At 42.1% G+C, this 68,288-nt stretch overlaps 7 protein-coding genes across 15 annotated transcripts in view; 3 read left to right on the plus strand and 4 right to left on the minus strand.

Moving 5' to 3' along the window:
• Positions 1 to 2,496: 2,496 nt before the first annotated feature.
• On the minus strand, positions 2,497 to 6,433 carry gatd3l (glutamine amidotransferase class 1 domain containing 3, like). 2 transcript variants are annotated; one of them, XM_080466727.1, is made up of 7 exons: positions 6,160 to 6,433; positions 6,022 to 6,074; positions 5,836 to 5,949; positions 5,389 to 5,520; positions 5,210 to 5,302; positions 3,995 to 4,160; positions 2,497 to 3,903 (listed from the first exon to the last, which is right to left on the minus strand). In XM_080466727.1, the coding sequence occupies exons 1-7, from the start codon at positions 6,274 to 6,276 to the stop codon at positions 3,769 to 3,771; spliced, it is 810 nt and encodes a 269-aa protein (XP_080322853.1). In that variant the 5' UTR covers positions 6,277 to 6,433; the 3' UTR covers positions 2,497 to 3,768. The 2 variants fall into 2 exon arrangements, with proteins under 2 accessions (XP_080322853.1, XP_080322852.1); XM_080466726.1 differs by having other exon boundaries at positions 5,389 to 5,550; positions 6,160 to 6,362.
• Positions 6,434 to 6,999: 566 nt separating this feature from the next.
• tmem127 (transmembrane protein 127) lies at positions 7,000 to 11,351 on the minus strand. 5 transcript variants are annotated; one of them, XM_080467355.1, is made up of 4 exons: positions 11,237 to 11,351; positions 9,889 to 10,312; positions 8,525 to 8,689; positions 7,000 to 8,432 (listed from the first exon to the last, which is right to left on the minus strand). In XM_080467355.1, exons 2-4 carry the CDS (start codon positions 10,130 to 10,132, stop codon positions 8,122 to 8,124), a joined length of 720 nt encoding a protein of 239 aa, XP_080323481.1. In that variant the 5' UTR covers positions 10,133 to 10,312; positions 11,237 to 11,351; the 3' UTR covers positions 7,000 to 8,121. The 5 variants fall into 5 exon arrangements, with proteins under 5 accessions (XP_080323481.1, XP_080323480.1, XP_080323482.1 ...); XM_080467354.1 differs by lacking the exon at positions 11,237 to 11,351 and adding an exon at positions 10,487 to 10,624; XM_080467356.1 differs by lacking the exon at positions 11,237 to 11,351 and adding an exon at positions 10,574 to 10,622.
• Positions 11,352 to 11,734: 383 nt separating this feature from the next.
• On the plus strand, positions 11,735 to 14,214 carry ciao1 (cytosolic iron-sulfur assembly component 1). Its single transcript, XM_080467359.1, has 7 exons — positions 11,735 to 12,128; positions 12,491 to 12,639; positions 12,732 to 12,843; positions 12,933 to 13,021; positions 13,196 to 13,397; positions 13,480 to 13,549; positions 13,769 to 14,214. The coding sequence occupies exons 1-7, from the start codon at positions 11,990 to 11,992 to the stop codon at positions 14,001 to 14,003; spliced, it is 996 nt and encodes a 331-aa protein (XP_080323485.1). The 5' UTR covers positions 11,735 to 11,989; the 3' UTR covers positions 14,004 to 14,214.
• snrnp200 (small nuclear ribonucleoprotein 200 (U5)) lies at positions 14,214 to 26,165 on the minus strand. Its single transcript, XM_080467357.1, has 44 exons — positions 25,880 to 26,165; positions 25,516 to 25,679; positions 24,965 to 25,136; positions 24,667 to 24,859; positions 24,511 to 24,566; positions 24,285 to 24,383; positions 24,025 to 24,177; positions 23,849 to 23,948; positions 23,620 to 23,756; positions 23,450 to 23,527; positions 23,145 to 23,318; positions 22,882 to 23,019; positions 22,636 to 22,791; positions 22,358 to 22,528; positions 22,075 to 22,268; positions 21,841 to 21,964; positions 21,567 to 21,716; positions 21,237 to 21,479; positions 20,949 to 21,137; positions 20,653 to 20,850; positions 20,403 to 20,555; positions 20,218 to 20,298; positions 19,865 to 19,948; positions 19,467 to 19,573; positions 19,264 to 19,382; positions 19,017 to 19,171; positions 18,743 to 18,932; positions 18,486 to 18,659; positions 18,233 to 18,393; positions 17,846 to 18,073; positions 17,559 to 17,750; positions 17,240 to 17,418; positions 17,002 to 17,153; positions 16,800 to 16,908; positions 16,596 to 16,704; positions 16,317 to 16,506; positions 16,068 to 16,232; positions 15,857 to 15,978; positions 15,623 to 15,766; positions 15,359 to 15,535; positions 15,107 to 15,267; positions 14,867 to 14,948; positions 14,682 to 14,774; positions 14,214 to 14,595 (listed from the first exon to the last, which is right to left on the minus strand). Exons 1-44 carry the CDS (start codon positions 25,922 to 25,924, stop codon positions 14,446 to 14,448), a joined length of 6,411 nt encoding a protein of 2,136 aa, XP_080323483.1. The 5' UTR covers positions 25,925 to 26,165; the 3' UTR covers positions 14,214 to 14,445.
• Positions 26,166 to 30,249: 4,084 nt separating this feature from the next.
• Positions 30,250 to 38,259, minus strand: zfand5a (zinc finger, AN1-type domain 5a). Of its 4 annotated transcripts, none has more exons than XR_013935506.1 (7): positions 38,028 to 38,249; positions 34,648 to 34,809; positions 33,789 to 33,891; positions 33,575 to 33,660; positions 32,977 to 33,105; positions 30,808 to 32,272; positions 30,250 to 30,597 (listed from the first exon to the last, which is right to left on the minus strand). XR_013935506.1 is itself a non-coding variant. In XM_080468429.1 (6 exons), the coding sequence occupies exons 2-6, from the start codon at positions 34,805 to 34,807 to the stop codon at positions 32,124 to 32,126; spliced, it is 627 nt and encodes a 208-aa protein (XP_080324555.1). In that variant the 5' UTR covers positions 34,808 to 34,809; positions 38,028 to 38,259; the 3' UTR covers positions 30,250 to 32,123. The 4 variants fall into 4 exon arrangements, 2 of the variants coding, with proteins under 2 accessions (XP_080324555.1, XP_080324556.1); XR_013935507.1 differs by having other exon boundaries at positions 37,956 to 38,249; XM_080468429.1 differs by having other exon boundaries at positions 30,250 to 32,272; positions 38,028 to 38,259.
• An 11,384-nt stretch (positions 38,260 to 49,643) lies between these two features.
• Positions 49,644 to 55,908, plus strand: tmc1 (transmembrane channel-like 1; the record flags this gene model as incomplete). Its single annotated transcript, XM_080466578.1, is given in 19 exon segments — positions 49,644 to 49,795; positions 49,872 to 50,060; positions 50,154 to 50,244; positions 50,334 to 50,415; positions 50,526 to 50,632; positions 50,733 to 50,831; positions 50,920 to 51,062; positions 51,148 to 51,292; positions 51,528 to 51,722; positions 52,439 to 52,636; positions 52,638 to 52,671; positions 52,674 to 52,846; positions 53,865 to 53,993; positions 54,120 to 54,187; positions 54,311 to 54,550; positions 54,624 to 54,749; positions 54,896 to 54,974; positions 55,326 to 55,449; positions 55,642 to 55,908. Coding segments are annotated over 19 exon segments (2,580 nt in total). The 3' UTR covers positions 55,848 to 55,908.
• A 4,338-nt stretch (positions 55,909 to 60,246) lies between these two features.
• Positions 60,247 to 68,288, plus strand: part of tmc2b (transmembrane channel-like 2b) — a gene marked incomplete at both ends in the record, with an annotated part of 9,269 nt that continues 1,227 nt past the window's right edge. Inside the window, 16 exons of the mRNA XM_080466592.1 lie at positions 60,247 to 60,292; positions 60,410 to 60,451; positions 60,692 to 61,085; positions 62,432 to 62,581; positions 63,625 to 63,715; positions 63,820 to 63,901; positions 63,984 to 64,090; positions 64,166 to 64,264; positions 64,458 to 64,600; positions 64,679 to 64,826; positions 65,261 to 65,455; positions 65,556 to 65,735; positions 66,395 to 66,553; positions 66,643 to 66,771; positions 67,187 to 67,254; positions 67,456 to 67,695. Of these exons, the coding sequence (XP_080322718.1) occupies positions 60,247 to 60,292; positions 60,410 to 60,451; positions 60,692 to 61,085; positions 62,432 to 62,581; positions 63,625 to 63,715; positions 63,820 to 63,901; positions 63,984 to 64,090; positions 64,166 to 64,264; positions 64,458 to 64,600; positions 64,679 to 64,826; positions 65,261 to 65,455; positions 65,556 to 65,735; positions 66,395 to 66,553; positions 66,643 to 66,771; positions 67,187 to 67,254; positions 67,456 to 67,695 (2,273 nt within the window). The remainder of the gene's footprint in view (positions 60,293 to 60,409; positions 60,452 to 60,691; positions 61,086 to 62,431; positions 62,582 to 63,624; positions 63,716 to 63,819; positions 63,902 to 63,983; positions 64,091 to 64,165; positions 64,265 to 64,457; positions 64,601 to 64,678; positions 64,827 to 65,260; positions 65,456 to 65,555; positions 65,736 to 66,394; positions 66,554 to 66,642; positions 66,772 to 67,186; positions 67,255 to 67,455; positions 67,696 to 68,288) is intronic.

A 68,288-nucleotide genomic window follows, 5' to 3' on the forward strand; every position in this document is an offset into this window, starting at 1 on the left:
AACATTTACTCGATTACTCGGATGTTGCATGTGTCACGAGTGTAATGCTTGATTTGACGGTGCTGCATGTGTTCATCCTGTGGCCTTTGTGCTGTGAACGTCCAGTCTCCAGGGAAATGGTTCTGCAAGCTGGAGTTGCATTGATTGTTACCTCTTCTGAAACAAACCTCCACTGACGTAGTAACAGAAGTGCAGTTGCCAGATTTGTGCATCAAAAGTAGAAAACATTATGCTTTGGATGGTGCAGTTCAACGTCACAAAACACAAGTATTTAAACCAGGTATACTGATGGCGGTTGTTCTTCTGCTGGTGAGGCCTGTTTACACTGTGTAGTCAAACTATGGAACGATACATACGAGAAAAAATTGAACCCACTGTAAACGTCTCATCTACTCAATAATTAATAATTCTATCACTCCTCAGTTTTCCTTCACTGCACGCTGGTTACATTGTCTTGTCATGAATTAGTAATGTGACTAGTTGATTGATTCTCTGTGATAAGCATACCACTTCATGAGCTTCCTCTATTGGTACATGGATGAAGGTCACAACTATTTTGTAGGATTAAATATAGTATCTAAAGTATCTAAAACATGAAATCCATACTTGAAATAAGTAATAATCAATACTTAATCACTCCACATGTACAGTCGGAGAACTCAGCAATTTATCATGTGCTCCACCCTAAAATCTTTTAGATCCACTCATGTAATCTATTATTTTAAAACAACACCAGGAATCTGTATTAAACTAAAGCCCAGAAAAGTGAACAGTCAGCATTTCCCCGGCTTGCAGCTTCCTTGCAGACGGGGCTGTGAAGTGAATAATATCAGCTTGTCCCATGACATGCCCATCCATGCCTTTCCTATCCCTGCTGCCCCTCCCCAGGCCCGTCTCCCCCAGTCCACCCACCTCGCTGCCAGCTCACCCGCTCCCTAAGTGAAGCGCGTTTCAACGCTCTCCGCCTGGAGTACCACGAGCACATGCGGGCTCGGGAGTCCGTCTGTTCCCGTGAGCCCCGCCTGGCCCCCGGCCACGATTCAGACTCTGACTCCAGCTCAGCTCTGCTCTAAGCCGCTGAACCCGGTCCGTTACTCTCACCCGCCCTCTCGTCTCTTTCCTCCTTTTTTCTTTCCCGCCTCTCAACGCTCGCCTGCCTGCTTCTCGCCTGCTTCTGTGCAAACTGTGAATTGAATGCATGCAAAAATCGTATCGCTGGAATGTCAAATGTTTTGAACTTTGTATTGTTTTCTAATTTTCCGTCTGTTTGACGCTCTGCAGGTGCATTAAAGAGCCCTTCCGCACAGCAGCTGCAATGAAGTCCCGACAGCACTGTGGTTCTGGACACTGCCACGCCTCGCTGGTGCTCTCAAACAAGAAAGAACTCATCCAGCTACAGACGCCGCCACAAATTGCCCAGTAATAATTCTGCTTTGAGACAAAGACTGCAGCGTCTCTACTGATGACTTCTTTGTTATCTCGTACTCGCGTCACTGTCTAGAAGGTTTTTTATTTATTATAGTTTTTCAAGTGTTTCGGGGGTTCGGGGGAACCTTGACAATCAGCCAGGCGGAATTGAAACGCTCAGAAAGATTTAAAGAGGAGACTTTTAGAAAGAGGCGCTTTGTGAAAGCATCGGCATGCTCCACAGTGAGGGCTGTATTTCAGAAGAACGCCCGCTGAGTGGAAAACGTCACCCTTTACCGATAAAGGGACGCTTGTGACAATGATTTAGGTCTGTGGCCGAGAAAACATGTGTTTCTGTGATGCCAATCAAACTGCTTGAAGCATTTCCACCAACACCAAAACTAAAGAAACAATAACCGGATTTACAAATAACACTTCTCAGCGTCTTGTGTCTGGTTCTAACAGCCTAAAACTGTAATTACTATTTAAATGAAGCATTTATTCACCTGCTGTTTGCCTGAAGTCTGTTTCACACCTGTTGTCTGACCCATTAAGACCGTGTCCCAGTATTTGTTCAGAGTGTATAAATGTTCATATATAGTCTAATGTGACTGAATCCTGCTGTCGTATTGTATATTCTTCATTTGTTCATCAAAAGACGCGAGGCTACTTCACTCCACCTCTGTGATTAAACACTGTAAAACTTGATGAGAAAAACAGGGAAGGACGATTCCGCCTTATCGTTTCTCACGTTCTGTTCATGTCCGGTGTGAAAGGCTCGAGAGGAGATCGACGGAAGTGAAGAGATGAATTAAAAGATACTGAACTCTTTTTTTTTTTTTTTTTTTGCTGACATGAGTTTTTCTGTATATTTATTGAGGCGAGTTACGATATGCAACAATGTTTACAATCACATCGCTGATGTGAAGGCAACACTGTGAATCTTTCATCGACTTCTGATTCTGGACTTGAATCACAAGAAGTTGTTTTGTTTTGTGCCCATTAGCCTGCTTGTTCATGTTTGTTTGTTTTGGTTTTCTACTGAATTACAAATACAGCATTTTTTTTTGTTTTGTTTTTTTTACACCACAGAGATCTAAAGAAAATCTTTGTAGATTCACTTTACGAAGAGTTTGTGTTATATTTACTTAAAAAAAAAAGAAGAAGAAGAAGTGATGAAAAATCCTCATGTGGAGTGAGTATGCATTTCTGATGATGGCTTTGGAAGCTTTGTACAAACTGGAAAAAATTTTATATCTTGACACAATGTTGTTTTTGTCATTTTTATATGTTTGTAATGAATAAATTGTTTTATTCTCAAAAGTTGAAGACTGAAAGAGTGATGATTGTTTTAGGGCTCAAAGGAGAGAACGTTTAACACGACATACAGTTTTATCTTTCATGAAGTGACACGACACATTTCATTTATGTGACTACGTACGTGTTTTAAATCGAGTGTGATGTTTTTTTATTATGGATATTGTTAGGTAAGGTTACAGCTTGATTTAAAGTGTCACTCAGAAGTTGCATTAAGCAGTATCCTGCAGATCTTAAGTTACCTGCAGTCTGAAACAAGCTGTTTCCACTCCTCGCCACGAACGGCCACTTTCTTGTCAATTGAAATGTTTTGGGATTTGCAATGACTTTCACAATTTGCCACATTTCGTGCTCGTTATTCCACAGCAGCTAACTAATTTAGAGTCGCCAAATAACCTAATTTAACGTGTGTCTTTGGATCTTTGAAGGAAACTGGACCTTTGCACTCTCTGTGAGGCGAGTGAGCAAACCTGGCCCTCCTGTCCCGTCTAACATAAACACTATCTATGAAATACATTTGCACAACTGTAACTCTTAAAAAACATGCGGTGGCTTTTGGGCTGACCGCTATCGTGAGCGTGCTCGTGCTGATCCCTCCCAGGTTCATCTCAGCATGAAGCACAAACACGGAACACAAGTAGCTTTTACATTCCACTTTATTTCAAATAAATAACATGATTCACTGCACTAAGCACAAAGTGGAGCTCTTCGCTGATTCAACCTGTCAGAGGCCAAAGACTCATTGTTTTGTATTCTTAGCTTTGTGGTGTCGTGATGAACTGTTTCTGTGCTTCACTGTCGTCCCGACGCTACGACGAAAGCAGCCATCAACACACGGTGGCTATTCGTCCGTGTTTTTGTGGAGGAGCGTTTCCCAGCATGGTAGATTGAAACGGAATCTTTGCAGAGATCATCCGGACTCACAGATAATTCGACTCACCTACAGTCTTTTCCAGATTAACCATGGAGTACACGTAACAAACCTTCTGCTCTTTAACTAAAGCACTGACATTACTTCAGGTACGCCTCGCGTGTCTTCGCGTCTCACTTGGTTGACATACGCATGACATGCTTGACCATGTTTCCGATGCCATCGAAGATGTAGTGATAGTGCTGCTCCGTCTCCCACATGAAGGTCGGAGTGCTAACCACTTTGTTCTTCTCGTCCACATAGGCCTCGTGACGGAGAGTCAAGGTCCAAGCAGGAGATATCCCACAATGAAATCAACATACTCACGTGAGACTAACTGGGTGACCTGTGAAAGGATATGTATGGCTCGCGGACAGTATGGCGTGCACCCATGCTCTTCACGGCCTGCACCAAGCTGGTGTGAGGCCAGTTCCCCCAGCGGGTGTTGTCGTCCCGCTCGTAGCCCATGGTCACCTCGATGCCGGGCAGCACGCGGCAGGCCAGCAGAGGAGCCATGCTGGCCAGTCTGAAACGGGACATTAACATATCAGGAATCAAAGCAATAAATGTCATCGATTCTTCACTTCTTCTGCTTCTTTTTGTATAGAATTGTACATATCAACTCTGAGCAGCTGCACAAAAGCTCACGGATGAGTTATCACTCTACTAATCACATGACACAATCTAAGTGTGGAAACTTCGGGTTTGACGTTGAAAAGGAAATCCTGCTCTTGAACACTTAGTTACCATCCAATCCTGCACACCCTCCTCAGACTGCAGCTCTTTAACCTCAGTAATCCTGCAGGTCACATCAGACACCTGACTGGCACCTTTCTGTTCAACTGCTGCTCGGAGGACCATCCCGGTTGGATTCCTGCGTGCCAAACATGGCTTGAAGCCTCCGTCGTCTCCCGGCAGGTCGCGTACTGCAACGCTGGCAGAGTGTCGCCTCCGTCTCGCCCTGTCTGATTGAACCACCAACATTTGTCTGTTCTGGTCTGTCTTCACTCTGCACCTGCTCCTCCTGCTGTCTGCTCCCGTGGGCCAGAGCCAAAATGGAGGCTTTCACAAGCCAGTTTCTCACATCAAAGACTTTTTTTTTTTTCTTCAAAACTTCAGTTTAGTTGTGCTCGCTTTACTAATTTTACTTTTAGGCATTCTGTTCTGTTTGTTAATGACACTCAATGCAATGCTTCCACCTTTACAAACATTGATCAAGTTTAGGCTGGACAACAGAAAATGCGATCGCACTACCAGCAACAAAAACTATCATCAAATTCACATTTCTGTTGTATTTTCTTCTATTTTATGTCTCTTCATGTCTAATCAGCTGAATTGTCTGACATTTGCCCCCTCTACAGCTGCTCCACTGTCCTAATTCCATTACAGGGATCGTTTAAATCTGTTATCTAGTTTAATGTAATCTGATTTAAAACTCTGGTGCAACTCCGGGACTATCTGAGCCGTGGACTCACAGTTTTAAATTTAAAATCCAGATTGTAGGTGAATATTGAGCCTCCGGTCGTCTGTGCAGAGCCGGCAGCATATAAACACTGATCCCTGAGTCGTACATACCCAATAGGCTTACGTGAACGGTGGAAATCTTTAAGCACCCTTTCCACATCGTTGTGCAGCTTGCAGTCCTTTCCATCCTTCACGAAGGAAGATCTGAAGAGTCGAGACATAAAGCTGAGGTTAGTGGGGTTTTTTTCTTTATTAGAGCCGGGATTACTTCATCCTGCGTTTCTCCTCACAGGTTCTTGGTGACGCCGTGGCCTCCAGGAAAGATGACGGCATCATAGCTGTTGGCATCCAGCTTAGACAGGTCCTGCATTTGTGTCATCCCCTGACCGTGGCTGAAGCGAGCCGACTCGATCATCAGGTTCCTGTACGACGGCCAGAAATAATCAGAAATGCTACCTTGTGAAATTAGTCAAGTCGGCAGGAAGATCATGCAAAAGTTAAATGAGACATTCGATTCACTGTAAGATCAGACTTTATCAATCCCACATGGGGATTTTTCTTTTTCTTTGCATCTGACCCATCCGAGACGCTCAGCGGTCCACAGTGTTGAGTCTCCAGCTGTGGGACTCAAACCAGCAACTCTCAGATCCCAGGTGCGCTCCTCTAACTTCTAAAGCACCGCTGCTTTATAATCCTGATGCATGTAGAAGAGTGTAAGTGGTTCCTCATGTTCCTACCTGTTCTCCCCAGAGGACGGCTGCTTCTTCATGTGATCCATCACGTGCATCTGCTGCTGGTTTGGAGCAAACATCTGAAAGCGAGCGCCGTTACGGCTCAGGTGGTACATGGTGCTGCGGACAGAGGTTCTTTTGAAATGTCTACATAGTGAAAAGACAAAAGCAACGATGCAGAGGGATACTTACTACACCCCCTCATGGACATCAGTCCCATCCCACCATCCACATCCTGAGAAAACCTGGAACACATAGATCATGGCAGAGTGACCAGCAGTTACCCTGCTTCCTCTCCCCGGTCCCATTTTGACAACTCGATGCACTCACCAGTGCAACATTGGTGTTTCCCCAGTTGCCATAATCACCGTGGTGAGCAAAGCAGGCGGGCTGACGGAAGAGAGCAGCCGTGATCTGTTTAGACAGCAGAGTCCTGGTTGCCATCATGATTTCGCCTTAGTGTCACTTTTTGCAGTGAAGAAAATGGAACTTGAGTTGGTTGACCACCGAGTCGGAGGAGACGTGAGCCGGACGGGCTCTCACGCAGGATGTCTGTATATATAGTGGCAGTGTGTGTGGCCACGATGACGTCGCTACGTAAGCTGTGTTTTCTGAGAACTGCCATCTCTTCCTCGCCCCGACTGACCTATTCCCCTCCAGAACGCGGCTTCCCCATTAATACCTTGTTGATTCATCTGATTAACTTAAGTCATTTGGCCAGAGACGATGCCGCAGCTTTGGAGAGCATCCTAAACATCTAACCCATAAAACATATAGACTCCTTTCCAAGTTTCCTCCCACACAGGGAAGTCCATGGACGCGAGAACTTTCTAAAGCACAAATTAAAATAAAATAAATCAAAGTTTCATGTTTATTTTTGCACAACATTTTGTTTCCATGTGCAGTTATTGAAAATGTATATAGTATTTCCCCGGTAAGGCAGCAGTGTAATTGATGCCCTTTAAAGTGCATTAGGTCGTAAGGCTCTTACTCTCTGTAATGCCATGTTGCGTCTGCAGCGTCTAGACGGTAAACCCAGAAATACCCTGCGCTGACGGAAATCATGTCAAACTCAATGTACCATTCGATCAAAAGTGCAGCGTTTGCCTGTAAGCGGTGGGAGAGAGAAAAAACTCTGTTCAATTTCAAGTGACCAACAGGAGGCAAAATATGGCATTTAACTTTAATGTGACCATTTTTTTTTTGTTTTTTTTATATATAAACAATCAATATTTACATACTGGTGATGAAAGCATAGTGAAAAGTTTGGGGAACAAAATGCAGAAAATGGCATCAACAGAACAATTTACATCCACCGAGAATTGAGAGGATCGTAAGACCGACTAAAAGTTTTTTAAAATCTCAACACGAAAAGAACTCATGCATAAGAAACGCATGTAATCACAAAGTACAAAGAAGGTTTCATTCTTTAAAAGAAAAACTCAAAATACATGTGACACCGACTTCTGGTGGAGGTTTCCGATACCGAATGTCACCCTCCAATGCCAGTCTCCATTTCTCTGTGACCAGAGTCTGAACACAAAACACTCGCCACAAGCCTTTTTTTTTTTTTTTTTTTTCAAACACCACAAAGACCTGCCTCACATTTTTGACGATTTTATCGCTATTTCAAGTACAGAAGTGAACAAAGAAGACTATACCAGTGACAAATGCATACAAAGCAAAAGAAAAACAAACATAAAAACAGACAGCACAGACAATAAATAAGGTCCATTTCAAATTTTTTTATAAAATAAAAAAAAAAACAATCTTGTCAGTGTATTTTTGCATCTATAATGTATCAGTAAAATAAAATCATACACGTGGCAAGCACATCAAATTAAATCCAAACGCTGCTTAACAGAAGCTCCATCCACGTTCAATCAAGAGCAACACAACCGCTGACAATCTGCCAACAGGCCGGATCGATGATCGAGCCGCCTGGGGCCGTTTTCATCAATTACAGGTGATGAGCCGTGCTGCGCACTCTTTGTTCTTTAGTTTTCTTTACATGTAAGGACCGAACCCTAAAAGCCATTTACATGCAAATCACTAACCACTTCAGCGGTGAACGTAAGAATTACCTCCTAAATTTCTGTCACCACTAAAGAAAGCTTTCATGCACCCGAGCACTGTCATTCAAGGAATATGTGCACCAGCGGCGCACACGCCGCCTCGTCGCCAAGAGTATTTGCAAAGGTATCCATTTTTGATAGAGTGGGGACTTTTGCTCATCAAGCCAATAGTCGTGCTGAGAGACAGAAATGTGTTAGCAAGGCCGGCCCGGCGGCGTTAGGGCGTGTAGGCGGGCGGAGGTTGAAACTGATTGGCAATGTCATAATCAGCGGGGAAAGTCTCGCTGCTGTCCTCCATCTCTGAGAGCAGCTCCAAGGCCTGCTCCTCCTCCTCGGTGGGGTAGTGGCGCAGGAGGTTTGCGGCAGTGGCGAGGATTGAAGCTCCGCCCGCTCCGGCCACCAGGTAGAAACTGATGGCAAAGGTGACGTATATGAGGGAGCCGTGGTACTTTTTGTGTTGCTGCTGGAGGGACAAGATGAGCTCCGAGGCCCAGTAGCAGAATCCTATGACTGTGGCACACTGCAACACTGAAAGAAGACGGAGGCGGCATTCAGATGGAGATGGTGGCACTTGTTTTACAACTGATTGGGAAAAATAAACTAACTTTAAAGACTAATACCTGTGAGAATGTGTGCAAATGCATATCTGCGTGTGATCTTCAGGGCCGGGTGTTTGGGTCCAAACACGTCCAGGAGGAAAGCCGTCAGACTGCACAGGATGCCGAGGAAACAGAACGCAGCGATTACCCTCAGCAGCAGTATGGTCTGCGGGTTCACACAGTAATCTGGAAAAACAAACAAAAAACAAAACCACACAGATCTCAGAGAATTAATGGTGGACAACCAGATTAGATTTCTACTGAAGAGGATGTTCACGTCTAATTTGCAGTTTCCAATTCTGCAGTTCAGGAGAAAGTCGAGAGAAAACTTTAATTATAGCCAATGTCACCGATCCTGAGTTTTTGTAGCCCTTATTTTGGAAAACATGGATATCTAATGCAAGTCCTTGATTAAATTAAAGAAAAAGCACATAACATGCAAACCTTCCATCTACTGGCAACCTCATTAGTTTGTTTATATAGAAATCCCCCACTGTACTGGGTCCTGAATAAAAATCACTAAATAAATCATTGTGGCACGACTTGTGAAAGCTTGGTTGTGACGATCAAGAAAAGACATCGTATGTTGGGGGGGGATGACAAGCTGTTTGTCGACACAATGTGATCTTACAGCTTATATGCTGGTAATGTAACCCCAATCATCACACAACAGTAATGCACCAGCCACGATGATCATATAGTCAAAAAGGTGCTCTATTTACCACGGAGCTGGGAGTTTACATTTTTTTGTAACCTACAATACACAGGTTTCTGAATGTCATTGATGCTATCATTTTATACATATTCACACAAACTGCATTTAACCGATGTCTGATTTGCCCTGCTGTGATAATACAATGGATATCAGGTCTGCATATCGTGCTTTTTAATGTGGACATACAGTCAAGGCTCTCAATATTTAAAAAAAAGAAAAGCATTTTAAGTATTTATAAGCAACTACAATGGTTTCACACATGAAAGCCAGTGTTTAATCATTGATTTTACAGTTTAAATTCAACAGGTATATCTTTAGCGGAGGTGGCACAGTGGTATTGTGATTCACAATATAACTTTCTGCATCTTCCCGTGCTCGTCTGGCTTTGCCCTGGTTTAATAGCCCTAAAGATGAAGCTTGTCAGGTACAACAATGACTCTATATTGGCCCTCTTCCCAGTGTTCACTGGGATAAGCGCCACTATCTTATATTTAGTGTTATTCACATGGAGCTGACTAAGAGAAGCTCCAGGTGCAAACTGTGGTGAACACGTCACAGATTTAACCTGCGAACGACCCAGAACCTGTCACATGACAATACGAGTCAACTTTCTCCATCCCTGCTGCACTGGAGACTGACATCAGGGTAGGGGGCTTGTGTTGGTCCTTACCATCGAGAAGTTTGGGGTCAATGTAGCCCAGGACATCTGCCACCCCCAGCTCTTGTCTGGAGCAGGTGCCTCCGTGAACCCGCAGCCAGGCCGGCTCCGCCAGAGCCGTGCACAGCGCCGTGATGGACAGAGCCCCGGGCAGAGCCGACACCAGGCTCCGCTCCGGCTGCTTGGGTAGGGAGGTGTTCCCTCTCCTCCTCCGGCCTCCGGGGACCGTAGAACTCGGCGGGGCGTACATGCTCATCCAATCCCCAGCTAGTTAGTTCGTTTTAGACGAAGGTTAGTTAATCAGATCAGGCCAATGTAACCGGTGAGCCGGTGAAGCTGGCGTTAAAGAAGAGAGGACGCGATGACAGCCGTGTTGAAGTATTGGTTATTGTCGTCCTTGATGTTGCCAGCCGACGCCCAGGTAGAAAAGGGTCCGCTAATAAACCCAGGATGAGTTAAAGAAAGAAGGGAACACAATGGACAGACGGCCTTCAGGCCTGTTAGCTCTGTTGTTAGCTTCACAGGCTAAATAGCAGTTAACACCAAATATCGATAATGTTTACTGGAAAAAAAAACTTCATAAAAACCAACTAAACCAACTACGACCTACCAAATCAATTATCGTAGGATACAAATTAAAACAAGCCCCAAAGTGGTACATAAAAACAAAGAGAAAACAAAACAAAAGGCAGCTTACGCTGGCTTCCTCTAAAACATCCACTTCCTTGTTAACAACGTTCTTCTTCGTGGTTGTAACACTGTTGACTAATACTCCCACCTAGCGGCGAGTTTTGGAAATGCTAAGTTAAAACGTAAAACGAAACTGTGACAAAAACAGCAACGGATGAACAGAACTGCCACAAAGAAATACAAAATTAACAACGTAAAATGCCAATAGGGTCAAAATTACTGAAAAATACCACAGAAGAAAAAGTTCAATAAAAATTTTCCCCCTATGTCCCCTATGTATTTCCATGTGTATACTGTATTTGCATGTATATTTAACTATCTATTTAAATATTAAGAGAATAGACTATGTATACATTATATACATAGTCTATTCTCTTGTGTACAACTACCCTGTCTGTCTTTAAGTATTTGTGCAATGTTGAGCTGCTGTGATGACTGAATTTGTCATGTGGGATGAATAAAGTCCGTTCTTATCTAACCTTAACTTAAATGCTCGTGAAGACATAAAAAGACTATGATTCATGAAAGAGCTGTCAAGGCACTCAAAGCGGCCATGTCAACAAAGACTCAAAAAAACTTACATAAAATCACAATTGGGCAGTTACAATGCCAATAACTGCCAGGGTGAAAATCACCCAACGTTGGTGCTCCAGGGTTCAGAAATACTAACCTTGTTGCTTCTGTGTCAGCAGGTGCTACATCCGTGGAGTTGTCACAATATTGAATATAGAGTCATTTTGAAGCAAACCAAATACCCAGAGGTCAGCACTGTTTTCACATTATAACTGAGGAAACAAATTTGACAGAGAGCAAATAATTGGAGAATAAAAAGGATGGATGGATAATTAGAATATAAATGAAATAGAATAGAAATGTATTAATCCCAGGGGGAACTTCTTATAATATCTTCTAATATCTTCTAATAATAGCTCCACACAGAAAAGAACACAGAATGAATTGAATAAATAAAAGTACATTGCCTGAATTGTAACTTTCATTTTAAATTAAAAGGAAATGTTTATTTATTTTTTAATCAAAAATACACCGAGGTGTCATACAAAATACATCTTAGGAATTTGTCGTTGCACTAGCGGATAATAAACATGCAACAGATGACCACCAGGGGGCAGTGATGCCACATTGAAGCTGTTGTAGCTTCGTGAAGCTCAGAAACAGAAGAAGCGGTTTACCTGACGGGTAAAGATGTCCGCGCTTCCGTTCCAACTGCTTTCCTGAACTTTTGTACTTTGTTCTTTTCATGTCACTGCGTGGTCACAGATAACTGCTGTTTCGGACTGTGGTGGTGCACGTGAGTGTGACGGTGCAGCTGGGTTCGTTGCTGCTGCTCCCCGGTGTCATCAGTTAACTGTTTCAGGAGGAGAAGAGGACGTTCAGGAAGCAGCAGAGTTTTATCTCAACAGAGATGAAGGAAGCTCTGAGCCTGCTCCAGAGGCTGAGCGCACACCCGGACTCTCGGTGCTGGTTCGTCAGCTGGAGTCCGAGCGGGACGCTGCTGGCTTCGTGCGGAGGCGACAAGGCCGTCAGGATCTGGGCACGAGAAGGTGAGCGAGCTGTCACACACGACCGGAAGTCACCCGCACCCCCACACAGTCACTCAGAAAACATTATGCTAGAATTGTCAGTTTTTTTTGTTTTGCTGTGGAGCTGGATAATGAAGTGTTCTGTATGTCTGTTAATTCAGTTTTTGTTGAGTAGAAAATAAACATTCTACCATATCCAGCTGAGGCTATAAGCTTCTTTGGTGGTTTTCTTAGAAGCAAAATATAACAAACCAATTGGCAGCATTTTGTGGACACAGGAAAACGTGTGTTTTAAATTCAGTCAGAAAAATAATTTGGGAAATTTGACGATAGTGACTTCTTTGCGATTGATGGATCACCTTCATGGCGCTTGTTGTTTGCAGGTGACTCTTGGGTGTGTAAGAGTGTGCTCCAGGATGGACACCAGCGCACGGTGAGGAAAGTGGCCTGGTCTCCCTGTGGGAACTACTTGGCCTCCGCCAGCTTCGATGCAACAACCTGCATCTGGAAAAAGAAGAACGACAGCTTTGAGGTTAGGTGTGACGTTCCAGTCTGTGTTTCAGGACTTTTTTTTCACATGTTGTGCCTCTGCTGATTTTATTCACAGTCTGTCTGTCCTCGTAGAGTTTGACGGTGCTGGAAGGACATGAAAACGAGGTCAAATGTGTGGCCTGGGCGCCGTCGGGGAATCTGCTCGCCACATGCAGCCGAGACAAGAGCGTGTGGGTCTGGGAAGGTTTGTGTTGGAGTCTGCCATGAATGAAACTCTTGATGTGCTTCCTTGTACCTCTCGGCTTGTTTAACACGCTGCTTTGTGCTTCGCAGTGGACGAAGAAGACGAGTACGAGTGTGTGACTGTCGTGAACTCTCACACACAAGATGTTAAACATGTCGTCTGGCACCCAAATCAGGAGGTGGGTCAAACTGTGCTTCACAGGATTTCTGACTGTCCAGCCAGCACTTTACATTTTTAATGACAAGAATGATATTGAAGACATGTTTGATTAGGTAGATTTGTAGTCAAGAAGTTAGAAGTCAGGATTGGAATTCACAATAAAGGTTAATGTGTCTACAACGTGTTTCCACAGCTCCTGGCCTCGGCGAGCTACGACAACAACATTTGTATTTACAAAGAGGAGGACGATGACTGGGAGTGTCGGGCCACGTTGCAGGGACACACATCCACAGTGTGGAGTTTGTGTTTCGATGCGACAGGAGAGAAGCTGGCCTCTTGCAGCGATGACCGCACTGTGAAGATCTGGAAAGAGAGTCCCAGTGAGAGTGGACAGGGTGAGTTGTTCGCTTTGACAACTGTGTTGTTATAAAAACTGTCTCGATAAAACATTTCTTTTTCTGCTTCGCTTGCTTGAAGGTGATTTGTCGTGGAACTGTGTTTGCACTCTGTCCGGGTACCACGGCCGAACAGTGTATGATGTTGCTTGGTGAGATTCATTTATACTTTTTCTATATCATGAATAATTTATGCTCCGTGTGCGTGTTGCCAGTCGGTCACAGCAAAAGGGAGTCCATCATTTATCTTGACTTATCTAGAGAGGCTGATTCTGACTGTCCTTAAGAAAGTGATGTATTTGAACTGTTCACAGCTACTAGAGGAAGCATTGCGTACAGGTTTGAGAACTAACTGGACCCTTCTCGTTCAGGTGTCGGCTGACTGCCGCCTTGGCAACCGCCTGCGGTGACGACGGAGTGCGAGTGTTTAAGGAGGATGAGACGTCCGATCCCAGCCAGCCCGTGTTCTCGCTGGCTGCTCAGGTGACCAAAGCTCACAATCAGGATGTGAACTGCGTCGCCTGGAACCCGAAGGAGGCAGGACTCCTCGCCTCATGCAGCGACGACGGGGATATCGCCATTTGGAGGTTCCAAGAAGAGGAGTGAGAGTCGAACAAACGACCATAATCGCCATCTTACTGCAAGTTACATGGTGAACTTTGGTCTTTGAGTTACGTTGCCAATCTAATTGTTCTCTGGATATAGCTTCCTGGTTACAAACGCTTCGGCTTGTATTTACATTTGTATGCACGTCACACTGCTTCAGTTCATTTTGTGCATCTCGAGATTCCATGTTTCTAATAAATAACTCATTATTAAAACATGTGGCTTGTCTTTATTGGAAAAAGTATTTCAGAGAGTACATCAAACTGAACATGTTCAACCCGGTCCAAGAAATTATCTATAGACGTGAAAAATTACACAAAACAACTGAAGAAAACAAATAGTATCATAAGAGTAGAGATGATAAAAGTCAAAGAATATCTACAGAAGAACAACCTGATCCCTCTCTTCCTAACAGAAGGTAGAGAATCAAGAGTCAAGACTCTTAATCGGAGTCGCTGTCTCCATCACTGTCGGCTTCCTTCACGTCTGCACTGAACTTGTACTCCTGGTCGCAGCCCATGTAGGCGTCGCTCATGAAGTACAGGGTGTAGTGATGGACGCCCATCGCCGGAGCCACAAAGTCCAGTTTCACCTTAACACAAAGAATATGACGCGTTAATACAACGACATTTCCAGCAATTTAAAAGACGAGACATTTGCACTAAACAATCCACTGACCTTGGCCTTCTGCTGCAGAGTCAGTCTCTTGATGGAGATGAGGCTGTTGGACTTGGGGTCTCCGATCACCACCCACCAGCCCTCTTCACGTTTCTGAAATGATGGAGATTGTTTATGGGAGGTTTTCATTGAGAGATTTGAAGAAAATAAAAAAAAAAACATTAGCAAACCATGGCTAACCCTACCTGGGGAAAGAGGGGCGCAATAACAGGACCAGTCACTTCCTCTTCTCTCTCCAGTTGAACCTGAACCAGAACTGGGCTGCCACTGTGGACAAAGACAGACATTTTTGACTCTATTGACTCTTGCAGATTCATTTGGTTTTTGTGTCATTGCATATTTTTGGTTCAGTCCTACTATAGTTTAAAAAAAAATAATCATTAGTCGATTGTTGGAGCTCCACAGCAGCCAGACTGCATTCCCACCTCTTGATGTTGTCTTTCTCAGCCACCTCGTACGACAGCTCGATGTTGGGGTAGCGGTTACAGAAGCGAGCAACGTCGGCCATCTGCACATCCGAGAGCTGCAGCAGAGCTGTTCTGTCTTCATCCTCCATTTCCATGATGTCGAAGATGCTCTCCACACCCTGATGAGGAGCCCCAGGTAGAACATGGTCACTTTCAATCTGCTTGTACATCAGCAAGGACGAGAGCAGACAGAGTGTGAGGCCTATTTACCTTATCAGTGCAGCGCTTGATGTGCTCCGAGGTGAAGAAGGGCAGCTGTTTGAGGTACGAGTCCTTGGACCACATGGCCTGGGTGACCATCTGAGCCAGCTCCATGGCGGCAAGAGCCGGACTCAGCCAGCCGTTACTGGACAGGACGTCCACACAGGCCTGGATCAGACGAATGGCCTGCAAAACAAACGAGTGGGTTTAATTAGCTGGAATGAAGCAGAGAAACACGAGCATGTTGAAGACGAACGGATCAGAAATATGAACCTTGCTCAGGATCTCCTCGGTGTCTGACTGCAGCTCAGCACTCAGCTGCATCCGGGACAAATGAGCCTGAAGCAGCAGGTTGGTCTTCACGTGGGGATCGTTGAATTTGGGGTTGTTCAGTTTGTGTGGCACCTTCTGGGCCAGCTGAAATAATCAGGAAAAGCTCAAGATGAAATCCAGCTCACACAGTTGTTACACATGTTGATCGTTTAATGGCAAGTGTGGTTGGTTTACCTGTCGGAGAAGTGTGTCCTCGTGGTGTCTGATGGGAATGTTCTTGTACTCGGCGGCATTGGAGATGATCTCGATCAGCCCGCGGATCTTTGTCTTCGCATTCAGGGACATGCTGAACAACTCTGAGAGACACGACGGAAAAACACCACACTTTAGTCTGGATTCAACAATTATTTGCGAGACAAATCTGAGATGAGGTTTGAGCACGAACCGATGGTGGTGTAGTTGATGTAGTAGTAGGCAGCGATCATGCCCAAGTTGAGAGGTGCCACGTCCATTTCATCCTCGATGCTGATACACTTGGACGGTTCCAGGTCGTGCAGTGTGTTTTCCACCAGCTCAGACAAGTGATCCGACAGGTGACGATGAGACATGCCTGGAAAAGAAGAAGCTCAAGTGTCAGGTAAAGCCGCAGCTGCTCAATCTAAGGTCAGGCAGTTGGCATGACGACAGGACTCACCCTGCAGGTTGTAGTAGTTTGGATTCTGTGTCATGCGCCTGTAGAGGAACGTCCATGTCAGGTAGTCCACAGCGTCCTGCTTGTTCTCCACCGTCTTGGTGACGATCTCGGCGTTGAAGTGGTCGTGGAGACAGTGATCCAAGTGAGACTCCACCGGCAGCGGCTCGTACAGGAACTTCTTGAAGAAGTCCTGTTGACAAAAGACACAAGAACCATTTAGTATGCTCTTAAGTGTCGTGCAATCTGATCTTTAGACAGCAAATGCAGACGTGCACGTACCTTCTTGGAGCCTTGACACATGATGACGCAGCGTCCCTCGTCATCTAGCATGGGCCTGTTGGCTTTCCCCACCATTTGGAGGACGTCGTATATGGGATAGTCCACGTATCTGAAAGAAAGAGGGACACGGCAAAAAGACGTCAACAAAGTATTACTTTCTATTGTGCAAACATGTTTTAGTGGCTAAAATAATAGGAGGCTTACGCGTGAATTTTGCCATTGTAGTACTGCGTGTCCATAACGATGACGAGGTGAGCGGAGATGTTGATGCCCCAGCAGAGTGAACGAGAGGACACCACCACCTGAACGGCCCCTGTGAAGCAAGACCCACATCACCTTTCTTTCTTGATTTTACTCCTTTACCAACCCACTGAGCTGACAAATGAAGACCAGGACTGAGTCATACCTGAGTTGAAGAGCTGCTCCACTATTTTGCGTTCAATAGCAGAAAGGCCCTCGTGCAGGTATCCCACGCCGTTGGCCAGCGTCTCTTTCAGAGTTGGGTCATTGAGTTTGTCCAGGAATGGAGCCAAGTCTTTCTCAGTGCAGTGCAAGAACCTACAGAGACGTAAATGTTATTTGAATACAAAGTTCAGTGAGTATGTTCTTTTTCTGCAGATCGGGCCGCCGCCGCAGTGACTGACCTTTGAGGAACCACATCGGCAGCACAGAAAGTCAGGATGTCGATGGCTGTGAGGCGAGTCTGTCTGCGAGATGGAACAAACACCACGGCCGGCTTGGACGGCGAGTGCTTCATGATGGCGTGATACACTGGCTTGGCCATGGAGAGCAGGCGAGTCTGAGTGTGACTCACATTGAAGCCCTGAAGTAACAAGACAAAGTCAAACAGAAGCCTCATTCAAACTAAACTCTCTTGGCTGTGTTCATATCAGCAAACAGCAAATATTTCATCTTTGCATTGATAAAAAAAAAACCCAGTTGAGCGAGACTCTGCTTACAAACCTGAATGTGCAGCTCCAGAGGAACGGGTCTGACGTTGGGGTGGAAGTTGAATGTGGCGGTGGTGCTGCAGCCCAGCCAGTGGGCCACGTCTTTGGCATTGGACAGAGATGAGCTGAGGGCCACGATGCGAATCGGGCGCTCAATCTGAGAGGAGATGTATCTCATCCTGGAGCAGATGACCTCCAACACGGGCTAAAGAAAACACACAAGTCGTGTTAAAAAGCCACGTTGTCTAGAAACCATACTGCTGCAAACGGCTAGTAGCTCAAGCAGTGTTTAGTTCTTACTCCGTTTTCCCCTCCGATAAGGTGCGCCTCATCCACGATGAAGAGACTGACGTTCTGGACGTTCTTCCTCTGCTTCCATCGGCGTGAGAGGATGTCCCATTTGTCTGGAGTGCTGACGATGATGTCACCTTTTCCTAGCAGCTTCAGATCGGTGCTGGTCTCTCCGGTCAGCAGCACCACTTTCTTGTTCAGGATGTCCTGAAACTTCTGGTGCCAGTCAACAAACACCTGAAAGACAAGAATTGTCATACTTATGTTACATGTATATATATATATATATATATATATATATATATATATAGATAAAACTACATGCCAATTATATTTTTTGTTTCCAAACAAAACGGAAACACACAAGGAATGCTATTAAATAGCAGCACTTCCTACCTGTTCAGCCAGCGCCTCCATTGGTGTGATGTACACGCAGCGACCCTCCGCGCTGTGCAGCAGCATTCGCAGAATGGCAAACTCAGCACAGATGGTCTTTCCACTGCCGGTGGGAGCTCCCACAAACACATTATCATCACTGTTGTAGACGGCGTTGAAAACTGTGAAGACAGAAATATAATAATGTTACATTATAAACAGCAGAGCCAGGAGAACTATCTCTAAGAGAGCAATGCTTCCTGTCATGCTGTACCTTGTGTCTGAATGGGGTTGAAGAAGGGGAACTTGTTCTGGTAGAGAGCCTCGAAGGCAGAGTTCCTGAGAGCAGTGACGGGCAGCGGCTGCAAGTCCAGCAGCTCAGTAGGTGGAGGGTACTTCTCTGGTAGGATCAGGTGACGGAAGGACACTGGGAGCTGAGTCTCACAAGCTGAGAAATCAAACAAGTTAGTTACAGGGCTTCCTCAAAATTCATGTGATTTTTTAAATTGGACTTTGAATAAATCGTCTTACAGAGCCATCGGTCTGACACCACACGAATGAAGTACTGTGGCGGCAGAGGCTCGAACACGGGGACGAAGAACGTCACCAGATGCTCGTCCTGGGCGTACTTGGCTTTCAGCAGAAAGTACTCATGGTGGAGGATGACCTCACTGTCCACGTCCTCCACCAGGATCCAGAAAGCCTCAGATGATCCGTGTATCTAGGGGGGGAATGAAACAGTGTCAGCAGGCTGAGAAACAGCTCAGTTAAGAGGGCCGCAGGTCGTGTGGGCTTAACTACTAACCTTGTCGTCCCACTGGAAGTCAGGTGTGATGGTGAGCTCCACTTTCAGAGTGGAGCGAGTGATCGGCTGCAGGTGGACAGCCAGGTCCAGTTTGGGGAACTGATGAACGTATTTGTGGATGGTCTTGCCCATTTTAGGCATTCGGATCAGTTCACCTAAAAGAGAAAGCACGACAGGTTTTGGAATCACATCCAGGCTGATAAGAACAATTCAGAGAAGATGAAAGTTGTGGAGGAAGAAATCTCACCGATCTCATTGTGGTTGAGGTCGTAGAGGCGCTCAAAGGGGAAGTTCTTCTTCTCGATCTTCTTGATCACTTCTTCCGGCAGCTTCTTGAACTGTCGCAGAGGAGACATGGACTGCCACCTGTGGAGGGTGAGGAAGCAGAATGTTAGAAGCCCGCCGTAAAACAAAATGTTTCTAAACAGCTTAGACGTAAATGACACTTACATTCGCTTGTCAATCATCTTGCAAAGGTTCAGGGTCTTGTCTGTGAGCTGAGCCCAGCCTCTGTTCAGCACGATCTCAAAGATGGCTCGCATCAGACGTCCAGCACTCTGAAGGCGATCCAATAATAAAATAAATCTCAGAAGAAGTTTGAGTTACATTTTTGAAACAAATATACCAAAAATCCTACTACAGTCTTTCATACAATATATACTTTATAATCATTTAGGAATGGATGCTACTCTCTTTTGGATCATTTTATGTTACAGCTATTTTTTTTTTTTTTTTTTTTATCTAAATTAAAATTTGTGTCTAGAGGGTGAGCTTATGAATGAAGAGTTATTCCTTTTATCCAGGTTGAACGTTTTAAATCTTCGGGTGACAAAATGGCGTTTTAGTACCTGTGTGACATACACCATGTCGGCCATGAGAGCAAAACCTTCCAGTTTGAGCTGGGAGATGTAGGCCTGGAGAAGCACGTTGATCTGAAATAAAACAAGCAAAGCATTAAGCAATGCGTTTTGACATTTGAAAGAGCAACAAATATGGCACATTAAAAAAGATTCAACAATGGGAACAAAATGACTTATTACACAAATATTCTAACTGTTATATTGTAGTTATTTACTGTTCAAACTTGACAAGACAAAATAGTTATTACAAAAATGTTGCTGTGACAGAGAACTAGAGTTTCTCCTGCATTAGCAATGCCTCAACACCAAAACTGCCAGTAAAGAGATTATCTAAATCTTACCTTAGCACTGGGCTCCTCGATGCTTTCTTTCACAGGAATGGGAACTCTTTCCAGAAGCTTCTGGAGCTCCAGTTTCTCCTCCTAAAAGATAACTCTTTGTTAATATTTAAAGTTTGAGAGTTTTTATTGCAGATTTGTAGTATAGTATTAGATACTTTCAACAGGTTTGTCTGGAGTCTGCATACCTCTCTCACGTTGATGTTCCTGAACTCTGAGGACAGAGAGAAGACTCTGAAAAGTTCGATCTCGCTGAGAGTGGGTTTCAGCAGCTGGTTGTAGGTTTGAATCGAGTCGTGGGTGATGTAGAAATGACTGGCAATGCGTCCCAGGTCTGTGACCTTCAAGTGAGGAAGCGAAAAACACACGTATTAGTAATTCACCAATGCTTTAATCACGTGAAGTATAAATCCCATGTTGAGCACAAACTGCTCGAACCTGGAAGCTTCCGGTCCTCTTGTCATATTTGACGAGGGTGTTCTTGTCCAGGACGTTGGCTGCTGTGTGGATCAGATCCATCCTGCGTCTCTCCAGCAGGGGGTCTGAACTCCGGTCATCATGAGAGACGCCGTAGAGGGTGGGGTTACGGAGCATGCGCACATACAAGTAGGTGTAGCCGAGCCAGTTCACAGCATCCTGATAGAAAAACACAATATTTATTTAACAAAAGCAATTTAAAAATAAATAAATGAAAAAAGACCTTATATTTGCTCTTTTATATGGTAGTTACTAACCTTTGCCGTCTGCACATTGCCCAGAACGACTTCTGCGTTGAGCATGTCGGCTAGTTTTGCCACCATCTGACTCTCGATGGGCAGCTGCTGGTTGAGGAGGGACAGATAATACTGCAGCTCTCCGTGGGACGTGATCAGGATTCCCTCTCCTTTGGTGTCATACTGAGGGCGACCAGCTCGACCGAGCATCTGAGATTTGACAATTAATTCAAGTCATTAATATCAGCAGATGTATAAATTAAGTTTAGTTAAAAAAAAATTTTTTAAATTATAATAATAAAGACAGACCTGCAAAATGTCCAAGGCTCCCAGCTCAGTCCACCTGCCCTTCTCTGGGCTGTACACCTGCGTCCCCTTGATAATGACCGTGTGCGCTGGCAAATTCACACCCCAAGCCAGTGTGGCAGTAGATACCAGAACCTGGATGTGTTTATCGGCAAACAAATCCTCCACCAGCGTACGGTCCACCCTGGTCATACCAGCATGATGGATCGCAAAGCCATAAGGAAGCAAATCCTTCAGCTCGAGATTCTAGAAGAGAATTTTTTTTTTAATAAATCATGTAACACGGAACATTTGTTCCAAAATTGCAGTCCGACAGTTGAGACATCAGCTCACCTTGCACTGCTCTGCTTCAGTTCTCAACACCTCAGTGGATGCAGAACCCTCCCTGAGAAACAGACCCAGAGTGTCCTTCTCCAAGCACATGTCCCTGATGGCTCGGGCCGTCTTTCCTGTCTCCTTCCTGGAGTGAACAAACACCAGCACCTACCAGGAACAAAGCGAGTTCAGGATATAGTCTGGGGCTACAGAATTCTTAAGTATAAGTGGGATTATGGGTCAAAGTTTATTAGTTACAGTGAATAGATTACTGAATTGAGCAAGGAGTCACCTGGTTTTTTCCAGCATGCTCCATGATCTTTTCATAGACGATCTCATTCATGATCTGGAAGCGCTTGATGGCCTTCTTCTCTGTGATGCCTACATAGGTTTGTTCCAGGGGCACCGGGCGGAAACTACAGAAACAAAAACCCTACTCAATCTTCACAGAAAACGAAGCACAAAAGGCAAACATGCTGTGGTCATCATTTATATAATATTTTTTGAGTCATTATTAAGTGCAGACCTGTTGTCAAAGTAGAAGAGTCCTTTGGCTGGATCAACACGCAGGCAGGTCGCCACATCTTCATAGTTGGGCAGTGTAGCACTGAGACCCAGCAGACGTACATCCTCCTGGGTCAACTCCACATTGCGGATCGTCCTCGCCACCAGAGACTCCAACACAGGCCCACGGTCATCGTGAAGCAGATGAATTTCATCCTGCACAACACGCCATGTTTTCCTAAGTCAGATCACCTTTCACATTCACTTCAAGAGAGAACCGCCTTCAGCCCATCCCCAACACTTACTATTATAATCAAGCGCACAAGCTGGGTGTAGGTACGGTCTCCTCCTTTGCGGGTGATGATGTCCCACTTTTCTGGCGTGCAAACGATGATCTGAGTGGCATTTATCTCCTCTTTACAGAGCTGGTGGTCTCCTGTCAGCTCAGACACTATGATGCCATAACTCGCCAAGCGCTGGGGAACAAATAAAAAAAGTCTTTCAGTATTTGTGCTATTCTATGACATAAATCTTATGAAAAAGAGCAAACAAACATCTCTGAAAGCTCAAACAAAAGGTTCACCTTGCCAAAGCTTCCCACCATCTCCTGCACCAGCGAGCGCATGGGGGCAATGTAGATGATTTTGAAGTCGTCCACATTGATTGTTCCATCAATGTTGATGTGCTTTCCAATTTCTCTCAGCATTGCCATCAGGGCAACATTGGTTTTTCCAGCTCCCTGTGAACAGAAAACAAGTGTGTTATAGGAGAAACGACTGTTGGATAAAGTGGTTGCACTATTTCTTTGGCTTGAATAATGTCTGCTGACCGTAGGCGCACAGACAAGCAGGTTCTCATCCGTCTCCATTGTTGTCTTGAACAACTTGCTTTGGATGCGATTCAGAGTTTTGAAACCCTCAAATCCAGCCTGGGCATACTTAGGCAACTTGTCAATGGAAACGAGTACCTGGTGATGAAACAAAAACACACATGTATTTATAAACAACGCATAGCTGAAAATGTACCAGCAGTTCCTGCAACGTGAAGCAACGACACTGTTATCTCAAACAATAGCAAATAAAATCAACAAACCTCCTCATCAGAAAATGGTTTGGGTTTGAGGGCAGGCACGTGGACTTCTTCATAACCTTTACGCTGTTTACGAAAAGAGCCATCTGGCAGCTGACAACGTTTGTTGGCCATGAAGTGACTTCCCTGAGTGAAAGCCAGGTCCTCCAGATCAAGAAGTTGCCGAGGTGCCAATGACTGTTGGATAAAAAGCAGCAGGCCAACTTTAGGGGAAGCATCCTTTTCTGCTCATGGTCAGTTTGACTAACAATGTAAAGATACCACAGCTAATAATCCTGACTAAATGTTAACTCGCTTATAAAGCTTACCTCTCCGTGTTCAATATCCATCGCTTCCAGGTCATCAACACGAGACTTCCTCACCCTCTCTCGGCGGGATCGTTCCTCCTACAAAAACCACAAATTGCAAACATCATGTACTGAACAAGGAAATAAAATGTGTATAGAGCACCGTCAAAATTTCAAAAACATTGTCTTACTCGAATGATATCCTCCTTCTCGGTTTCCTGCAGCTGGTAAAGAATCTTTGACAATTCCTGATCGGACTCCATTTTTCCAATAATCCTCTCCTTCTCCGCCTCGCTCTGAGCGCTCGCCAGCATGGTACAGTACTGAACTGTGTTCAGGGAAAATAAATAATCAACTTCAAAGAGGCATCGAATCTACCAAATTGAATAGAAAAAACTGTAGTTCTGTGAGACGACATACTCATGCGACGATGCTGACGAAGGATTTTAATGAAATCAAAGGTGTTGAAGCCCAACAGAAGCACCAGCTGGTTCTCACACTCTCTGTCATCGCTGGCGGTCTGTGGAATAACAAGCAAAGTCAGGGGATCTGTACCATTCATGCATATAAAATATAAAGAGACATAAGAAATGTACCTTGAGGATTTCTAAAACTTCATCAGCTTTCTTTTGGGAGACGATGGCATCATCATAGAAACGGCTGAGCTGACGCTGGAGCCAAAAGGCATCGATGTCTCTGGGATGCAAATCTTTTTTCTTCACCGTCATCACATCACCGGTGACACCCAGCTGAATTTAGAATAGAATAAGTTCTTGTCAAGTAGGTTTAATAATGCTCAATTAAAAATACATTTTAAAAGCACAAAAAAGAAAAAGGATTGCGATGATGGACTTACATTAGCTGAAAGAGCGCAGCCCACACCCGCTTCTTCTCCTTCACTGTCTTCATCCGAGTGTTCATCTCGCACCTCACCAAACTGGTCTTCATCCCCCTCCTTCAGAGAAACAAAAAGAATAATGAGTGACAATGTCAATGATGCACACTGTTCTATTTGCGTTTATTCAAGCTAGAACATATCTGCTAATTGGCTACAAGTCTAAAACTAGAAAGAAAGAACTCACCTCCTCATCAGACTCAAACTGGACATTGACTCCATATGTTTCATCGATGTTGTCATCTGTGAATAAAACAAGATTTGCGGTTGCATGAGCAATCAAAAAAAAGAAAAAAAGAAAAGAACAAGGGAGTTTTAAAGAGGACGAGTAATTTATTCTTACCCATATTCTGTAAATCCTTGTCCCCGCCATAGTCTGTGATCTTCTTTCCCAGATTAACCAAGACGTGGTATCGTGTGTCATCAGCAGGTCCAAGAAGCTGCTCTACCTCACGCCGCCTTTCCTTATCCCTCATTTTATCATTTTTCAACACTGCCAAAACTTCATCTGCAGCTCCACACAGAATGTCACGTGGCTACAAAGAAGAAAAACAAAGTGGAATGGAATATCAGATGTTGGTCCACGACCCAAGGTGCAAGACGACCCTTTTCAAAAGACAGTGGCTGGAGCATTCACTGACCTGATCTCCCAAAGCAGCATGGATGAAGCTCAGCAAGACTTCATAGGTCTCCCTGGTCTCTTTGGTCTTGGGTTTGTAGACAATGCCCACCATTTCATCGATGCCCTCGGACAGAAGAGTAAAGCCCTTCATTTTGTTGATGTCGTGCCTGTCCTCGTCTCTTTTTCGTCTCCTGTACAGCGTAAGAAAAAAACCCTCACAAAATTAATGTGGAAACAAATACATTTTACAATTAACAGCCACCAAAACAGCATTACTCTGAATACAATACAGGCAACATGGAATATCACTACCAAATCTGTTAGTGTTTTGTTATATATGTAATAAACAGGTAAAACAATTGATCATATTTATTGGTTTCAATTAATTTGGCACTTCTAGAGCTTCTAAATATATTCTTCTCGTTTTCAAAACAACAAAATAATTTGTAATTCTAAGAAATATGAATATTTACTGAAAATGTCCATAAAAAGAGGCTATAAATTCAGACTACCACTAAGTTAGTCAAAGTCAATAACAGTTAATGACTAAGTGTTATTGAAAGCACTGACTTGTCACGTCGCTCCTCAAGCTTCTGAGGTTTGGTCCTCTGAGCCTTGTCACCCATCTTGGTCCCCTCCAGCTTCCCCACCAGGGACAACACTTCTCCTGTGGGCTCATCCCTCCGTGTGCGGTCGATCAGAGATCGATCAGCTTGTAGCACCAAGTTTGAGTTCTGAAAAGTTCCACACGAAGTCAAGAGACATCCTGACGGCTAAGCTAACGGCTAGTTAGCGCGACGGCTACATCGAGCAGAAATTACAAAAACAAAGCAATTCAAAACAAAAAACACAGGGAGCTCAAATACGTGTCAATATTAATCACAGCTGTCTTCAATGTGTTGAGACCAAGGAGCTTTTGTGTAAGTCTACTCACCGCCTTGTACTCGTACTGCAGGCTACGAGCAGTAACATCCGCCATGGTGCCGCTTTTCTTTCAGCTCGCGCAACACGTCCAGGAGCAGCGCGCAGCCGGTAAATATCCACAGAGTTCCCTTCGACTCTGTCGCTTTATGGGAAAGATACGAGCATCGGTTCAGTGTTTACAGCTGTAGCATGTGGGTGCTTGTTTAAAAGTCAAAGTTCCATTCAGATTAAATGCGTTTCTCGGACGTTACAATGGCCCCGCGACGAACACGAGCCGACTGCGTTCTTCTTCCTGTGTCAGAGGGGACAAACCGGGCTCAGACATAGCCCGATGAGCGCCCCCTGCAGGACAGGCACTTATCTTCAAGTAAAGAAAGACCTAAAATCTACAATTCTACAAAAAAGTAACAAATCGGAGATATTGATATTGGTGTGATTAGGTTTTATTATCGAATTATTGTACTTTCTGTGTGTGTGCAACTTCAATCGTGTTTCAACATTTATCAGGTGAGTGACTACAGGAATTGAGCACAGTAACTTTAATAACTTCTGCATGTATTCCAAGCTATCACTGATACCAGTCAGAGATCACATGCCAACAGTGGATATGTGCTAATCCTCGTTGTCGTTGTCAACTTTAGAGTACTTTTATTAATTATTAAAAAACACCAATTGACTTATTTAATTCTTTATAAACCACTTTCATTAATACCTGCTTGTTTGTTTGTGTGTTTGTTTTTTATTTTGATTAACATATCTAGCTAATGTATTTTCTTTTTGTTTTTGCAATAATCAGATTTGTTTTAGGATAATTTCACATTATTTAGAAATTTAGGAAGTGTGTGTCTGGGCACATGGTGAAAGGGGAAGAAAAATAAATAGGTATTCAGTTAGACATACAGTATAGGAAGGATACGGAAGGCATCCATCATTCTCTTTCTTTTTTCCCTTCTCTTACTTGTATGGAAGGTTTCTTGGCAGACCTTCAGTACGTGTTTTTGTATGGAGGGCCTGCTGCGTAAAGTATAAATTGAAAAGGTAATTTTCAATTATTAGTTTTTTTTAATATACTTAATGACAAAACACTATATCAGTAGGAGAAAAAAGACAGGGGAGGAGGAAGAGAAGGGTGGGTCCCTATTTTGTTGACGTTGTCTTTTTGTTTTTTGTTGTTTTTATGTCCTTCAAAACGGGTATTGTATGTATGTATGTATGTATGTATGTATGTATGTATGTATAATATAAGAATACTGTCTGCATGTACCGTACACATAGGCTTATTTAAAAAAAAGAAAAAAAAAAAAGAACTTATTGGAAAGTAGCACTCAATGAAGAAATTATCATGTTTAGAAACTTTCGTTTTTACGTAGTTAATCGGGGGGGAGGGGGGGGGGGTACCTAATTTTAGTCTGTGTTGCATTTCATAACAAATTTGAATGTATGGACATATGTAATGGTGTTATATCTTTCATATATCAATTATCAATTATATACTTGTTTCTATCCATCATTAACAACTCAGAAGATTTTTCAGTTTGCATATGTTCCTATAAATGCTATACAACTGGTTAGGTGCAGTTCAACCAGGAAATTAATAACTTAAAAAAAGTGTAAATGTAATTACTAAAACATTTAGTTTCACATTTATGTGTCAAATAAGTTTGTTGTGTTAAAGAAATGCCTGCCTAATACCTGTTTGTTCACAAAAGAACCTGCTGTTATGTACATTTTAAATACTTAATCGCTTGTCTGAGAAATGTGATTAGTACAAATGTTTTTCACATGTAAATGTAATTGAATGCCTGCTAGTACCAGTGTGATTATGGTGAAAAGTGACAAATTTAGTAAATTTTGATGACCACATTGTACTTTTACTTGAGTATTTGCAACAACAGTACTGCGCACAACTTTTCAACTTAATTTGTACTTGAGTAATCAGTACTCTTCACAGATCTGGTAAACACCTACTGCACATGCCAGGAATCATGTTGCAATCTTGCTGCACTTACGCAGATGATACAGCCAGGGGGCAGTAGTGGGTCAACTTTGGAGGGAAATGTCCTATCAAAGGTCTTGTGGGCAGAAGGGGCCCTTTTCTTCTTCCATTTTTGCCAAACCAGCAGCTCCGTTTGATGCCCCTGCTCTTACTCCTGACACACAGCCACCCCCTAACTGTGTATACAACAGCCTAACACTGCACTGTCGGTCCGTCTTTGTGGATATAAAAGATCATTCACACATTCTGCGCTAATATCTCATGTGGTTAAAACACATGAAAAGCATTTCCCCCTTTGAATCACACAATTCCTTCAGTCAGACTAAATTTGGAATCACTGAGGATATAATGTAGAAACAGTATTATTATTTTTTTTTTACAGCTGCACATAACAATAAGAAGATGCAATGAATATGGGTGTGACTGTTTCTTCCTGATAGACCAGTAGCCTATATCGTCTGCTTTATATTTACACTCTGTGGCCTCATATAACTTTCAACCCCGCTGAACATCTGGCAATGACATATGTCATCAAAATCTGGGACGTCTTACGTTTACTGCAGCTTTTTAACCTCTCCGGTCACACCCCAGTGAAAGGAAGAGAGAGCGAGAGAGAGAGAGAGTGGCACAAATAAACAAGCTGCTCACATCAGTGAAACAAATTATAGGTTGACGTGTGCGTGAGAGCTCACTGGCTCTGGGAGAGTGTGTGCATCTTATAAAAGAGTAATGTTGGACGCCTGCAGTTGTTCCAGGTCATATTTGGAGTGTGTTAATCCTCTCCTCGTCTGTCACTGCGTCACTTATGAATCCTGTCCTCTCTGGTTCAAAGGAACCTGCAGACCGGAGGTCAGCAGTCAGAGGGTTGATGTGGTCAGTCGTTTATTTGCTGGGGAGGCGACAGGCTGATTTACAGGCCCCAGTAATCCTCTTGATTCGAATCGCTTGAAGGCCGTTTGAAGCTTTTGGGTTTCGATGTGCCTCGTTGGAAGACTCCTCATTGTGCTCCAGACTTGTGTCCAGACAATGTGATCCCTCTCTCTCCCTCTCTGTCACAGGAACACCACATGAGCACACCTCAGCTGTCTCAACAGCTGTTCCTGTGACGCCATCTGTGAACGCACTCTGGCCTGGAGCTCCCAACAGGACTGTGAGAAAGCACATTGTCTCTGAAACACACACACACACACACACACACACACACACACACACACACACACACACACACACACACACACACACACACACACACACACACACACACACACACACACAACGAGCGTCCTGTGTGTACTGCTCGAGCCCATATAGCCTCAAACAGGACTGCTTTCTTACAGGGTGCAGGGATTAGCCCTTCCTGTGTGACCCAGATGAGGTTTGAACAAGAGTTAAGCGAGGCTTGCAGCGTGAGGTCGGGTTAGCCTGGGTGAGGTATTACAGAGTAATACTGGAGCTGCTGACGTGTGGCTCCTGCACTGTTCACTCATCTTGCCATTCATGCTTAACTGTGCAAAACTGCCGTGTTATATATCCAAGGAGCCGATTTATTAAAACTGCTGACTCCATCTAAAGCTTCCCCTTTCTGTCTGACATCTTGTTACCATAAAAGGAGGTAAACATTCAGTGTTTGTTTTTTTTTTAATTACACTGCCTATACTAAGCCAAAATAACCAAAACTTCCTCTTCCGTGTCTCAGCATGTTTTAGTGTCACATTTCAGAGCACAGTTATCTTTTGACCTTCCTGTGTGTCAAAAAGAAAGAGGGGGAGGTGAAGCGTGCAGAATAAAGTAAACATACTTTGTGCCCCCCTCAAAAAATCTGTTTTGGATTATGTTTTCTGGCTTCAAAATCGGAGAACTTGGCACAAACAGGTTTGTAGGTCAAACAATGTGAAAAGAACAAAAGTTGTTTTTCTTTTTTAAACTATCTTTTAAATTGTTAAATGTGGCATATCTTCTCACTGAAACGTTTTACGTCTGATCCTTTTCATTAAAATATACTTTTGCTGCCTGAAAGAAAAAACCTTCATTCATGCAATAGACAGTATTGATCACATCAGTTTGAACAATACAATTTAACTTGTACAAATGCTAATTACAAAGAGATTTCACAGGATTTGATTTTTACTTTTGTTGTCATATTGGCAAAAATATTACAGAACTACTAATTGTTATTTCAGTGTCGCCTTACTGGTGGTGCAGTGGATTAAGTCTGGAAATCTCGGTTTCAGCAGCAATGACATGAAAACTATCCAAGTCTACTCTGCAAGATTAGGACTTGCTGTTGCGACCTCCATGAAAAGGAGCAACTGATATTGAGGAATGATGTTCAGTTCTAACCCTGAAAGAACGAGCCGGTCAAGTAAACACACAACAAAGCCTGGTAATGTCTCTCTGTACAGTTTTATTTACATGATACTATTCTGTTGTAATGCTGGATAGCAAGATTATATGTAATACATAAATATCAACACAGTTTGTTGTTTTTTTCATTTTTTGTACAAATTTGCATATAACTAAGAATCGGAAAGGAAAAACTCAAACGGATACAGTTATCTCTTAAATGAAAAATACATCCTTACAGGGGGGAAAAAAAGGGGAGAAGTAACACAAGTCACAAACATACGTGAGTTTTAATGTGTCAGGCAGCTTTGAAAACACACCTCTGCACAGTTATGTGCACATGCACGCCCGCAAACACTCGCATACATACACACACACACACACACACACTTGTCTAAGGTGATCTATTGCAAACACACAGACAGATAGCGGTTAGACAGATGAAGTTACATCTAATCTTGGTATCTATTATTTGTCATAAATCTAGCTCTGGCATGCTCCTGTAGTTCTGTAAACATGTGCTGATAAACCAGGTAGCTCCACAGTCAAAAGGGGGTCGAGGGAACGACACACACACACACACACACACACACACGCACGCACTCACACACACACACATTGCGTTAGCGCAAAAAATAAAAATGGTTCACATGCCCTAATTCCACAAATGTACTGAATACATGTGCTAACATCAGGGTGATGGAAGAGAAGAAATAAAATAAAGCAAATAAAACACAACGCAATTGTCTCTTAGCAATAAAACATCTGAAACCCTAATGTGAGTGATAATTCTGAAAAACACTAATGCAGATGAAGAGTAACTCATGCATTTATCCCATTCATTCATTCATTCGTTCATTCATTCATGCCCCTACGGAAATGAAACCTAAATTCACCCACCAGGCCCGTCAGGAAAGGGTGCTGTCCTTCCTCTCAGGCCACACATCGGTACACACAGCCCTGCACCAGGCGTCTGTGATTACAATCCACCAACTCGGACCAGCTGGTAAACTCCTGAACACGACCGTCGTACATGTTTGGATTCAGTGAAATGTGGAGTCGTTTTGTTTGTCCCCCGTCTAGCAAGACACCTCCATGTACAAAGTGAAGCAGCTTCATAACAATTGAGTCGACATGGGCATTTCAGGGACTGTTCAGAGGGTCACTGAGGCCGACTACCATGACGATCCGCTGCTCTGCTCTGCTGGGGTCAAAGCAGATGACAACAAAGTAAAAGGGAAGACAACGTAGCTTAACACAGCAGGTGTGAGGTAGGTAAAGCTAGGAAAGAGACGAAACAACACATCTCCTTGTGCACTGTGAGAGATATTGACTGACTAACTCGTGTACCAGCGAAGCCCACAAGAAGCTGGAGGTTGACTGTGTGTGTGTGTGCGTGTGTGTGTGTAGTCTGAATGCTTTCAGAAACCTATCAGCGTGTGTGTGAGATGCATGACGGGGTCTGGGTGACATGGTTGTTTTACGGTTTGGCACAAAATGGCGCCTGGTAGGGGTGAGAGGAGCACAGCATATCCTGGACATTTTTAGCCTGGTCTGTCCTTAGTAAGACGATACATATTCTCAGAATAAAAAACAAACAAAAAAACAAAAACAGGACTGAACAGCGGCAAATTCACACCACAGAAAATAGGATAAAACAAACTAATGAATTAATCCAAAAAAAAAAAAAAAAGGAGAAAAGTGATCATTCATGCATCTTGCTCGGACAGGATCTTTTTCAATTTTTTCTTCTTCTCCTCCAACATTTTCTTGAGGTTGTAATTTTGTAAATCAAGTCCTTTAGATCCTCACTCAGCCACTCATGCCAGTGCTCATTTCAAAGGTTCACACGCATACTCCAGTCTTTGTCAAAGGTGTTTCCATGTGGCGGCCATGCTGTTCTTTGTCTTCATGTCTATATTCTCTGGATCTTGTCAGCGACCACCACAGGGTTTTCTTTGCGGATTTTGGCGGCAGCCTCGGCCTTGTAATCGTAGGGACAGTTGTGCTTGTCAGAGTACCGGTGGATACCACAGAACAGGTTGCCACAGCGACAGTCAAAGCCTAGAAACACAAAGGTTAAAAGGTTGAAGCTAAAAATGTGGAAGTTGACCAGCATCGAAAGAGAGTAAACTTACACGTGCACCCAGAAAAAAAATAAAAGGAATATATATACAGTATATATGTTCATAACATATCAACTAATAAAGTTGACAAGCATTCTCTAGTTGATGAAATAAGAAAAACAGCTGAACCCGTGACAATTTCTAATAATCTCAGATACTGTATTTTGGATTTTCATAAATCTTAAGTGAAAATGTTCAATAATAAAGCAAAAAAACTAAATACATGTTTTACTTTTTAAATTGTATTCTTATTTCTTTTTTACCTTTAAACATCGATAAAACAGCACAATTAGAAACATTTAACAATTCCCATTTCCTTGCCTTCGTAAATATATTTTTCAACCAGAACTGGTCCATAAATTAATTTGTGTTGTTAAATTTTAACAAAAAAGATCCGATTTTAATTAGAAATATAAACAGTGACGTGTCTCTTTCCTCTAATGTCATATATGAAGTTAAAAGATGAACAAAGACAGAATGTAATATTGCAGAACAGCATCTACCAATATTATCTTACATACTGAACCGCTGTGAAGATATGTCACCGTATTACCAATAAAGATATTATTCACAAAACTATTAACGCTGGTAAAATAAAAGCCAGAGTAAAACGAGGATTTATTGAATCTTCCTGTTGCTCACCTGTAAGGCCCACCCTTTTGCGGCACATGAAGCACCTGTTCTTCTTAGGTTTGGGGGTGTCACCCTTGCTTTCTTCACTGCTGGAAGAAGCTACAGGAGTAGGGCTAGAAGCAGCAGGCTGGCATACAACTACAGAAAATGAAAAAAAACGTGTTTAGAAAGAAAAAGTGATGATCCTTGTCATTTACGAGAGCAGACAATAAAGGCAGTCATCTGTACTTAAATATGATTATCGAACACCAGGATCTCATTCGTCCCACGTGACAGTAATTCGTATGTTTTGTATCTCTATTGGCAGAAAACGGTGCAGAACTCAGCCTAAGGCAGGCTGCTACAAAATCTGAGAATGCCCGCTGGTGTAGAGATATTTTTAAAACAGGTTTATTTTTAGGCACCCTCTATTTCTCGGAGGCTGTAAGTAAAACCGACAGTCTAGTTTAAGGTGCACAGCAAAGCATCAAAAATAAACCGGGGCTAGAGTGATGTTTTCCTGAAATGTCTGCATGTGAGCTCGCCAAGCGGCCATGTGTCAGATGTCCTCTGGTTCTTGTCCGGCAGCATGCCTGCTAAGACCAGCGTGTTTATACGTATGTCTCACCAGGCTCTAAGGGTTCGGGCTTGTCCTCTCTCGAAATGCTCATCTCTGTCATTTGTTGAGTCACAGGGAGAGATCCTTGAACAGTTCTGCAGGGTTAAAGGCAAATGGAAGATCAATGAGTCAGCGGAGCACAAATTCTCCAATTGCAGGAGAACTCATGAATCACCCAAAAGGAAGGAAAAAAACAAAGAAATCAGTCACAGTCAATACTGACCTAGACATTTCTGGTGAAGAGGCAGGCGAGGCGTCGACCTTAGCTAGACTGGCTTCTAGTCTCTGGATAGCCGAGGCCTCTGAGGTAGGACTAGTAGTTGATCCTGCACGTGAGCAAAGCGGACTCAGTTAGACAAATCAAACAGACATTTGAAAATTGTCAAAGCAGTTTTCATCGTTGCTGAGGGATTGTTTCAACCTGCTTTTGATGTCACGTATTGTTGAATTATTTTATTGCTTAACACACTACTTGGAGTAGCATACATCTTTTAGATGCATTATACATAATAATAATCTTTAACTTTCTCTTAAAATGACATACAAAACAGCTTATTAGGGTTAGAAGTAGTCATTTAACAGTGAAACCATCTTGCTTTGTTGAGTTTCGTCGCAAGCAAAACTTGTGTTTGACCTTAAAAATGTCCTAATGACTGACAACCCCTTAACCTTGAACACTGTAATGAAGAAAACAGCTGCCTTTCATTACCATGGAGTGGAAAAACAAAAGGGTGGGGGATACTGGGAAAACAAACTAACTAGCTGAGAACTGGTTGTATTTCAAAACAAGTCACTTCTTATCTTTAGCACTCAATGTGCCACATGTAGGTTAAGGTATTTGCAGGCTGGGAACTTGCATTTAAAGCTGTACATTCAAGGAAAACACTATTTTGTGTGGCTTTCCTCCATTTGTCTGTTTACTGGGGAAAAAAAATGCTCTCGCTATTTTGTACCCAGTTAAACTATTAGTTTTATTATAACCAATCCCCCAGTCACATTTATTTAGTTTTCTAACATAAATCAATTGTTTCGGTCTTTCAAAAAGTGAAAACATGTTTCATGTTTGCGTGCTGTTGTCTTACCCATGGGGCTGAGGGGGCTCATGCGGTCACTGCTCTGCTGCCGTGTCAGGTGTTCCTTATAGCATACAGAGCACATACCATTGGTTCTCGGGTTTCCATAGAAACCGCAACCTGTGGCACAAAGCATGGGCACCGGGCTCTGGTTGGTTTCTTGAGCCATAGCTGAGAGAGAAAAAGAGAGTGTTTATTAGACCCACAAGCATTTTTCTGCACAAATGCCTCAATGAGAAAAAACCCCACACAAGAGCTGAAACGCACTATTTCACGCAGGTTTTCCTGGCTGCTACCCCGCCAATCTGGTTTTAGTGAAACTTGCGGTGATAAACATTGCTGACAGACAACGGCGCTGTCATGTTACGGATATTTGGGAACAGCATGCCTCGTCTGTTTTGACCTGCACTTTAGCCCGAATACAGTAATGAACTCCTCTCTGCAGGACGTCCAGAGAACAAACAAACACTCACTGTGTCCTGTTCAGCACCTTTGGCAGAAGCTGGACTCTCTGTTGTCCTACAGCTTTGTTCACTGTTTCCCCCCTTTCCCTCCCTCCACTTCCCTCATCCTTTCACCCCTTGTGGTTAAAGAGTTCATACTGAAAAAAATCCCTATATCTAACCCCACTTTCATAGGAAGCACATCTTTTCAACTGTTGTCTTCATTCTACAGTTACTTCCCTACAACAAAGGTACACGTGAATATAAACTGCCATGATCAAACAGTAGAGCTCAATTGCCCCGACTCATTTTGGCAATAAAGGTTTCAGGATTATGTAGTGGCGCAGTCTGATTACAGACAGTTCTTGCATTTGATTTTCTTATTGTTTGTCATGTTAACTGATACAGCCATAACAGATCTACACTCAACAATCTAATCTGTGAAAGCGACAATCTTCAATGTGCTTCTTCCATTGCTGAAACAAAAATCAGTAAGTGACATTGCACAAAGCTGACTCAGTACTAGGATCCCAGCCACATAACAACAATCATGACGCACAAGGTAAAATCATGTTCTGTTCTTTCCAAATAACTCAAGATAATAGCCGAGGATGAACAAAGTAGGTCAGTAGCTACAGAAAGTACTCCTCTTCCTCCTTGTGGCTCTGACCACACAAGGCAATTCAGAACTTCCCGAGTCATTTCTCAACACACGTACGCCCTCAGAAGAAGCGTGATTGTGCACGTCTTGGCAAAACAAAAAGTCCTATGACGTCGACCGCCTCTGCTGCAATGCAATACGGTAGGAAGTTGCGTAAGCAGAGGCTCTGACTTTGAGGCAACAGATCCAAAACACCTTGATGAATGAACAAACCGACAAGACAGGAAGCCAGAGATTAGTTGAGTAAGAAGCATCGTGCCTGCCAGTACTGCCCTGGCTGTTGTACAATTTCCCTGATTACATCTGACAAACCCTCCTACGACAAATACCAGTATACACGTTACCAGTATCATATTTCCCTAGTAAACAACCACCGGCACTGTTCTGCTGCGACATGGCAGCTGCTTTGCTTGCGTTGGTGTGCTGCTTGTCGATATTCTGGTCACGGACACAAACAGGGCAGGCACAGCTTAATGTTCCAGGAGATGCTGGCAGTTATTTCCGAACGTCCTGTCAGTTCAGCTCAGGAGTCGTGACCTCGCCAACTAACAAGAGGCATTCAATCTCTAGCTAAACCCCCTTCCCCAACTACCCGTCTGTCCTCCCTCCATTTCTCTACCCTCTCTGCATGCTATCACCACTGTGTCAACAAAGGGTTTCCTTGGAAAAGCCCACAAAGACCTTCTCTTCCATCAGCATCACGTGTTCAGCTGCTGACTGCTGAAAAATACCAGACAGGAGGACCGAGGGAGAGACTGATCACCACTGTGTAGTCCGAAAGGAATTTTTTTTTTCCCAGACACATGAAGAGCATCGATAAAATCAATGTTGTTATGTAAATAGCTGCATGTGAACACAGCAAAGACAGCGCTTTAAACTGAGACCACATTAACACAATCACACCCAACAAAACACCCCCCCCACCACCACCACCAAAAAAAAGCAACGGACAGATGTGATATACAAGTTGACGTTGACTTTCCTACACAAAACCACTGTGGACAGTGTGGCTCAGCTGTCACCTTTGGCCCAGCTGTCAGACAAACAGACAGCAGTGGTGCTGACCCAACACAACTCATTTCAATCTGCAACAGCCTTCAACATGGCATCAATAAAGTGAAAGATGTCTTGTGAAACACATCTACAGAGGGTAAGTCAGGGGGTTTCCAGCAAAGGGCATAATAACTACAGCTTCCTTTCACACACAAAACACCCTCACAGTACAGAGGAACAAGGAGGGCTGCAATTTGGACCTGAAGCCTCAGAAGGAAGACGTGTGATAATCTGAGGCAAACAAAAGGGGAAGACAGCTTCTCTATCAGCCGCAAGCGTAGCTCATATTTCAGGCCTTGCTGGGCTGAAAACTCCTGAGTCACACTGAAGGACAGAACAGGGGGAAAAAAACCCTCTGTTGTTGTTTAGTTACAAGCCTTAAAATACTCTCTTTGAAAGGGGATGCCGTGTTAAAAATAAGGATCGGGGACCGACAGTGAGGCAACAGCAGTGATGTTTAGTGAAATAACCCACAGTCTAGACAGTGTGGTCTCTGCTCCCCTTTGTTTCTTCTTTCCTCCTTTGTCTGCAATCTCCCGTCCTTCCTGTTTAGACATCGTTCTTGTTGTTCTCCTCAATGGCAGCATTTGCCACAGTGTTCCACCTCTCTTCCGAACCAAGCAAATGTGAACGATTATATAATCACATTTACAGGCACTTTGAATCCACTTGGTGGGTGCCACATAGTTCTCAACACCGAGCAAACCGTCGCCTTCATCTCACCCCCAAGAAAACTACTGCAAACGCATGAAAAATCAAGGCTGGCACTTCATTGAATATTTAGAGAAACGCTTTGTGGTGATTTCTGGGCAACTCTTTGGTTCTACTTGCCCATTCGGCTTATGAATTTTCTATTTGTAGACAGGAATTAGCTGGATTTGGTTCCCCATCCCCCAGCTCAGGACAAACAGAAAAACAGACAAGCAACGAGCACTACCAAGCTCCCTCCCTTGTTTTTTTTTTTTTCTCCCCCGTTTCCTCCCAGACGGAGTCACGTTTAAGAGCTTGTGATATCTAGTTAAGTCGACGACATGGTGCCAGCAGTGGCAATTTTGGAGAAAAAAAGGAAAAATAAATACCACCTGACCTTTCGATCCACCGTTAAAGGTCGCCACGACCCACCATCGCTTATTCAAACACTCAATTTTCTCCGTGTTTACCTCAATAAAAGACGAGATCACTTCAAAATGCATCCTTGTTGTTAAGAAAAAACAATAATCCAAGATCATCACCTGCTAAAAATCGAAGTTTCTCAGAGATGAAGAAGGGGTAAAAGTGGCCGTTTGAAGGAAAAATGTCGACCTCGGCGGCGGCGGGGGGCTTTAAGCTAGCGTCCTGTTTCCTTTTTTTCCTGCGGCCCTCCGTGTCAGACAGGTTCAGTGGGGTTTAATTCTTCCTTTCCTCGGCCTCCGAGCCCTCCCTCCTCTTCCTCGCTCCGTCTCCCGTTTCTTTCTGGATGGATGTGTTTGTTTCCTTCTTTAGTAAGAGGAGTGTCGGATGACGTCACGGGGAAATCAACGTGTCCTCATTGGTTGCCCGCGGAGCCCCCGCGTGCATCTCACGCCTCTGCCAGACGGCGGTGCTCGGGCGGTGCACACTGAGCATGCGCGCGCGGCCAGGCTCGAGATATTACACACACATTCGTCATCCTCCTACATGGACACGCATCTTTTTTTTTTATTTTTTTTTATTGAGTAATCCACCCAAAAGAAAAGGATGAATGAATAATCGCGCTGACATGACTGAATAATGTGTAATAACCGGTCAGCGATGAACAGAGGACTGTTTTATTTTGCACGAGATCTTTAAGAGGGGAGTGTTGTGTTAGTGAACCAGCCTCACCCTCCCTCCTGCCACCCATGTTTCTATCAGAGGGACAACACAAGTGTAGATTTACAACCTGAGAAATATACAGCCTGTTTGTTATGGGTGGGCTCTGGATGACACCATGCCTCTCAGGGCAGTAAACATGTTTTCCAGGGGATAACGACTAACAAAGGACAAGGGTTTACAGTTGGTTACAACCAGGGGCAACTTATTAATGCTGCTTGTTTGAGGCCCTCGGGTAGATGCATAGATGCAGATAAACCCTCAACATTGTGAAAGATCCTGTTCTTAAGGTTTCAGGTATAACTATATAAAGAATGGTTTAGTTTAGGGGTGTGAAACATACAACAGGCAGGCCAAAGTGAGCTTACCAAAAAGAAGACATCAAATTAGATTTTTTCACTCGAAATCACTGTTTCTTTTCTTTTATTCAAAAGGGAATAATTTGGGACTCATGGGCGAACTGGGCCAACACATCACTGAAATGATAGATGACAAATAGAGCACTAAAACAGAACTTACTTCTAGCAAAGCAGCATCAACATAAAAATCGTCAAAAAGAATCTCATCTGAAGAAAATCTCATTCTTTGCCATTTTAGAGTACTTAAATGTTTCAATTACAACTAAATGTTTACTAGTTTCCAAATCACAGATCTTTCTAGTTTTTGGTGTATCATTTCCAACAGTTGTTGTACAATTTTTTTCAATGAACCACTAGAAACTTGTGAGATATAAGAGTAAGATTTTAGCAACTAAAAGCAATACAATTTTATTTTACAATTACCTGAATCGAACGTCCTTGTCTGAGGATTCATATCTGACTTTAGCAGTTTTCTTGTTTGGTATGTAGCATGGAGTAAATTCCATTAATTCCATAGCTCAATTCAAAGCTGTTTGATTGAGCATGCTTCTTTTTCATTTTGTGTTTCCCTCTAGCATGTGTCAAGAGTTATTTGTAGTAATGACATTATTTAATGTAGTATAGAGGTATAACTATGATTAGATTAAAAAGAAAAACAACAACAGACCTCTGGGTACATACATGATAAGGGTTTCTAATCATTCTCCAGAGACAAAGCTTGTGTCTTTATGGTTGTATTAGTTGTTTCGTGAACTTTGTGCATCTGTGTGATTTGATTGGTCAACCAACAATTTTCCCTACCGATCGTTCTCTGCATTTAGTGCTGCTGATACTTGAAGTGTGTTTACCCCCACATTGTGAGCACCATATCCCTGTCTTTCCCCCAAACCTTAATCGGAACAGGACAAACAACCCTCCATTATCTTCTTTACTGCTTTATCATGTTCAGGGTCACACACCCAACATGAAACGCACCGTCATTGTTAATTTAAATCAAAAATCTTTACTCTTAAAAAAGCTGGGGACTTCCTTCTCAAAAGGTGCTTTATTTATCATTACAGTGATAGATTTACACACAGACCTCTTGAAAAGATAAGAGTCTACAAAGAGATTAGCTTACCTTCAAGTCTCTTTTAGAGAGACATTGTGAAATGAGTTTACCAGTTGTTTCAGTTAGTAAACAGGGACACAGATACTACCGAGGACAGTAATTTCAAGGATTGTTTCCTGTGACTTTGTAGAAAATGATTAACGAAAACAAGTTGCACAAGTTGAATGCTGACGACTCTTGTGGTAAACATGATGAAACTCAATTGACCTTTCTTAGTTTCAAACATTTACTTTAACCTCCTAATCTACTAAAACTACAACATGGCCTATACTGGTTCTGTTTTTGTTCTCCTTCCACTTGAACACGGTGCCATGTGTGCTCTGTAGTTTGCTTTAGGGGCTAACAAGCCTGAGCATATCCCCCAACTATATCAGTATAACGTCACACACATCCCCAGGCACAACAGACCACACCAAGCATGAAAACAAACACTTGAAGCTGAGAGTCGAGGTGTCTCTCCGAGGGAACATACTGTCGTCTATCAGTGGGTGGATTCGTGGAAACATAGAATGAGAGTCTGGAAGCCACTGGCTCATTTGCTCAATCGAGCTGATCCAGTTTGAACCAGAATCCTGAAACTGAAAAAAAAGAGAAAGAGGTGTAGCAAAGTGAAAACAAAACTTGGGTGCTCGTGGTATTCACCTAACTTTTCAAAGGGGAATACACTCTATAGCTCTCCACCTACCTCTGACACACACATGCAGAGGTTTTCCTTTCATTTAGTTATCAGTTAAACATCTACAGAAATAGACACAGAGGGACTTTGCTTACGTATCTCATCTAGATGCAAACTCTATATAGTGTGAATGACAATCTGGCTCCGGTGATGTTTATTGTCATAACTGCAGTTTCAAGGAAGACATAAAAGAAGGAAGAATGTTTTTGTTCATGTGGTCAAAAAGACCTGGCAGATGCTATCTGATCATTGGTGTGACTGAATGACGAATATTTGCATGAACATAAGCCACCCTGGGGAAAGTCTGGGATATCGCGGAGACCTGAATAACACATTCACACATCACTCTATTGTTTTCCAGCTGAATACTGTGAGAATACGTTGATTTCGTCTTCTCCTGTAGATTTACATGTATATGTGTATTTACATTCGGTTTTGTCATCTTGACATGCAAATATCTTCGAAGAACCGCTAATGTTGAGTCAATAGTCATAGTTTGCATTTTCTGCGAGGACAAAGGTGAATAGTTGTAGAAACTCATCGCGTTGCATTCCTATGCAAATTTTCTTCTGCGTATCATACACAGCCAATCTTGGGAGCTTTACACATGTAAGTAAAGGCAAGCAGGGGAAGGCACAGAAACCTTGTCTGTGCTTTACACTGAGGTCTTTGTGTATGACTGTTGTCTACACAGCCCTGCACCGAGCAGAAAAGAAGGAGCATGTGTATGTGAAATGTATATCTATTTAGTATGTGAAGGTTCATGAGTTTCAGTGAGAGGAGGGGGCAGCTGAGGAGAGAGAGAGAGAGAGAGAGAGAGAGAGAGAGAGAGAGAGAGAGAGAGAGTGGGTGGCTTTAAGTATTGAGTATCTTTACCCTTCCCCCTCGCTGTCATTGCTCGCCTCCTGCATGCATGTGTGTTTCTAGATTGTATTTGGGTGTCAGTGTCTTTTTAATAACCATGGCAGATACACGTGAGAGATGGAAAGTGTTCATGTCTCTATGACAACCAATGTCTCTGATTTATAGATTTTCTTTCTCCCCCTGAATAAAATTGTTATTGTGTCCCCATGTGTGCATGTGTGGGTGAGGGGGGCAGTGAGGATTACTTATGTGAATCTGGAGCAGCCCGTCTGTAGTTACTAGGCAGATACTGGCCCACCCGACACACACGCACACGCACGCGCGCGTGCACACACACACACACACACACACACTGGGGCACAGCTTGCCTGTGTCGGGCGTCGGTGTGGTTAGACACTGTTGATAAAGGAGCTAGTGGTGAAAAAGGCAGCTTATCCATTTACATAAGCTGTGTGCGGGGCTTGATAAGCTCTACACATTGAGGTTGACTAAAACCATTGCCTTAAAAGTTAAGCACCCACCCTGCTCTCAACAGACCCAGTTCATGTGCTTCCCCCGTTGGATGAATATGCATCGGTTAACCTGAACATGGAGACCCAGTTTGTACCTGATAGCTGCATGTGTTTTGTTGAAGCAAGAGTGTTTGCAGTACTGAAGGTTGAGATAGCTCTCTGGCAAATTAGACAGATATCTAGAAATATATAAGAGACATGAAGCACTGAAAAGAGAGGCAGCGAGAGAATAAATGTACCCTCTGACCATTGAGATTCTCAGTTGTGCTGCTGAATAACTGTGCCTCCCATGAATGTGTTTCTTGTTATATCTGACCAGGGAGGAGTTCCCCAAAACCTTCCCAGCACCCACTCTCTCCCATAACTCTTGCTTCTGTTCTTTTTTCACTTTTATCCACACATACATAAGACTCCCCATACATGGACGTTTATTGGCTTGCCATGGTGTGTGAGTTGATGTTTGGGTCTACGTAATTCCTGCAAAACGGTTCAGGAAAATCCAATCAATGTATATGCATATAACAATATGTTCCTGGTGCTGTAAAAACTAAAAAGAGGCAGCCCTTTTACAAGCTGCTCACGGTGCGTTTGCCCCCTGTAGCTGATATATGAGCCTTTATGTATGACTGCATGCCTGACAGTGGTAATCTAATGTGAACCTCTGCATGTGAGTGCAGGCGTGTGTGCGTACATGTGTGTGCAGCAGATGTCCTGGTTGGTCTTTGTTGCTGCTCCCTCGTGCAGACGGGCCTAGCCACGTGCTTCTCTGACTGCAAGGACAGGCCACGCCTCCGCTACTTTAATCTGTCAATTGCAGCAGCCAAGCCAGGCCCCCTCACAGCACAAAGTCCACCTCCCAGCATGATGACGCTGTTTTACTCACGCATACTCACCATGCTCCCTATTTGTCTCTCCTTCCCACTCACAGACCATCTGTAGCTGAGCTGTACACAGAGCGTGTACAGTATTGAGCAACACACTTCCACTTCCATATGTGTAAACGGACTCTTTCTCTGATTGTTCTAACGACATGCCGAAAGATGGAATTTCCTTCCTTTCTCCTTTATTTTCTTACTGGAACTAGGAGGCAGTTCTCCTCATTAGAAACACCCAGAAACAGGAAGAAGGAATTTACTGAAGGGGAAAACAAGGGAGGGAGAAATTCAGCTGAGCACGTTTCAAAGTAGACACATGTTGGTTGGTATATTAGACGATGAGAAATTCCACAGGCAACATCCATTGAAGCCTGTTTTTTCAAGTCTCCTCTCGTTCTCAAAGGCAGTCAATCATCATGGAAAATCTTGCAGGTAAACCACCTGTATGCAACTGAAATTATCCAAAGTGTTGTGTACTTTAGACATATCTAATGGCAAGTGTTTGAAATGACAGTCTCTATTTCAATCCCTCTGGCAAAAACGTTTCTATATTCTTGAGTCACACCTGGACTAACCTGCCATCTCCTCTCTGAGTTGTCTGACAAAAACAACCCAGGGTTACCCTCAGGGCCAAAGCTTCCTGCTGCTTCACATTTTAGTGTCAACAGTCGTATAACTGAGGAGACTTTAATGCTATACAAAGTTCACAGGCGGATTGTCATTGGCAAAGAAAGACACGTTCTCTCATATTGTGTTTGCCCATATGTGATTGGACTATCGGGACACAATAAAAGAAAAGGGACAAATCGTCACAAAATGGTGCAAATACTTTGTTTTGAAGTCATTCATTTCATGTTGGCAATAGTTCGTCATGGTAATCTTTCTGATAAAGCGTTTTTGAAAAGTCACAACTCCTTATATTTACTTAGCAAAAGACAGGACAGTGTCTTCAGGCTTTACTTGACACAATGTTTGCTTTTTGTGCCTCTTTGGCTTGCATTCAGGGCAAGGAGCATGGCGACAGACAGATTATCTGTTTGAATCATGCGGCATACTGTATGCAGGCACTTTAAGGGGCTCAGTAGTCTTTTATCTGGTCAACAGATGGATGACTTGCAGTATAAAGCCTGTATGCTGATATTACAGATTAATTCAATGGACAACACAGTACAAGAGATGCCCTGCAGACTCACTGGAAACACAATATCAATTTAAAAACAAAAGAAACAAAGAGAGTTGAAGCATGCACAAGTGTTGCTATACTATTTTCATTAATTGGAGACTTACAAAAGTGTCCCATGATCACCGTGTTTGAATTGTGTGTAAATAGTGTGCATTTGCGGGATGAGCAGAGCTGAAAATATGTGTTTTTCGCATGAAACATTTTCCAAATCTTCTCTGCCTATGTCAAAGACCTTGTTTCACTCTTGTTTGGTGGATTGGACGATTGAAGTGGAAAGACACAAGACATATGGGCAATTTACCAATTTAATGAACAGGCGCCTCGGTAGCGTGTGGTGGAACAATATACAGCCATCCCAGCCTGGCCACACAGTGGCTGTGGCATGTCATTCCATTCTTCAATCAGCATTTATCACAAGTCAGCCAACATGGCTGTGTTGATCACTATGGCACGAACGGCAAACTGATTCCACAATTGTTTCATGAGTTTGAGGTCGGGACCACTGGCAGGCAATTAGATCCTCTCTCCTCCCAAATTCTGGAGGTAGTCTCAGACAAACCCCCTGCTCTGTTGGGGGGGGGGGTGTTGTGATCTTGGAGGATAAAGTTATATTAAGACTGTGGCGATGGGGGATTGCCACTGAGAATCTCATCCTGATATCATGTTGAAACCATCACAGTACCTCCGCCAAAAGATGCCAGTCTATTTAAGAAGCAATCAACAAAGCTTTCTCTGCATCTTCTCCACTTTGACTCGACAACCCGAGTGCCGTAAACAGAATCTGGCCTCAATGCTGAACATCCTGCTGAATCAGATATGTCATTGTCAGCACTCGTGGGTATCAGTCACTGGAAACAAGAGCCAATGGCAACTTCAAAGAAAAAGTGTTTGGCATTGGCAGAGAAGGGGAACAGGGAAACCTACATACTCAACTCTGCTCCACTCCAACCAAAAATATACGTTCCTAATAAATACTGCATCATTTCAAAGGCAAAAAAAATCAGGCTTTCCATTGGTAAAATATTTGGTGCCAAGAAGTGATGTTACAACTTAAAACTATTCTTCCATGGAACTTTCCATGCAAAGTTTAGTTGGGTTGAACATCAGTGTTGCCGATGTAGGATTTTAAGAATGTGTAAAATCATGGTATGCATGACACCTCTGCTTCTCATAACACTCTCTACTATACATTCACTGTAAGAGACTGTATATCTATTTTCCAAATGCATCTGGTAAGCATACTTTTTTCTTTTTCTTGTTTGCAAATTACACAATATCTTAGAGTACTAGTATGAAAAAAATATATAACATGAATCCCATTTAAATTAAAATGTAAGCTTAAAATTCTGACAACACAAAGTCGTGAAAACAAGTCTTGAAATACTAAGAAAAGATAACTTAGATTCTCAGTATTGCTATTGCTATGGGCCCTAAAAGGGGGTGAGGGAGAAATGAGGTGCTTAAAAACGTTAGTAACCTCAATATGTAGCCGTGCATAAAATCTGGGTTTTATTTGTTGTCTGAACACATTTCTCAGCCGCACTTCAGAGAACTGTCATCATGCGGTGAGATAAATCTTGTGGTCTGTTTTGATGTCAGTCACTGATAGGGTGACCTCGACGACCTGGCTCACTTGACTCCCTTGTAGCTGCGGCTAACTTTAGCACTGGAGAATTGATCTCTTTCCTCGTCTCCCTTTGTACGCTACAAAAACAACCGATGCACAGATACCCAAACACGTGCCTGGGACACTCGCTCAACAAACAAAATGAGGTGTGCATACAAAAAAATAATAATAATAAATAAATAAAAAAATTACAAAAAGATATAAACTCATCTTGGAGAGAGTTCTTGCAAAATCTTCCTTGTTGCTGCTCTAAACTTGAGTCAAGCTTAGAGCAACACCACCCTCTACAGGCTCACTGGCCATGAACTTGACTCCCCATGCCCAGTTCACCGCTTCGTTAGCCTGATCCAACCTCTTCTCCTGCTCTTTTACATGAAGTTAAAAAAAAATCATGTTTGTAGTTCCAAATACAACAATCGGTTTGAAATGTTCATATGGCTTGTTGTTTCATTTCAACTGCAGTGCCTGGCAGTTGAAATTGATCGCTTTTGAGATGCCTCACTACAGAAATCCCACAAAAGCTATAACCTTTTCTTGGGATGTAATTTTTTTTCAGCACCTCTAAAAGGTACAGGTGCGAGACATAATCAATTTGAAGGAAAACAATAAAATAACAATCTTCGTTCGATTGCTCTTCCTTGGGGATCCAGATTTCAGGACCAGTTAATTTAATTAGGATTTCTAATACTGAATTCAAACTCACTTCAAATTAAGGATTAAAAGAAGATTCATTGGAAAAAAATGACAATTTACTGAAATTAAAATGAAATCAGAAAAATTCAAACGCATATAAAGAATTTCCAATTATGCTTATCAAATTCACTTTTATAATTCAGATTCAGTTTTTGTCCGATTATTTTCATGGCATAAGCCGTTGTCTGCTTTGAAGGCTGTTCGGATTAGATTAGCTCATGTTACAGGATACCTTTGGAAGTCGCCTTTAACCTGGGATACCTTCCATTGCTATCAATTTGAAGCCTCCAGCTTTAGTATGTTCCTGAGACTGGGTGTGGCACTATGATACTTTTCATACAGCAAGTAAAGTAGGAGGGTTGTGAGGCGTCGCAGTTTTTAAAATGGACTCAGTAAATGAAGGGGATTCATGGATCTAATTTATGTCCTTGGAGAATGCAATGTAGTACCTATTGTAAAAGGCATTATTCAAAGGCGAGTACACAAATGCTGTGAAGTGCACAGGTAAAAGTTGAGTAAGCCATAGAAGAATTCATCTGGTATGTCTGGGGTTAAAGCATAAACTGTTTGCATCTTGGACATGAAGTTGATGCAGTCACAAAAAACAAAACAAAAAAACAAACACTAGTAAAAGGATTTAGTTTTGGTAATAAGTTGACAATTCACCCACAAAACTGTCTTGAAGAGCCTTGGCTCCAAACCAGGATCACCATACTGGAGTAAAGAAAGAGGGAATACAATAATGAGAACACAACTTTTTAAAAATTTAAACTACATCTCGGTGAGAGGTGTAACAAGGACACTTCTCACGTTGACGACAGAGTAGGTGAGAGTGAACATACTTAGAAATGCACACACACTCATAAACATTCACAAATGCACACGCATAAAGGCAGTCATAACTGTTTTGAATAATTGATTGCCGGTGAAATTGCGCAGCTCTAGGGTTTCCATGCAATCATTGTTCCTGTTTCGGGTCGATGGGTGACGAGGAAAAGTAAACTTCTCATGCGAGTTACTCATCATGTACCAGCCCCTCTGTGCACACACACACATACGAGCACGCAGGCATGCACACCAGCACGGAGGCACGCACGCACACCTGGATACGCTGCATCTCCATCTCAGATGCAGAGGATGCAGGGGAGGCACCAGTGAAAGTCTGCAGCTCCAGTCGTTTTCATCTCACATGACCTCTGGATGCTCTGCTGACAACTGGAGCAGACACAGGACCATGAGAGGACGATGCCTCGAGACAGTCTGATCATCTCTGATAATGACAGTAAGACCGTGTTGATATATTCATTCTCACACCATAACATACAAGGGTATTTATACAATCAGGAAGTTTAATGGAGATGAAAGTTGTAAAAAGATTTAATGAGAACGAGCTTTTGTTTATGTCAACAGCTTCATCAAATATATTGACACTGTTGCATGCTGGTTCTTACAATATAGTTCAACTGATTTCAGTTAAATTTTCACGATAATTTTTTATCTGTTCTTTTGGAATATATTCCGATTTAAGACATGTAAAGAATACAGATATACTGACCAACAAAAGATTGTAACAAAATAAAATCACTAAAACCTCAACAACGGACCACTATCAGGTGCATTCTTGCTCAATTCTCGCTCTGCTGGGTATTTTAGAGCTGGCTTCTGGCCTTTGGCTGTCTTCCCCATACTTGTGGGCAAAGCCACCCCGTCTCCCTTCATTAGGCCATTGTTTGTTCTCCTTTGTGTCCCTCTACTGCATGCGGCCATAATGACCCGAGTGCTGGCCACTCCGGTTACAGTAAGGACACATATCAAAAGGCCGACTACATAAATATCTGTTCATGCTGTCAGGGTACCCTTTGTTTTCCTCTTTATCCCCCTTTATTGCAGTACAATAGTGCCAGGAACACAATGCGATAGGTCAGGCTATGCCAGAGAAAGGGGGACGCATGGCATTGAAGATATATCAAAGCTGAGGGGATTTATAAAGGTCAGCAGAAAATTGGATATAAAGTGGAGGAATAATTGCAAAAACTAAAACATATATTTATAAAAGAGAATAAAAATTATAGCCATGACTCAATTCATGAAAACTAAATAACACATGAAGTCTTTTTAAAGAGTTACTATGATTAATAATTTAATTTGAACCTAAAAACCAGGCCAGCCTCTGGCTTTCAGCTGCTTTCTACAGTCAAATATAGGATTATTTGAAGTTAAGCGAAACAAGTTATTTTATTGTGACAAAACTAAATAGAAAACAAAACAGTAAGCTGGAACATAAGAAGGGAGTTTGTTTTTTTCACACTTGAATGTTGACAGTACAATCATTTATCCTCCACAGTTGACATTGAACTGGATTTGGCAGGTGAGTCCACTCTTCAGTTTTGATGCAGTAACGTGTGTTTGCTTTTACAGACATTTTACAAGTCACTGAAACCTGTACCTTTGCTTTTACTGCTGCAACCAGGATTTAAACCTGTGACCCCTCTAACCAAAGTCAATACTAAATGTGATCCGCCACCAGGAGAGAAAAACACTTCAGTTGTTATTATTCATTAATTCTCATAGTCTTCAACTTGTTTGTACATGAAGGGGATGTTTAATGATGTTAGATATTAGATTCCTATTATTAAGTTGCTCATCTGTGGTTTCTAAAAAATATACAAGTGACAGAAGAAAAACTTTAAGATAACTAGGTGGTTATGGGTTTATGGCACCAAAAACAGCAGCAAAAAGATGGGATTTGAGTGACAATAATATAACTGGGATTGAGTGTGTGAATGTGTTTGAACCTTTCTTTTTAATTTCAGGTGACCAAGATGAAGTGTTGTCTTTCCATGAAAGACATGGCAGAGAAAAACACAGAGGAAAGAGAAGAGAAGGTGAGAGAGAGAGAAAGAGGAAGGGTAATGGACGGCGAAGAGGGTCATCCAGAAGAAAGGATGGGGAGGAAGAGTTGCCACCCAGGCCAGAAAAAAGAGAGAAGAGCAAGCGAAAGAGAGCAAAGCACAAACATGAAACAGTTGAAGAGAGAGACGAGGCGGACGAGTCTCAGAAAACAAGTGAAAAATTGATCAAAACAAAGAAAAATGTAAAAAATGAAAAGTCAAGAAAAATGGAAGAGGAGGGAGAAGGAGAAGCTAAAGGGAGAAATGAAAAGGAGAGAAAGAAACGTGGGAGTGTCAAAAAAGGGGAGAAGAAAGATGACAAAAGGAAACAGTCAGAGAAAGAGGTGAAGAAAAAGAAGAAAAAAGTGGTTGAAACAAGGTAAAGTCATTACTGCAACTTTTTCTGAAGCAAAAGACATTGAGACATTTAACGCTGCCCGTTGTTGAAACTTCAGTTCAGAGCAGGAGACTAGCGAAGGTAATGATGATGAAGACGAGGAAAAAGAAGAGGAAGAGGTGAGACCTGAATGTTTGTCACCTGAAGAACTGGAGAAGCTGAAGGAGGCGGTGGACGAGAGGAAGAAACTGATCCAAGGTCTGAGGGGAAAACCCTGGCCAATGAAAAAGAAACTTGTCACTTTAAGGTTTGTTCCTTCCTTAATATCACAATAACAAATCCCCTGAGAGTCCGATAGGTTCAATGATCAATATCTAATAAAATATTTGCCTTCTAATAGGGAGTCTCAGGAGTTTGTGGAGAAATATGAAGGAGCCTTGGGGAAAGGGAAAGGCAGGAAGCTCTATGCATACAAAGTCATGATGACAAAGGTAAGGAATCAGTCTCAATGGCGCATTTATAAAATAACCTGAATAATATGAATGGAAACATGATTGAATTTTTTAATTCACGTCATCAGAAATGGATGAAGTTTCAACGAGACTTTGAAAACTTCAAAACTGCCAGCATCCCTTGGGAGATGAAAATAAAGGAGATTGAAAGTGGGTTTCAGTCTGGGTACACAGAACAATGCTTGGCACTGGATGGATTTGATTTAAAATGTTTACAGCTCCCATATATAGTTTTGCTCCCGTTTCTCTTCACCCCTCAGGTCATTTTGGCTCATCAGTCGCCTCATACTTCATCTTCCTGAGGTGGATGTATGGCATCAATATGATTCTGTTTGGCTTGACCTTTGGCCTTGTTATGGTACCAGAGGTAAGCTGCTTTTGCTTTTTCAACATAGTTTTCTCGAGTTGCATCAGTGGATGTATTTGTTCCACAGTTCTTTCCTCGCTCCCTTTCTTATTTCTAACAGGCTTTAATGGGACGGCCGTATGGAAGCATCCCGAGAAAGACTGTCCCGAGAGCTGAGTCGGGAAGTGCCATGGACTTTGCCGTCTTGTGGGACTTTGGGGTCAGTTGATTTATTCGTATTAATTTTTAATCAGGCACCTATTCCTGTGTATTAATGATGGTATCACACTGATAACACATCTTCACAGGGTTATGCTCAGTACTCGGTCCTCTTCTACGGTTTCTACAACAACCAGCGTGCCATTGGCTGGCTCAAGTTTCGAATGCCTCTGTCATACTTTCTGGTTGGTGTGGGAACAGTGGCTTACAGTTACATGGTGGTCATAAGAACGTACGTTTATTAGAGTCGTATACAGTTAATGAGTCAGTTTTAATGGGACAGTAACCCCGACTTGTGTCTCTACCTTTGTTTAAAGCATGGCCCGTAACGCCAACGAGTCTGGGGTTGGCGATGACAACAGTTTTAATTTTAGCTGGAAAATGTTCACCAGCTGGGATTACCTGATTGGAAACACGGAGACCGCAGATAATAAGTTTGCCTCCATCACCACCAGCTTCAAGGTCAGTGCAGGAAAATGCTCAGAATGGGTCGAGCAAGGTCAACTGCTCCACTCCTATTGGACATCCATCCATCATCCATCCATCCATCCATCATCCATCCATCATCCATCCATCCATCCATCCATCCATCATCCATCCATCATCCATCCATCCATCCATCCATCCATCCATCCATCCAAATGCTAGAGATGCAATGAAAAACACAATTGAGTCTCGAACTTCACCTCTGCTGCAGGAAGCAATCTTGGAGGAGCAAGAGAGTCGGAAGGATGACAACATCCACCTGACTCGTTTCCTGCGAGTGTTGGCCAATTTTCTGGTTTTGTGCTGTTTGGCCGGAAGTGGATACCTCATTTACTTTGTCGTGCGTCGCTCTCAGAAGTTTGCCCTCGATGGATTGGAGAATCACACCTGGTGGGAAAGAAATGAGGTGAATATTAAAGACAGATATGAGATGGAATACTGTATTTAGGGAAAAAAAAGTACACGACTCATGTTGATCACCTGAGGAAAATAAAAGATTCGTTCAGACTGAGCATTGGGGTTCAGGGCCCCCTTGTGGCGATACACGAGGTCACACGGGAGCCCGAGACTAGTCAAAATCAGATTTGCTCAAAGAAAATCACAATAACTAAGTTTCTAAAATCAGCAACAGGAAACAACCCAATAATTTAGAAGGTTCCTGCTTTTGTATGTTAGTCAGAGTGGCTGTCTCAGCTTGGATTTGGTTTCAGGGTAACATTTATAATTAATCAGAGACCACAGTGGTCTGCAGCTTTCCTTATATGCACATTGAAAGGACTTTTGTGGGGAAATATTTGGGCATGTACTACATCTGAATCTATCTTATGACAATTCTCAATTTTGACAAGCTGTTGGAAGCTCATCAGGAAAAAAAAGTACTTTAATTTCAGTGCAAGAAAAAAAAACTCCTCCTGTATGTGTATTACAGATTATAATTACAAAGCTTGGCAGTCAAACATTAATGATGAGCAAACTATTAACACGTAAATAGTTTTCCGCAGTACTCACAATACAACAAAATAAGAAAAATAGATTATCACTATATCCCTACATTTTAGTTTATTGTGAAACTATAACCTTTTAAGTTCTTTGAGACTAAGATTATTCACATGTGTTCTATAGGTAAATATGGTCATGTCATTACTGGGGATGTTCTGCCCCATGCTGTTTGACGTCATCAGTACCCTGGAGAACTACCACCCTCGTGTAGCGCTGCAGTGGCAGCTCGGTCGCATCTTTGCTCTCTTCCTGGGAAACCTCTACACCTTCATCATTGCACTTATGGATGAGATCAATCTTAAAGTGAGAAACCATACACGTGAATACTAGAGATTGTAAAACTGCAGTAAAATTAACCTGAAGCGTGTCTCTTTCAAGAGAGAAGAGGAGAAGATTGTAAAGTTTAATATAACTATGTGGGAATCCATTCTGCACAATGGCACTACATCAGAAAATAGCACTGCTCCACCCGTCACTATTCACCCTGCTGATGTACCCAGAGGGCCCTGCTGGGAGACCATGGTGGGGCAGGTCAGTGTGTGTGTGTGCGTGCGTGTGTGTGTGTGTGTGTGTGTGTGTGTGTGTGTGTGTGTGTGTGTGTGTGTGTGTGTGTGTGTGTGTGTGTGTGTGTGTGTGTGTGTGTGTAAACTGTTGCATAACTGTGATGTAATTGTAATTACATCATAAAACAGTATGTGGAATCAGTTTGGTGACCAAAATCAAATACTGTCTGACATTATAACATAGCAGTGCTTTAATAAAGTTATTTATTTTTTCAGCAATGCCACAATTAAAGGATTATTCTACATACAGATGCATTATTCTCTTACAGATGCATGTGAAATAGATAACATTTCAAACTCACAAATAAATTGAACTAAAGTTAAGCAATAAAGTTTAGCTTATTGTGTTATCTGGGATTTGACCTCAATGGCTTTGAATTTCAATGTGATTGTATTGTAACACTGTGTTCATTGTGAACCTTATAGACAGTTACAGACTCTAAATTCCATTTCAACGGGACAGTGTAGTCTTTATTTTGTACTATCTTATCTTCAGGAGAGCCTTCTTCAGTTTAAAAAGACAGGTTTACTTCATGGGGTTACACTGTCTGAAAAATCTGGAATTTTGTATACTTAAGAATAGACTGCTTGAACAGATCTATGATAACTTTGGACACAGAGACAGTATTCCAGGATCAAGGTCCCACCGCTCAACTTTCTGAACCTAAAGGCTTTGTTCCCAACATCTTGGAGCCAGACTCCCCAGAAGAGTGTAATGAAGAGGGTCTCTCACTGAAGTTGTGACCGGATGCACAACATAGGGTGACATTTAAAGGAAACTAATTCTGCTGAGTGTGATGAATTTTGTCGGGTCGACCAGGACCTCATTTTATATGTTCTTAAAATTTTGCTTTCTTGTTGTTGGGTACATTATAGTTGCCTTTGTACAAGTTGAAGGAGATCCATGATAGTCATGAGGTAGGCCTTTGCTGGTATAACATGCAGACACTCTAATATGTTGCTTACAGATTTAATTTCTTTTGCAGGAGTTTGTACGGCTCATCATATCTGACACCATGACAACATACATCACGCTGCTTATAGGTGATTTCTTCAGAGCCGTACTTGTTCGTTTCCTTAACTATTGCTGGTGCTGGGATCTTGAGGCTGGATTTGTGAGTCATTTGTTCTCTAAAGTTTATTTGCTATAATACATATATTTTTATTTTTCGGTAGCTGAAATTTAAACTCAGGTTCAGTAGGAAAACTGACTGCTGTTTTATCTGCATCATTTCCAAAAGCCTTCCTACTCTGAGTTTGATGTAAGTGGGAATGTCTTGGGGTTGATCTTCAATCAAGGGATGATATGGTAAGAAAATGTTGTTACTTGAATGAACTCAAGACAGCGACATTAGTTTTTGGTTTTCAATCAGAAGCATTGATATAGGCTAATGAGAACTTCGCTCTCAAAGCTTTGTCTAATATCTTTCAGGATGGGTGCTTTCTATGCTCCCTGCCTGCCTGCCCTGAATGTCCTCCGCCTTCACGTCTCCATGTACCTGCAGTGTTGGGCAGTGATGTGTTGCAATGTGCCACAAGAAAGGGTCTTCAAAGCCTCGGGCTCCAACAACTTTTACATGGCCATGCTGCTCGTCATTCTATTTCTGTCGACTCTTCCTGCCATCTACACCATCGTCACCATCCCCCCCTCCTTTGACTGTGGGCCCTTCAGGTAAGCATGATGATCACGGGCTTTCAAAATGCAAACACTTCGGTGTCAGTCACCAGCATCCGCCCTTCAACAGTGGCAAGAACCGCATGTTCGACGTGATCCAGGAGACGCTGGAGTCTGACTTCCCTGCCTGGTTTAGTAAAGTGTTCAGCTATGCCTCTAACCCTGGACTTGTGCTGCCTTTCATCTTGCTCATGGTGTGAGTCAACAGCAGATTATATGAGTGCATTAGAGGTTTTACACCGAGAAACATACTGCATATTTTGATTGTGTTGCCAGTGTTACTTCATGAGTCACTAAGTTCTATGTTCTTTGATTGTAACTATATCCTCTTTGCTCTGACAGACTGGCCATTTATTATTTGCAATCCACATCTAAAAGCTACAAAGAAGCTAATGTGGAACTGAAGAAGAAACTTCAAACGGTAAGTTTGTACTTTCAAGTTCTTTTAACCAGTGACATGTTTGAATATGCACTCATATTTTGCAAAATTCAAAGGTCGAAGGTATTTTGATTTCAATTGGGATATAGTCGCTCTGAAGCTGTCATACTTCACTGATGCACAAAAAAAAAAAACACTTTGGGCCACAGTTTCCTAGTGTGTTGTGGCTTCTGTAGTTGTCATAGCAGTGTCAATCCAGCAGAGAGCAGCAGTGTACCACATATTAGTCTGTGTGGAGACGGTAACGCCACCTCAATTAAAGCAACGCAGTTTTTATTCGCATTCAGTAAATACATTATTGTTAAATATATTAAGATAGTTTCTGTTTTTAAGCAAAACGAAGAAAACAAGAAGAAGAACAAACGAGCGGCACTGAAGGCACAGATAGATTTGGAGGAGGCCCGAAAAGCAGCAACAGAACAAAAGAAGAACAAAGTTTCACCAAGAGACCAAGAGGGTGAGATAGAACACACCTAGAAACTAAACCAAAAGGGAATATACCAATAGAATAACACAGAGGTTTGAGTATGACAAAATGGATTGGAAGGTTATTTGGAACATCTAAGAAAAATTACACATTTTGAGAACTTGATGCATTGATAGTCACAACTGAGTTTAATTAGCCGTTTCATTATTCTTGCTCCAGCAGATGGTGATAAAAAGCACGACAGCAGGCTGTATCACAGTAAAAATGGAAGAAACCCTCCTGATAGTGGAGGCAGGGAGCGCCACCTGGAGACCACCAGAGCCCCTTTTTCCAGTACCCGTCACCATGGAGCTCCTGGTTTCTTGCCTGGTTTCCCTTGTCAAAATGAGCCCAGGATGTACAGGGTGCCAAGCCCGCAGAGACACTGAGGAAATTCTTGTGACACTTTTTAGAGTAATTCCTTTTTAGAAATATAAACTGGAGATGAAAACCACGACACAATGGCTCTTGGTGTAATTTCCTCCTCAGGATACATGTACTTTTCTTTAAATCTGTGTTACAGTATAAAACAAAACTAAGTATTTTAATTTGCAGTTCAATTATCTCCCAAAAAGTGTTTGATAGAGCCGACAAATCATGTTCTTTCCCTGTTGGATTACATTAGTTAAATTCATCTTGTCTAGTGTTGATTTTTAACTGCTAATACATTTGCCGGCGTGGTCTTCTGCTGCTGTAGACCATCAGCTTCATGTTGGTTATAGCAAGTCGTTATTAGAGATACGTTTGCCATATAACTGCAATATTGCTAGTCTCTGAAGATAAGATGACATAGATATACTGGCTATATTGTAACTTCACTCCTCAACTTTATAGATCCTCTTTCTGAACAAAATAGTTAAGTCATGTTGAAAGTTAAAATAATTAAAGCTGCATTGTTTTCCTTGTTGACTCCTTAAAACATTAAGCAATGCTGTCGTTTGAACTGTGACTGGGCCAAAGTTTTAAAGTATTCATTAGACATGGATGCCATTTAACTTAGTAAGCCAGGTTCAAATGAATCCTTACTTCATCATTGGCTTGGGTTACATGCTGAAATTGAATCTGTTTTTACATCAATTTATTATAGATATACTATGTGAGTTTACATTAACAAAGGGATGAACTCTACTAAAATGTTTTTCTTTGCTGAGCATAATCAAATGACTTAATCCAAGTCAAACGTTCAGATTTGACTTTCATCATGTCACAGATGTCTGACTCGTCCATCTGATAAGCACATGGCGATATTGTGTGTCACAAAGGCAGATTGTCGTCTGCCCTGCTGAACTCTGAAAAAGAGTCCGTCTGTCTAAATCTCATAAGACAACATGTCAGTAAGCTCATAATGCTGCTGGCATTTCATCACGAAGCCATCAGCCCCTTTTTCATTAATACTCATGATAAATTCATGGAAGGAAAGCATTAAGTTTTAATCCTGCAGTTATCGGAGATCCAGAGAATGGACTAATGTTACATTCTCACAAATTGGCAATCAAGTTATTCAGACAAAATATTAACAAGGAAGAACCAGTGTGCCTCTTATTTACCATAATCTGTATCACTTTTCATTAAAGATAAAGATTAACATCAATCTCTGTGAAAGAGATGAGGCAATGACCAGTTTTATTTTAATCCGAAGGAAAATATTTTTCTGAGACTTTGCTTACTAAATGAATTACAACACAACTTGAGGTTTGATGAATCTGATTTTATTGGTGATATCATTTGTTTTTTTCTTTATATAAGTTTTAAAGTGTACGTACATCCCTGTCAAACCAAATCGAGAGTCCTCACCGCCAAAGAAGTCAAAACTACTTTTGCAGGGGCTTTGTAAAAAGCCTCCCGTCTTCCCTATTCTCACTATAAAGAAATGCTCTTTTTCTCTTCTAAGGAGAGATAAAAAGCCTATAAGAAAATATTGATACTTCTTTTGAGTTCTCGATGCTTCATCAAACAGGAATCAAAACACTTTGCAAGTCGTCTGTTTGCGTGATATTGAACCCTGGATGTTTTCAACATGGCCCCATTATACACACAAATCCTGAATAAATGCCTTTTCAAGGTCTTTTGATGTCTAGTATGTGAGATGAATGTCCTCATCACTAATTCATTTTAATCATTCCACATGTCACAGATAACCTCTGCTGTTCCAGCTGATTTTCTTTTAACTTGCACTACTAGACCTTTAAACCAACTGATTTAAAAACATTTTTAAACACTTTTACACAGCAGTAATTTGAATTCATCAGTGAAGGTTTCAACTTGGCCCATTGAAATACTTTTTAGAGATGCGTACCTAACTTCCAGCTACTTGTTCCAACTGTCTTTCAAGAAGAAAGTCAACTTTCCAAAACTTCCTGCATTTGGTCAAATTGAGTAATGTGGCCTGCAGCCATCCTCGTCTCCTTCAGTGAGGCTGGACAAATAGTTTACTATCAATTCAGCAATTTAATGAGCTGAATTACTCATTATGTACTACTTAGAATGTTATTGTCATTATGTTGTGGATCTTTCCATATTCCGGTCAGTTTACATTTTTAAATAAAATCAGTTTTGCAGCCATTTCATATTAATATAATATACTGTGTTTTCTTCAAAGTGGACACACAGAATTTTAAAATGTTGGATGATTCCAATGAAATATTGTATTATGTGTCAAACACCTTTCAACTCTGAGCACTCCTGTCGGTCATCCTGCTATTGAGCCCCACCGTCGGTCAGCTCTAATATTCCAGTGCTGCGCGATTAGCTGAGCTTTATCTGCTTCAGTAAAATATATTTTTTCTCCACAGACATAGACAGAAATATAGGATCTATGCTGTGTTGGGGCCAGTAAAGACATAGTAAGTGTTCTGTTTAAATCATTTAAAATAACAAGTCGACAAGCTCATAATACCACTGACATTAGATTACAGTGTCAGTCAAAGTCACTTCCATTGATGCTAGAGCTCAATACATGGAAAGTAAGCATTAAGAATTAATCAAGCAGTTATCTGAGATCCAGAGAACAGACTTCACCCTTTTGCTTTCTTCTTTTACCAGAAGCCAAAAAGTGTCAAAGTGTCACCTGATTTACAGAAGACCGATGAGACCTTGCAAAGTAAAAAACCCTGTGCTTCTTCTTTTCTTCTTCTTTGCAGACTGCTCTGCCATCATCAGCCTCACTCTTTATTCATTAAGGTAATATCAACCACTTCATGCCACCGCTGTTCAACCTCTCACTGGAGTTGTGCCACGGCTTCATCCCGGTCTCTCTCCATGCTCGTACAGTGTGGCAGGAAACTGATGACAGGCTGCCCATTACTGGATATCTCGATGTCTGCTCTGCAGTGATAAGCATCTCTTATTCACTAATGGTAATGATGAGAAGATTGATGCACTGCGGTGTCACAGGCACTGATTTGACTGCTGGGACGGTATCCAGTTTTGCTTTAGGGAGCGAAGGTTGGTGCTGAGCCTTAGAGTTCAACGTTATGGATGGATCTCAAGCATTCTAGGCCTTCCTCAAGTGTATGTACATTATAGCACAAGAGAAGAGTGAGACTGCTAAAGAGGAAGTGAGATCCAGGAGAGCAGCCATGATTAAAGGCTGGGTTTGTTTTTCACTCAACTCTTCAAGCTGTCATTCATGTAACCTGCACAGAAGCACATCATCTCCTGTTTCCTTCTGCATTTTTCAAAAGGTCAGATCTAACGTTTGACCATAACCAACACAAGTAGTGCGTGAAGCACATTGGACACTGTTCATGCACCAGGACTCACTTTCATCTTTATGGTCATTTCATTTCTCCTCTTTTTCCCAAATGTTTGTTTACCAGCGTAAAGAATAAAGGCAGAAAATCTTTCTCAAAGGACATGCAACAACTCGATTCATAAATGATTGGTTTGGTTTGAGTTTTGTTAAGAGAATCTATTGTTCCACGTTGTTAAAAGCTTTTATTAAAATATATTGACTTTGATAAAACACTTGGCATATTTAATTTTGCTTTTAGTTGGGTGCTCTGATAATACCATCAAATAAATGTCCTTTTGTGGCTATTGTGAGCAATGAGTAGCGGTCATTTTCTATTTAAGACGAGTATGTAAGTCTATCAGTATTGTTTTACAATCTAGTAATCAGCCTGTCCCACAAAAAGAGACTGTACAGTGTTTAAATATAGTGACGTGTTTCACTTTTCACTCAGGATTACTTAAGCTTTCATCCAATATTAATGTGGCCTGCGCTGTATTTCACTGCTTGCTCGGGTGACACCTCATCGCTCTATGAGTAAATAACATTGTCTTTCAGCTTCTGGTTTCCTGTTATAGTTTTAAGCTGCGTATAACAATGATACATTTTAATCATCATAATCTATTTCAAGTTAACTCCAAAATTGAAGTGTGTGATTGCATATGTTCCCTAATTCCTCAAGTCAGTGAAATATTTATTAACATTTTGACGGACAAGTCTATTGTGTGACAGATTCTGTTTTCTCCTCGAGCTCCTGATTATCATCTAATGGACTGTGTGTCTCTGACGGTTGTCAAGGAGCCCGGTCTGTGAACAGCTCAAACAGAGACACACCTGTTCCTACCTGTGTGTGTGTGTGTGTGTGTGTGTGTGTGTGTGTGTGTGTGTGTGTGTGTGTGTGTGTGTGTGTGTTATGTATCCTGGCTTTTTGACATTGTAGCTTCACCGTGTCACAGCTGCCAGCACTGAGCAACACAAGGATGGAGATGAGACAGAAAGGCAATTGAACTACCTGGAGAAAAGGAGTCTACAAATATCTCAACGGAGTCCTGCGAGGAATGCCTCCAAAGAGGAAAAACGATGTTTCAGTAAAGGTTGAAGATGGTGAGGAAACTTTTTTATGCTAATATATTTAAAACCCATTTTGTCAAAGGTGTCTTTGAAATGACTGAAGTGTTCAATGTTCTAAATGTGAACGTATATGTTTTTATATTCTTTCAGTTGGGATGGAGGTTGATGCTGAGGTAGACAGTGGAAGTGAAGGTTAGTCCTTTAAAACAACTTCACCAATGCAACGTTTGAAGTCAGTTCAGCCTGCCTCACTTGTAACATCTGTCTACATGTTTAAAACTGTTTTCTACCAAATGTTCTCTTTTATTCCATAACAGTTTGACTGAATGTTTGGATCTTTGTGGTGTACTTGTGTGCTTGCAATACAAACGGTTTCGTCTCTCGGAATGTTTCAGCTATTTTTTTCTAAAGATGTTTATATGTTTGTCTCAGATGAGGCCAGAAGGAGAATGAAAAACAGAAAAGCCAAACAACAACGCAGAGCCAAAAAGGTCAGCGATGATGAAGAAGACGAAGAAGACGAGGATGAAGCACCGAGGAGAAAAGGGCGAAAGAAGAAAGCCAGACCCCGGGACAGCGATGATGACGATGAGGAAGACAAGCGTAGTGTGAAAAGCAAAGGGTCGAAAGCTTCCAGGAGGAAAGCTGCCAAGGAGGAGAGCGAGGAGGAGAGCGATGAGGGGAAAAAGAGAAAAGGAGGAAAAAAAGTGTCCAAAAAGGAGAAAGAGGAGCACAACAAGGAGAAAAAGGGCAACGTGAAAGGGAAAGGAGGTCAGAATAAAGCAGGGGAGAAGGACAAGAAAAAGAAGAATGGGAAGTTCAGCAGGTGCAGTATTCTCTGAGAGCCATCGCTCATCTACCTGCACGCTCTGTGCACCCCCACGGTCATGAGGCATATATTCAGGAGGTGAACGACAAGACAGTCGAGGAAATTATAATGTCATTAGCACAGCAGAGAATACACACCACTTTGAATATATGACATACTGTACGCAAACAGTATATCTGGCTTTTCTGTGTGTGTATGTGTGTGTGTGTGTGTGAACTGACAGCCATAACAGTAAAACAGGGTATATCAGCTTGTCAGATACTCTGTAAACAATATTACACAGTTTTTGGCTGTTCTGATCTGTTGCATAATCTCATTCGTTCATCCATTATTTAGTGCTGCAAATTACCCTTGGACATCCTCCTACTGCACAGGGAGTGCTGGCTGCATTTAAAATGTTCAGCCAACCAGTTTTGGCTATCTTGTGACAAGACGGACAATTTTGAACTCCGGGACAAAGTTTAAGCCGTCACCGCAAACTTTGAAGTCTGAAATCGGTCGTTTCTGAGATTAAACTCAGATTTTAAACTGAATGAAAAACCATTGCAGCAGCTCTATCGCCTTTAAATGCAGACCGACCAAGCAGATTTCCACAAATGGTCCAAATTGTTTCAGAGTTCAAAAGCTGTCTGCAAGTCACACAAGTTTTAATCTTAAACTGGTGCTTGTGTGTGCTTGCATCATTGCACGAACATGTGGTGTACAGGTGCATCTACAAAAATTGTAAAACTGTTGAAATACATTTTTTTTCCAGTTATTTATCCACAAAAAAAAATCTGATCTCATGAAACATTGAAAAATTTGAGAAACTGTGATTTTTATGTTCTTTATTTATTTATAACATAAAGTTAACATTAAAACAAAAAAACTCTTGAAATAAGAATTAAACCATGACTAAAATTTCCTTTTCCCTTTCCGATTGAGTAGAAAAGAATCTGTACGCCACATATCAATGCACGACTTCTGTCTTTCAGGCCAATGGCTTTAGGCGCTTACTGGCAACGCCAACCACAACATTTTACCTCGTAACACTATATGTTAGGCGTTTGTTTAATAGCAAGTGGAATTACATGACATACTGATCCACATGGCTTGTCATTACAAAACAACAATATCTTAACAATTATTTTACTTCCAACCAAAAAAACTGTTGGTATTCAAGATGCTCTTGAGCACATCATGATAATATTTTGAAGGGTTGATCTTCTACTAAATATCTGTTGATAATGTAAAACTGTTGAAATTATGGATTTGTTTTTTTTTGTTACGGTGCTCCACCCTTATGTAACATATAAGAAAAACCATTGTCAAAATCTAGGCAAGTGATTGCTATTTCCTTTCAGCAGCTCCTCTTCTTCTTCTTCCTCTGATGAAGATTCACTGTCGGAGGGAGAGATTGCAGCCTTGAAAGAGCAGGTAGAGGAGAAGAAGAAACTGATCGCGACACTGAGGAACAAACCGTGGCGCATGAAGAGGAGACTTGTGCTTCTCAAGTAAAAACAATACATCAATGGCCAACTTTACCTCACACCCTCTACCTTTTGTGTACTTGTGATCACTATAACGTTGTTTGGGGGGGATGCGGTTTCATTGTGTTCTTCATGTATCTTTTATTTTACTTTTTTGTGTGCGTTTCTTTCATGAACTTCTACCATCACTTATGTCATGTACATGTGATGTTGTTCATTCATTATTAAAGCTTGTTCAGCATTACTTTAGCTGTTTGATGCTCTCCTTTTGTACGCAGTCCAAATTACTTTGGAGGAACACAAAGTATGTCTTTAAACAAAGATATTTGTTGGAGGCATCCAAGTATCTTTGTAGCTTTGTTATACTGCGATAGAGCTAGAGGTTACACAGCACAAAATTGAAATTGTTGACTTTAAAAACTTTGAAGAACTATATCTAGGCAGATGACTTTTTTTCAATCCCTTTATTAAGGCTATCTAGTCTTTTCTTGTGCGATGCGCAATGAAAATTGACCTTAAGGCAGACATACAAACACTATAGTCTGGCTACCGTTCAGTCGGTTAAGCATCTTCCTTTAAATGTGAGAACACAGCAAACAGCTCTGTCCTTGGACCCAAACAGTTAGTTTGTGAGTGAGTGAGTGTGTGTGTGTGTGTGTGTGTGTGTGTGTGTGTGTGTGTGTGTGTGTGTGTGTGTGTGTGTGTGTGTGTGTGTGTGTGTGTGTGTGTGTGTGTGTGTGTGTGCATGTGTGCCTACAGCTCAGTATTGATACACTTGAGGAAAGGGAACCTGATAGCTGAGCTGCTCTGACTTTTTAATGAGCCTGACACTGTTTGATACGTGGTGCTGCGGCTGACTGACCTCCCTCTTGCCAAGTCTTCCTGCCGCTCATCTGAACGTCTTGACATATGCAACCTATCATCAATCAGTAAATCATCCCATACCAGTCGTTTGAGCATCCTGTGCACTAATTAATTCATTTGCTGGGTACATAGGCCGTGGTGTTGGCCTAGATGTTGGACCGGATTTCATTTCACCCCTTCATTTTTTGTGCTTTCTCGAACAGGGAGGCCCAGGAGTTTGTTGAAAAGTTTGAAGGGGCTCTCGGGAAGGGGAAAGGCAGAAAACTATATGCATACAAGGTCATGATGACCAAGGTAATCTGAGCGTCACTGATGATACTTAACTAATATAAACTTTACTGATCCGTGAAGTGGAGTAGACTGTTGAACTAAACTCTGTAAACATTTTCTTTACTTAGAAACTGATCAAGTTTAAACGTGACTTTGAGAACTTCAAAACAGCATGTATACCCTGGGAGAGGAAGATAAAAGACGTGGAAAGTTGGTACCACAACAAAATTACCTGAAAGAAATTAAGAGTTTAACTTTCTGATATGCAATCCCCATATTTCTTCATTTCTAGGTCACTTTGGATCATCTGTGGCGTCCTATTTTATTTTTCTGAGGTGGATGTACGGTCTGAATCTGGTTCTGTTTGGGTTTATGTTTGGTCTGGTAGTACTTCCAGAGGTATGTCCAGCTTGCAGAATGGTTTTTAAAATGTATTATTTTCCCCTAATTTTTAACAATTTATTTCATGTTTAGGCCCTGATGGGTCTTCCTTATGGATCCATTGCAAGAAAAACTGTTCCCCGACCTGAACAGGATACAGCAATGGACTACTCAGTGTTATTTGACTTTGGTGTGAGGATCTTCACTTCGATGTTTGTTTATCTTTTTAATTCTTGAATAGAGTATTAGAACAATCAATTATGATCCAGATACGTATTTTTTAAATAGTTTGATAAACTTTCCATTTCCATTTCCATTTCCACGTGACTGTGCATTTGCAATTTATACGTCTCAGAACACATTTCTTTTTGCATCTCCTTAACAGGGATACTGCAAGTACTCCTTTCTGTTCTACGGCTACTACAACAGCGAGCGGCAGATCGGCCTGCTGCAGTTCAGACTCCCTTTGTCATACTTGCTTGTGGGCGTTGGGATTTTTGGATACAGCCTGATGGTCGTCATCAGAACGTAGGAAGGACACATTAATGTGTGTCCATTTTGGAAAAGTTTCCAGGGTTCTTCATCTCCTTCTGCTCGTCCTCTCAGGATGGCTCGTAACTCGAATGATGGGGGAGATGGGGGAGAGGATGGGGATTTCACCTTCAGCTGGAAGATGTTCACCAGCTGGGACTACCTGATAGGAAACCCAGAGACTGCAGATAACAAGTACGCCTCCATTACCACCAGCTTCAAGGTTAGCAGGTGTAAATTAATGTTTGAAGGGTGAGCATTGAGCCTCATGTTCTTTTTGAAAATAGTAGATTTTTTGAATATCACAGGTTTGTTTTTTTTAAACCAAAATGAAGTTCCCAAATGAATAATGCTGTGGATCATGCTAAGAATATGGTGAGAGGACACATGTGGCTCAATCCCTTTTCCCTGTCATGCAAATATATCAACACCAATCTATGAAATCATTATGAAATTGTGGAAAACGAAGGAATTAAAAACAGTAGGTTGTTTGATTTTAAATGTACTGAATATTTAAATATACTAATTCGCATATAAAAATATCATGACTGTAGTTGTTTTTGCTGTTTTTCACTCTCCTTACAGGCACCACAGTTGAATTTAGGGCTTTGAAAAAAAGACATGAATCAATGTTATTTGTTTTAATCTGCCCTGCAGGAATCTATTGTGGATGAGCAGGAGAACCAGAAAGACGAGAACATCCATCTCCGCCGTTTCCTCAGGGTTCTGGCGAACGTCATGATCCTGTGCTGCCTGGGCGGCAGCGGGTATCTCATCTACTTTGTGGTGAAACGTTCTCAGGAGTTCGCTGAGCTGGACAACGCAGACCTCTCATGGTTTGAAAAGAATGAGGCAGGTTCACGCAGAACGTTTTTGGGGTGAAAATTAGATGGCCCTGAGAATGATGTGGACCATAAATAACGAAAACTTCTTTTGTCTTGTGTTGTATCAGGTGGAGTTCGTTATGTCTTTGCTGGGACTGGTGTGTCCTCCTCTGTTTGAAACCATTGCAGAGTTAGAAGATTATCATCCTCGTATTGCCCTCAAGTGGCAGCTGGGGCGCATCTTTGCCCTCTTCCTTGGAAACCTTTATACCTTTCTTTTTGCACTGTTTGACGAGGTCAATGCTAAGGTATGATGGATGTGCCTGCATGCAGTTTAGAATGCTGTTGAACTGGTTTTCTAATATTTTATTTTGATATAATTGAGCTCACTATTACCTCTCAGATACACATTTCCTTGTTGTGAATCATAAAATCGTCATCGATTTTGGGTTTTACACAGTTTATTCTTAACTGATAGAATAACTGGTAAATAATGTTGTCTTTGACAGGCTTTAGGAAGTGTAAATATTCACAGTTCTGCAGAAAGAAAAAGTAAACTATAAGGCTAATACAACCAAAAAGCTAATTGAAGTCGGGAATTTGAAACTTAGATTTAACTGAGGTGTAGATCTGATTGCATTTATAGCAGCAGTGAAAAAACCCACCCTGATCACATGATTGTGCTGCTTGGTGATTGCTTGAAAAACACTGAATTCTTGAGAAACACTCATGTAGTAGTCTCATAATAACAAAATAGTCTTTTGACCTTAAAGTTTTCCATTCGGAACGTACATTTTAATGCTGATAAATGATCCACTGTTGAGTGAAATGGTCTTTTTTTCAATTCAAAGTGAAAGGTAGAATAACTTCTTAATTATAAATCATAAATGCAAACTGTTACCCCCTCCTTTGTGGAAGTGTGACTCACACAGTTTTGTCTTGATCCAATGTGTTTTCTGCTCTTTAGCTCGAGAGAGAGAAGTCAATCAAGAATGCCACCGAGTGGACTTTGAGTCAATACTATTCCAACTACAGCTCCTTCTACAACACTACAGACGTGCCTCCTCCAAACGTGCACCCGGCTGACGTTGTAAGAGGACCGTGCTGGGAGACTGGAGTGGGAATAGTAAGCAGTGGATACATATGTAGTACTGTATCCCGCTCTGTTGTTTGTACTTGTTGTCTTTAATAATGTTATTGTATTTTGCTCTGCAGGAATTTGTGAAGCTGATTGTATCTGATGTGCAGGTGTCCTATCTGACCATCCTGATCGGGGACTTTGTGCGGGCTGTGGTCGTTCGCTTCCTCAACTACTGCTGGTGCTGGGACTTGGAGGCTGGATTTGTTAGTATTTGTGATTGTTTTAGTTGACCATAGTGACCCCGTGTCTGTTACAGGTGTCTGGCTGGAATAATACAAGCCACAACTTTCAATATCATTGAATATGTTGCCATGTGGCTAAAAGTGATTTTAATGTCGATGCATCAGTTTGAGAATTGTTTATTTTGCCACTTTGTCATGCCAGCAGTTTTGAGCCGAGTACAGCATTTTGCAATTAATTCACGTCAACTTGATACCACAACACAACATCAGGCAAGACAACCGATCCCAAACGGCGGAAGAAACCATACACGGCATTGAGAACTTAATTACAGAGAGCGAGAGAGAGGCACAGAGCGATGGCTAAATGTAAAGGGTATTGACCTGCTGTTTACTAATTCAGGTGAACATGGTAATCATGTCAGTATGCTTTTTCTAGCCGTCCTATGGAGAGTTTGACATCAGTGGAAACGTACTGGGGCTTGTCTTCAATCAAGGGATGATATGGTGAATTACACACACAAACACATCATTAAGTTTTGAATGAATCTTCAGTGAAAACACTTGTTTGATGTGTGCCTTTATGCGCGAATGTGTATAATTACCAAAGACTTCTTCTTTTTGCTTCCTGAAAAGAAATCACTTGTGAATTTCAGTTTGCTGGAGTTCCTTTAAAATGATGTTGCTTAATCAGTTCTTTTTCCTCAGGATGGGAGCGTTTTACGCTCCAGGGCTCGTGGGTCTGAACGTGCTGCGTCTCTTGACCTCCATGTACTACCAGTGTTGGGCTGTGATGGCCTGTAATGTTCCTCATGAGCGGGTTTTCAAGGCTTCGCGCTCCAACAACTTCTACATGGGCCTGCTGCTGCTTGTGCTCTTCATGAGCTTGCTTCCTGTTGTCTACACCATCATGACCCTGCCCCCATCCTTTGACTGTGGACCATTCAGGTCAGTAGACAGAAGAACTGATGTTTGTGATGTTAAGTAGTACAATCAATCCACTGTCATGATGGTTTGGACTCTGATTGCTCTTTTAATACTTCAAACTTTTGTTAGCAGCATATCCCCCCAGACATAAGTCACTTATATAATAGATATTGCTTTGGCTTTGCTTTGTGTGTTTTTTATTAGGAATTGCTAAGAGTACACAGTCTTTAACTGTTGCTATCACTATTATGTTGGCAGAGTTATCTCACTTTACATTGTTACATGTTTGAAACAGGCTTTCTTGAAATCTGAAAATTTATGATGGTGCAGATTTGCTGTTTTTTGTGTTTTTGTTTTCTCTTTTATAGGTTATGTTTTTAATTTTAAGGTATTTAATTACTGTTTAGTCTATATTATCTATTTACATATGTCTTAACTATCTTTGTTTTTAAATTGCATCTGGAGCATTGGACTATAGGCGTTAAATCATAAATACATACATTTTCTTCATAAGGGACGATGTACATTAAATGCGTTTATACAATAGAGGGTGACCTACGAACTGTTTAATCTCAACAAGAAGGTTTGGTGTGTGTGTGTGCGTGCGTGCGTGT

This window comes from Lipophrys pholis, assembly GCF_963383615.2.
Source record: "Lipophrys pholis genome assembly, chromosome: 7".
NCBI lineage: Eukaryota > Metazoa > Chordata > Actinopteri > Blenniiformes > Blenniidae > Lipophrys > Lipophrys pholis.

Bases quoted from the DNA above. Each gene is read 5' to 3' on its own strand.
- zfand5a (XM_080468429.1), bottom strand. From the start codon at position 34,807: ATGGCTCAAGAAACCAACCAGAGCCCGGTGCCCATGCTTTGTGCCACA. The intron at 33,661-33,788 runs GTCAGTATTGAC...TTAACCCTGCAG, and splicing joins TCTTCACCAGAAATGTCTAG to AACTGTTCAAGGATCTCTCC. The intron at 32,273-32,976 runs GTGAGCAACAGG...TTGTGTTTCTAG, and splicing joins CAAAAGGGTGGGCCTTACAG to GCTTTGACTGTCGCTGTGGC.
- ciao1 (XM_080467359.1), top strand. From the start codon at position 11,990: ATGAAGGAAGCTCTGAGCCTGCTCCAGAGGCTGAGCGCACACCCGGAC. The intron at 12,640-12,731 runs GTTAGGTGTGAC...CTGTCCTCGTAG, and splicing joins AGAAGAACGACAGCTTTGAG to AGTTTGACGGTGCTGGAAGG. The intron at 12,844-12,932 runs GTTTGTGTTGGA...TGTGCTTCGCAG, and splicing joins GAGCGTGTGGGTCTGGGAAG to TGGACGAAGAAGACGAGTAC.
- gatd3l (XM_080466726.1), bottom strand. From the start codon at position 6,276: ATGATGGCAACCAGGACTCTGCTGTCTAAACAGATCACGGCTGCTCTC. The intron at 6,075-6,159 runs GTGAGTGCATCG...TATGTGTTCCAG, and splicing joins GAAACACCAATGTTGCACTG to GTTTTCTCAGGATGTGGATG. The intron at 4,161-5,209 runs GTATGTACGACT...GTCCCGTTTCAG, and splicing joins CGTTCACGTAAGCCTATTGG to ACTGGCCAGCATGGCTCCTC.
- snrnp200 (XM_080467357.1), bottom strand. From the start codon at position 25,924: ATGGCGGATGTTACTGCTCGTAGCCTGCAGTACGAGTACAAGGCG. The intron at 15,979-16,067 runs GTTCGTGCTCAA...CGTGTCTCTCAG, and splicing joins CATCAACTACACCACCATCG to AGTTGTTCAGCATGTCCCTG. The intron at 15,767-15,856 runs GTAAACCAACCA...TGATTATTTCAG, and splicing joins AGGACACACTTCTCCGACAG to CTGGCCCAGAAGGTGCCACA.
- tmem127 (XM_080467355.1), bottom strand. From the start codon at position 10,132: ATGAGCATGTACGCCCCGCCGAGTTCTACGGTCCCCGGAGGCCGGAGG. The intron at 8,690-9,888 runs GTAAGGACCAAC...TTGTTTTTCCAG, and splicing joins TGACCCCAAACTTCTCGATG to ATTACTGTGTGAACCCGCAG. The intron at 8,433-8,524 runs GTATTAGTCTTT...GTCTTCTTTCAG, and splicing joins ATTTGCACACATTCTCACAG to TGTTGCAGTGTGCCACAGTC.